This window comes from Oncorhynchus keta, chromosome 34 (assembly GCF_023373465.1).
Source record: "Oncorhynchus keta strain PuntledgeMale-10-30-2019 chromosome 34, Oket_V2, whole genome shotgun sequence".
NCBI lineage: Eukaryota > Metazoa > Chordata > Actinopteri > Salmoniformes > Salmonidae > Oncorhynchus > Oncorhynchus keta.
The window spans coordinates 74539524-74609989 of NC_068454.1; the positions used below are offsets into that span (position 1 = coordinate 74539524).

A 70466-nucleotide genomic window follows, 5' to 3' on the forward strand; every position below is an offset into this window, starting at 1 on the left:
TGTTCTGGATGGAGGAAGACAGTGGAGGAGCAGGACAGGATGGTGCAGTATGTTCTGGATGGAGGAAGATAGTGGAGGCAGGACAGAGTGGTGCAGTATGTTCTGGATGGAGGAAGACAGTGGAGGAGCAGGACAGGATGGTGCAGTATGTTCTGGATGGAGGAAGACAGTGGAGGAGCAGGACAGGATGGTGCAGTATGTTCTGGATGGAGGAAGACAGTGGAGGAGTAGGACAGAGTGGTGCAGTATGTTCTGGATGGAGGAAGACAGTGGGGGAGCAGGACAGGATGGTGCAGTATGTTCTGGATGGAGGAAGACTCAGTGGAGGCAGGACAGAGTGGTGCAGAATGTTCTGGATGGAGGAAGACAGTGGAGGAGCAGGACAGAGTGGTTCAGTATGTTCTGGACGGAGGAAGACAGTGGAGGAGCAGGACAGTGTGGTGCAGTATGTTCTGGATGGAAGAAGACTCAGGGGAGGCAGGACAGAGTGGTGCAGTATGTTCTGGATGGAGGAAGACAGTGGAGGAGCAGGAAAGGATGGTGCAGTATGTTCTGGATGGAGGAAGATAGTGGAGGCAGGACAGAGTGGTGCAGTATGTTCTGGATGGAGGAAGACAGTGGAGGAGCAGGACAGGATGGTGCAGTATGTTCTGGATGGAGGAAGACAGTGGAGGAGCAGGACAGGATGGTGCAGTATGTTCTGGATGGAGGAAGACAGTGGAGGAGTAGGACAGAGTGGTGCAGTATGTTCTGGATGGAGGAAGACAGTGGGGGAGCAGGACAGGATGGTGCAGTATGTTCTGGATGGAGGAAGACTCAGTGGAGGCAGGACAGAGTGGTGCAGAATGTTCTGGATGGAGGAAGACAGTGGAGGAGCAGGACAGAGTGGTTCAGTATGTTCTGGATGGAGGAAGACAGTGGAGGAGCAGGACAGTGTGGTGCAGTATGTTCTGGATGGAAGAAGACTCAGTGGAGGCAGGACAGAGTGGTGCAGTATGTTCTGGATGGAGGAAGACAGTGGAGGAGCAGGACAGGATGGTGCAGTATGTTCTGGATGGAGGAAGATAGTGGAGGAGCAGGACAGAGATGGTGCAGTATGTTCTGGATGGAGGAAGACAGTGGAGGACAGCAGGACAGGATGGTGCAGTATGTTCTGGATGGAGGAAGATAGTGGAGGCAGGACAGAGTGGTGCAGTATGTTCTGGATGGAGGAAGACAGTGGAGGAGCAGGACAGGATGGTGCAGTATGTTCTGGATGGAGGAAGATAGTGGAGGCAGGACAGAGTGGTGCAGTATGTTCTGGATGGAGGAAGACAGTGGAGGAGTAGGACAGAGTGGTGCAGTATGTTCTGGATGGAGGAAGACAGTGGGGGAGCAGGACAGAGTGGTGCAGTATGTTCAGGAAGGGGAAGACTCAGTGGAGGCAGGACAGAGTGGTGCAGTATGTTCTGGATGGAGGAAGACAGTGGAGGAGCAGGAAAGGATGGTGCAGTATGTTCTGGATGGAGGAAGATAGTGGAGGCAGGACAGAGTGGTGCAGTATGTTCTGGATGGAGGAAGACAGTGGAGGAGCAGGACAGGATGGTGCAGTATGTTCTGGATGGAGGAAGACAGTGGAGAGCAGGACAGGGTGGTGCAGTATGTTCTGGATGGAGGAAGACAGTGGAGGAGCAGGACAGGATGGTGCAGTATGTTCTGGATGGAGGAAGACAGTGGAGGAGCAGGACAGGATGGTGCAGTATGTTCTGGATGGAGGAAGATAGTGGAGGCAGGACAGAGTGGCAGTATGAGTGCAGTATGTTCTGGATGGAGGAAGACAGTGGAGGAGCAGGACAGTATGGTGCAGTATGTTCAGGATGGGGGAAGACAGTGGAGGAGCAGGACAGAGTGGTGCAGTATGTTCAGGAAGGGGAAGACTCAGTGGAGGCAGGACAGAGTGGTGCAGTATGTTCTGGATGGAGGAAGACAGTGGAGGAGCAGGACAGGATGGTGCAGTATGTTCTGGATGGAGGAAGATAGTGGAGGCAGGACAGAGATGGTGCAGTATGTTCTGGATGGAGGAAGACAGTGGAGGCAGGACAGAGTGGTGCAGTATGTTCTGGATGGGGATGACTCAGTGGAGGCAGGACAGAGTGGTGCAGTATGTTCTGGATGGAGGAAGACAGTGGAGGAGTAGGACAGGATGGTGCAGTATGTTCTGGATGGAGGAAGACAGTGGGGGAGCAGGACAGAGATGGTGCAGTATGTTCTGGATGGAGGAAGACAGTGGAGGAGCAGGACAGAGTGGTGCAGTATGTTCAGGAAGGGGGAAGACTCAGTGGAGGCAGGACAGAGTGGTGCAGTATGTTCTGGATGGAGGAAGACAGTGGAGGAGCAGGAAAGGATGGTGCAGTATGTTCTGGATGGAGGAAGATAGTGGAGGCAGGACAGAGTGGTGCAGTATGTTCTGGATGGAGGAAGACAGTGGAGGAGCAGGACAGGATGGTGCAGTATGTTCTGGATGGAGGAAGATAGTGGAGGCAGGACAGAGTGGTGCAGTATGTTCTGGATGGAGGAAGACAGTGGAGGAGCAGGACAGGATGGTGCAGTATGTTCTGGATGGAGGAAGACAGTGGAGGAGCAGGACAGGATGGTGCAGTATGTTCTGGATGGAGGAAGATAGTGGAGGCAGGACAGAGTGGTGCAGTATGTTCTGGATGGAGGAAGACAGTGGAGGAGCAGGACAGATGGTGCAGTATGTTCAGGATGGAGGAAGACAGTGGAGGAGCAGGACAGAGTGGTGCAGTATGTTCAGGATGGGGAAGACTCAGTGGAGGCAGGACAGAGTGGTGCAGTATGTTCTGGATGGAGGAAGACAGTGGAGGAGCAGGACAGGATGGTGCAGTATGTTCTGGATGGAGGAAGATAGTGGAGGCAGGACAGGATGGTGCAGTATGTTCTGGATGGAGGAAGACTCAGTGGAGGCAGGACAGAGTGGTGCAGTATGTTCTGGATGGAGGAAGACAGTGGAGGACAGGACAGGATGGTGCAGTATGTTCTTGATGGAGGAAGACAGTGGAGGAGCAGGACAGGATGGTGCAGTATGTTCTGGATGGAGGAAGACAGTGGAGGAGCAGGACAGGATGGTGCAGTATGTTCTGGATGGAGGAAGACAGTGGAGGAGCAGGACAGGATGGTGCAGTATGTTCTGGATGGAGGAAGACAGTGGAGGAGCAGGACAGGATGGTGCAGTATGTTCTGGATGGAGGAAGACAGTGGAGGAGCAGGACAGAGATGGTGCAGTATGTTCTGGATGGAGGAAGACAGTGGAGGAGCAGGACAGAGTGGTGCAGTATGTTCTGGATGGAGGAAGACTCAGTGGAGGCAGGACAGAGTGGTGCAGTATGTTCTGGATGGAGGAAGACAGTGGAGGAGCAGGACAGGATGGTGCAGTATGTTCTGGATGGAGGAAGATAGTGGAGGCAGGACAGAGTGGTGCAGTATGTTCTGGATGGAGGAAGACAGTGGAGGAGCAGGACAGGATGGTGCAGTATGTTCTGGATGGAGGAAGACAGTGGAGGAGCAGGACAGAGATGGTGCAGTATGTTCTGGATGGAGGAAGACAGTGGAGGAGCAGGACAGGATGGTGCAGTATGTTCTGGATGGAGGAAGACAGTGGAGGAGCAGGACAGGATGGTGCAGTATGTTCTGGATGGAGGAAGACAGTGGAGGAGCAGGACAGGATGGTGCAGTATGTTCTGGATGGAGGAAGACTCAGTGGAGGCAGGACAGAGTGGTGCAGTATGTTCTGGATGGAGGAAGACAGTGGAGGAGCAGGACAGATGGTGCAGTATGTTCTGGATGGAGGAAGACTCAGTGGAGGCAGGACAGAGTGGTGCAGTATGTTCTGGATGGAGGAAGACAGTGGAGGCAGGACAGAGTGGTGCAGTATGTTCTGGATGGAGGAAGACAGTGGAGGAGCAGGACAGGATGGTGCAGTATGTTCTGGATGGAGGAAGATAGTGGAGGCAGGACAGAGTGGTGCAGTATGTTCTGGATGGAGGAAGACAGTGGAGGAGCAGGACAGGATGGTGCAGTATGTTCTGGATGGAGGAAGACAGTGGAGGAGCAGGACAGGATGGTGCAGTATGTTCTGGATGGAGGAAGACTCAGTGGAGGCAGGACAGAGTGGTGCAGTATGTTCTGGATGGAGGAAGACAGTGGAGGAGCAGGACAGAGTGGTACAGTATGTTCTGGATGGAGGAAGACTCAGTGGAGGCAGGACAGAGTGGTGCAGTATGTTCTGGATGGAGGAAGACAGTGGAGGAGCAGGACAGGATGGTGCAGTATGTTATGGATGGAGGAAGACAGTGGAGGAGCAGGACAGGATGGTGCAGTATGTTCTGGATGGAGGAAGACAGTGGAGGAGCAGGACAGGATGGTGCAGTATGTTCTGGATGGAGGAAGACAGTGGAGGAGCAGGACAGGATGGTGCAGTATGTTCTGGATGGAGGAAGATAGTGGAGGCAGGACAGAGTGGTGCAGTATGTTCTGGATGGAGGAAGACAGTGGAGGAGCAGGACAGGATGGTGCAGTATGTTCTGGATGGAGGAAGACAGTGGAGGAGCAGGACAGGATGGTGCAGTATGTTCTGGATGGAGGAAGACAGTGGAGGAGTAGGACAGAGTGGTGCAGTATGTTCTGGATGGAGGAAGACAGTGGGGGAGCAGGACAGGATGGTGCAGTATGTTCTGGACGGAGGAAGACAGTGGAGGAGCAGGACAGTGTGGTGCAGTATGTTCTGGATGGAAGAAGACTCAGTGGAGGCAGGACAGAGTGGTGCAGTATGTTCTGGATGGAGGAAGACAGTGGAGGAGCAGGAAAGGATGGTGCAGTATGTTCTGGATGGAGGAAGATAGTGGAGGCAGGACAGAGTGGTGCAGTATGTTCTGGATGGAGGAAGACAGTGGAGGAGCAGGACAGGATGGTGCAGTATGTTCTGGATGGAGGAAGACAGTGGAGGAGCAGGACAGGATGGTGCAGTATGTTCTGGATGGAGGAAGACAGTGGAGGAGTAGGACAGAGTGGTGCAGTATGTTCTGGATGGAGGAAGACAGTGGGGGAGCAGGACAGGATGGTGCAGTATGTTCTGGATGGAGGAAGACTCAGTGGAGGCAGGACAGAGTGGTGCAGAATGTTCTGGATGGAGGAAGACAGTGGAGGAGCAGGACAGAGTGGTTCAGTATGTTCTGGACGGAGGAAGACAGTGGAGGAGCAGGACAGTGTGGTGCAGTATGTTCTGGATGGAAGAAGACTCAGTGGAGGCAGGACAGAGTGGTGCAGTATGTTCTGGATGGAGGAAGACAGTGGAGGAGCAGGAAAGGATGGTGCAGTATGTTCTGGATGGAGGAAGATAGTGGAGGCAGGACAGAGAGGTGCAGTATGTTCTGGATGGAGGAAGACAGTGGAGGAGCAGGACAGGATGGTGCAGTATGTTCTGGATGGAGGAAGATAGTGGAGGCAGGACAGAGTGGTGCAGTATGTTCTGGATGGAGGAAGACAGTGGAGGAGCAGGACAGGATGGTGCAGTATGTTCTGGATGGAGGAAGATAGTGGAGGCAGGACAGAGTGGTGCAGTATGTTCTGGATGGAGGAAGACAGTGGAGGAGTAGGACAGAGTGGTGCAGTATGTTCTGGATGGAGGAAGACAGTGGGGGAGCAGGACAGAGTGGTGCAGTATGTTCAGGAAGGGGAAGACTCAGTGGAGGCAGGACAGAGTGGTGCAGTATGTTCTGGATGGAGGAAGACAGTGGAGGAGCAGGAAAGGATGGTGCAGTATGTTCTGGATGGAGGAAGATAGTGGAGGCAGGACAGAGTGGTGCAGTATGTTCTGGATGGAGGAAGACAGTGGAGGAGCAGGACAGGATGGTGCAGTATGTTCTGGATGGAGGAAGATAGTGGAGGCAGGACAGGGTGGTGCAGTATGTTCTGGATGGAGGAAGACAGTGGAGGAGCAGGACAGGATGGTGCAGTATGTTCTGGATGGAGGAAGACAGTGGAGGAGCAGGACAGGATGGTGCAGTATGTTCTGGATGGAGGAAGATAGTGGAGGCAGGACAGAGTGGTGCAGTATGTTCTGGATGGAGGAAGACAGTGGAGGAGCAGGACAGTATGGTGCAGTATGTTCAGGATGGGGGAAGACAGTGGAGGAGCAGGACAGAGTGGTGCAGTATGTTCAGGAAGGGGAAGACAGTGGAGGCAGGACAGAGTGGTGCAGTATGTCCTGGATGGAGGAAGACAGTGGAGGAGCAGGACAGGATGGTGCAGTATGTTCTGGATGGAGGAAGATAGTGGAGGCAGGACAGGATGGTGCAGTATGTTCTGGATGGAGGAAGACTCAGTGGAGGCAGGACAGAGTGGTGCAGTATGTTCAGGATGGGGGATGACTCAGTGGAGGCAGGACAGAGTGGTGCAGTATGTTCTGGATGGAGGAAGACAGTGGAGGAGTAGGACAGGATGGTGCAGTATGTTCTGGATGGAGGAAGACTCAGTGGAGGCAGGACAGAGTGGTGCAGTATGTTCTGGATGGAGGAAGACAGTGGAGGAGCAGGACAGGATGGTGCAGTATGTTATGGATGGAGGAAGACAGTGGAGGAGCAGGACAGGATGGTGCAGTATGTTCTGGATGGAGGAAGACAGTGGAGGAGCAGGACAGGATGGTGCAGTATGTTCTGGATGGAGGAAGATAGTGGAGGCAGGACAGAGTGGTGCAGTATGTTCTGGATGGAGGAAGACAGTGGAGGAGCAGGACAGGATGGTGCAGTATGTTCTGGATGGAGGAAGATAGTGGAGGCAGGACAGAGTGCTGCAGTATGTTCTGGATGGAGGAAGACAGTGGAGGAGCAGGACAGGATGGTGCAGTATGTTCTGGATGGAGGAAGACAGTGGAGGAGCAGGACAGGATGGTGCAGTATGTTCTGGATGGAGGAAGATAGTGGAGGCAGGACAGAGTGGTGCAGTATGTTCTGGATGGAGGAAGACAGTGGAGGAGCAGGACAGTATGGTGCAGTATGTTCAGGATGGGGGAAGACAGTGGAGGAGCAGGACAGAGTGGTGCAGTATGTTCAGGAAGGGGAAGACTCAGTGGAGGCAGGACAGAGTGGTGCAGTATGTTCTGGATGGAGGAAGACAGTGGAGGAGCAGGACAGGATGGTGCAGTATGTTCTGGATGGAGGAAGATAGTGGAGGCAGGACAGGATGGTGCAGTATGTTCTGGATGGAGGAAGACTCAGTGGAGGCAGGACAGAGTGGTGCAGTATGTTCAGGATGGGGGAAGACTCAGTGGAGGCAGGACAGAGTGGTGCAGTATGTTCTGGATGGAGGAAGACAGTGGAGGAGCAGGACAGAGGGGTACAGTATGTTCTGGATGGAGGAAGACTCAGTGGAGGCAGGACAGAGTGGTGCAGTATGTTCTGGATGGAGGAAGACAGTGGAGGAGCAGGACAGGATGGTGCAGTATGTTATGGATGGAGGAAGACAGTGGAGGAGCAGGACAGGATGGTGCAGTATGTTCTGGATGGAGGAAGACAGTGGAGGAGCAGGACAGGATGGTGCAGTATGTTCTGGATGGAGGAAGACAGTGGAGGAGCAGGACAGGATGGTGCAGTATGTTCTGGATGGAGGAAGACAGTGGAGGAGCAGGACAGGATGGTGCAGTATGTTCTGGATGGAGGAAGACAGTGGAGGAGCAGGACAGGATGGTGCAGTATGTTCTGGATGGAGGAAGACAGTGGGGAACAGGACAGGATGGTGCAGTATGTTCTGGATGGAGGAAGACTCAGTGGAGGCAGGACAGAGTGGTGCAGTATGTTCTGGATGGGGAAGACAGTGGAGGAGCAGGACAGAGTGGTGCAGTATGTTCAGGAAGGGGAAGACTCAGTGGAGGCAGGACAGAGTGGTGCAGTATGTTCTGGATGGAGGAAGACAGTGGAGGCAGGACAGAGTGGTGCAGTATGTTCTGGATGGAGGAAGACAGTGGAGGAGCAGGACAGGATGGTGCAGTATGTTCTGGATGGAGGAAGACAGTGGAGGGCAGGACAGAGTGGTGCAGTATGTTCTGGATGGAGGAAGACAGTGGAGGAGCAGGACAGGATGGTGCAGTATGTTCTGGATGGAGGAAGACAGTGGAGGAGCAGGACAGGATGGTGCAGTATGTTCTGGATGGAGGAAGACTCAGTGGAGGCAGGACAGAGTGGTGCAGTATGTTCTGGATGGAGGAAGATAGTGGAGGAGCAGGACAGAGGGGTACAGTATGTTCTGGATGGAGGAAGACTCAGTGGAGGCAGGACAGAGTGGTGCAGTATGTTCTGGATGGAGGAAGACAGTGGAGGAGCAGGACAGGATGGTGCAGTATGTTATGGATGGAGGAAGACAGTGGAGGAGCAGGACAGGATGGTGCAGTATGTTCTAGATGGAGGAAGACAGTGGAGGAGCAGGACAGGATGGTGCAGTATGTTCTGGATGGAGGAAGACAGTGGAGGAGCAGGACAGGATGGTGCAGTATGTTCTGGATGGAGGAAGACAGTGGAGGAGCAGGACAGGATGGTGCAGTATGTTCTGGATGGAGGAAGACAGTTGAGGAGCAGGACAGGATGGTGCAGTATGTTCTGGATGGAGGAAGACAGTGGAGGAGTAGGACAGAGTGGTGCAGTATGTTCTGGATGGAGGAAGACAGTGGGGGAGCAGGACAGGATGGTGCAGTATGTTCTGGATGGAGGAAGACTCAGTGGAGGCAGGACAGAGTTGTGCAGTATGTTCTGGATGGAGGAAGACAGTGGAGGAGCAGGACAGAGTGGTGCAGTATGTTCAGGAAGGGGAAGACTCAGTGGAGGCAGGACAGAGTGGTGCAGTATGTTCTGGATGGAGGAAGACAGTGGAGGAGCAGGAAAGGATGGTGCAGTATGTTCTGGATGGAGGAAGATAGTGGAGGCAGGACAGAGTGGTGCAGTATGTTCTGGATGGAGGAAGACAGTGGAGGAGCAGGACAGGATGGTGCAGTATGTTCTGGATGGAGGAAGATAGTGGAGGCAGGACAGAGTGGTGCAGTATGTTCTGGATGGAGGAAGACAGTGGAGGAGCAGGACAGGATGGTGCAGTATGTTCTGGATGGAGGAAGATAGTGGAGGCAGGACAGAGTGGTGCAGTATGTTCTGGATGGAGGAAGACAGTGGAGGAGCAGGACAGTATGGTGCAGTATGTTCAGGATGGGGGAAGACAGTGGAGGAGCAGGACAGAGTGGTGCAGTATGTTCAGGAAGGGGAAGACTCAGTGGAGGCAGGACAGAGTGGTGCAGTATGTTCTGGATGGAGGAAGACAGTGGAGGAGCAGAAAAGGATGGTGCAGTATGTTCTGGATGGAGGAAGATAGTGGAGGCAGGACAGAGAGGTGCAGTATGTTCTGGATGGAGGAAGACAGTGGAGGAGCAGGACAGGATGGTGCAGTATGTTCTGGATGGAGGAAGATAGTGGAGGCAGGACAGAGTGGTGCAGTATGTTCTGGATGGAGGAAGACAGTGGAGGAGCAGGACAGGATGGTGCAGTATGTTCTGGATGGAGGAAGACAGTGGAGGAGCAGGACAGGATGGTGCAGTATGTTCTGGATAGAGGAATACTCAGTGGAGGCAGGACAGAATGGTGCAGTATGTTCAGGATGGGGGAAGACTCAGTGGAGGCAGGACAGAGTGGTGCAGTATGTTCAGGATGGGGGAAGACTCAGTGGAGGCAGGACAGAGTGGTGCAGTATGTTCAGGATGGGGGAAGACAGTGGAGGAGCAGGACAGAATGGTGCAGTATGTTCTGGATGGAGGAAGACAGTGGAGGAGCAGGACAGGATGGTGCAGTATGTTCTGGATGGAGGAAGACAGTGGAGGAGCAGGACAGGATGGTGCAGTATGTTCTGGATGGAGGAAGACTCAGTGGAGGCAGGACAGAGTGGTGCAGTATGTTCTGGATGGAGGAAGACAGTGGAGGAGCAGGACAGAGGGGTACAGTATGTTCTGGATGGAGGAAGACAGTGGAGGAGCAGGACAGGATGGTGCAGTATGTTCTGGATGGAGGAAGACAGTGGAGGAGCAGGACAGGATGGTGCAGTATGTTCTGGATGGAGGAAGACTCAGTGGAGGCAGGACAGAGTGGTGCAGTATGTTCTGGATGGAGGAAGACAGTGGAGGAGCAGGACAGAGGGGTACAGTATGTTCTGGATGGAGGAAGACTCAGTGGAGGCAGGACAGAGTGGTGCAGTATGTTCTGGATGGAGGAAGACAGTGGAGGAGCAGGACAGGATGGTGCAGTATGTTCTGGATGGAGGAAGACAGTGGAGGAGCAGGACAGGATGGTGCAGTATGTTCTGGATGGAGGAAGACAGTGGAGGAGCAGGACAGGATGGTGCAGTATGTTCTGGATGGAGGAAGACAGTGGAGGAGCAGGACAGGATGGTGCAGTATGTTCTGGATGGAGGAAGACAGTGGAGGAGCAGGACAGGATGGTGCAGTATGTTCTGGATGGAGGAAGACAGTGGAGGAGTAGGACAGAGTGGTGCAGTATGTTCTGGATGGAGGAAGACAGTGGAGGAGTAGGACAGAGTGGTGCAGTATGTTCTGGATGGAGGAAGACAGTGGGGGAGTAGGACAGGATGGTGCAGTATGTTCTGGATGGAGGAAGACTCAGTGGAGGCAGGACAGAGTGGTGCAGAATGTTCTGGATGGAGGAAGACAGTGGAGCAGGACAGAGTGGTTCAGTATGTTCTGGACGGAGGAAGACAGTGGAGGAGCAGGACAGTGTGGTGCAGTATGTTCTGGATGGAAGAAGACTCAGTGGAGGCAGGACAGAGTGGTGCAGTATGTTCTGGATGGAGGAAGACAGTGGAGGCAGGACAGAGTGGTGCAGTATGTTCTGGATAGAGGAAGACTCAGTGGAGGCAGGACAGAGTGGTGCAGTATGTTTTGGATAGAGGAAGACTCAGTGGAGGCAGGACAGAGTGGTGCAGTATGTTCTGGATGGAGGAAGACAGTGGAGGAGCAGGACAGAGGGGTACAGTATGTTCTGGATAGAGGAAGACTCAGTGGAGGCAGGACAGAGTGGTGCAGTATTTTCTGGATGGAGTAAGACAGTGGAGGAGCAGGACAGGATGGTGCAGTATGTTCTGGATGGAGGAAGACTCAGTGGAGGCAGGACAGAGTGGTGCAGTATGTTCAGGATGGGGGAAGACTCAGTGGAGGCAGGACAGAGTGGTGCAGTATGTTCAGGATGGGGGAAGACTCAGTGGAGGCAGGACAGAGTGGTGCAGTATGTTCTGGATAGAGGAAGACTCAGTGGAGGCAGGACAGAGTGGTGCAGTATGTTCTGGATGGAGGAAGACAGTGGAGGAGCAGGACAGAGTGGTGCAGTATGTTCTGGATAGAGGAGGACAGTGGAGGAGCAGGACCGAGTGGTGCAGTATGTTCTGGATAGAGGAAGACTCAGTGGAGGCAGGACAGAGTGGTGCAGTATGTTCTGGATGGAGGAAGACAGTGGAGGAGCAGGACAGAGTGGTGCAGTATGTTCTGGATGGAGGAAGAAAGTGGAGGAGCAGGACAGGAGTGTGCAGTATGTTCTGGATGGAGGAAGACAGTGGAGGAGCAGGACAGAGTGGTGCAGTATGTTCTGATTGGAGGAAGACAGTGGAGAAGCAGGACAGAGTGGTGCAGTATGTTCTGGATGGAGGAAGACAGTGGAGGCAGGACAGAGTGGTGCTGTATGTTCTGGATGGAGGAAGACCGTGGAGGAGCAGGACAGGATGGTGCAGTATGTTCTGGATGGAGGAAGATAGTGGAGGCAGGACAGAGTGGTGCAGTATGTTCTGTATGGAGGAAGACAGTGGAGGAGCAGGACAGAGTGGTGCAGTATGTTCTGATTGGAGGAAGACAGTGGAGAAGCAGGACAGAGTGGTGCAGTATGTTCTGGATGGAGGAAGACAGTGGAGGAGCAGGACAGAGTGGTGCAGTATGTTCTGGATGGAGGAAGACAGTGGAGGAGCAGGTCAGAGTGGTGCAGTATGTTCTGGATGGAGGAAGACAGTGGAGGAGCAGGACAGAGTGGTGCAGTATGTTCTGATTGGAGGAAGACAGTGGAGAAGCAGGACAGGATGGTGCAGTATGTTCTGGATGGAGGAAGACTCAGTGGAGGCAGGACAGAGTGGTGCAGTATGTTCAGGATGGGGGAAGACTCAGTGGAGGCAGGACAGAGTGGTGCAGTATGTTCAGGATGGGGGAAGACTCAGTGGAGGCAGGACAGAGTGGTGCAGTATGTTCTGGATAGAGGAAGACTCAGTGGAGGCAGGACAGAGTGGTGCAGTATGTTCTGGATGGAGGAAGACAGTGGAGGAGCAGGACAGAGTGGTGCAGTATGTTCTGGATGGAGGAAGACAGTGGAGGAGCAGGACAGAGTGGTGCAGTATGTTCTGGATGGAGGAAGACTCAGTGGAGGCAGGACAGAGTGGTGCAGTATGTTCTGGATGGAGGAAGACAGTGGAGGAGCAGGACAGAGTGGTGCAGTATGTTCTGGATGGAGGAAGACTCAGTGGAGGAGCAGGACAGGAGTGTGCAGTATGTTCTGGATGGAGGAAGACAGTGGAGGAGCAGGACAGAGTGGTGCAGTATGTTCTGATTGGAGGAAGACAGTGGAGAAGCAGGACAGAGTGGTGCAGTATGTTCTGGATGGAGGAAGACAGTGGAGAGCAGGACAGAGTGGTGCAGTATGTTCTGGATGGAGGAAGACCGTGGAGGAGCAGGACAGGATGGTGCAGTATGTTCTGGATGGAGGAAGATAGTGGAGATGGCAGGACAGAGTGGTGCAGTATGTTCTGATGGAGGAAGACAGTGGAGGAGCAGGACAGAGTGGTGCAGTATGTTCTGGATGGAGGAAGACAGTGGAGAAGCAGGACAGAGTGGTGCAGTATGTTCTGGATGGAGGAAGACAGTGGAGGAGCAGGACAGAGTGGTGCAGTATGTTCTGGATGGAGGAAGACAGTGGAGGAGCAGGACAGAGTGGTGCAGTATGTTCTGGATAGAGGAAGACAGTGGAGGAGCAGGACAGAGTGGTGCAGTATGTTCTGGATGGAGGAAGACAGTGGAGGAGCAGGACAGAGTGGTGCAGTATGTTCTGGATGGAGGAAGACAGTGGAGGAGCAGGACAGAGTGGTGCAGTATGTTCTGGATGGAGGAAGACAGTGGAGGAGCAGGACAGAAGGGTACATACAGTATGTTCTGGATAGAGGAAGACTCAGTGGAGGCAGGACAGAGTGGTGCAGTATGTTCTGGATGGAGGAAGACAGTGGAGGAGCAGGACAGGATGGTGCAGTATGTTCTGGATGGAGGAAGACTCAGTGGAGGCAGGACAGAGTGGTGCAGTATGTTCAGGATGGGGGAAGACTCAGTGGAGGCAGGACAGAGTGGTGCAGTATGTTCAGGATGGGGGAAGACTCAGTGGAGGCAGGACAGAGTGGTGCAGTATGTTCAGGATGGGGGAAGACTCAGTGGAGGCAGGACAGAGTGGTGCAGTATGTTCTGGATAGAGGAAGACTCAGTGGAGGCAGGACAGAGTGGTTCAGTATGTTCTGGATGGAGGAAGACAGTGGATGAGCAGGACAGAGTGGTGCAGTATGTTCTGGATAGAGGAAGACAGTGGAGGAGCAGGACAGAGTGGTGCAGTATGTTCTGGATGGAGGAAGACAGTGGAGGAGCAGGACAGAGTGGTGCAGTATGTTCTGGATGGAGGAAGAAAGTGGAGGAGCAGGACAGGAGTGGTGCAGTATGTTCTGGATGGAGGAAGACAGTGGAGGAGCAGGACAGAGTGGTGCAGTATGTTCTGATTGGAGGAAGACAGTGGAGAAGCAGGACAGAGTGGTGCAGTATGTTCTGGATGGAGGAAGACAGTGGAGAGCAGGACAGAGTGGTGCAGTATGTTCTGGATGGAGGAAGACAGTGGAGGAGCAGGTCAGAGTGGTGCAGTATGTTCTGGATGGAGGAAGACAGTGGAGGAGCAGGTCAGAGTGGTGCAGTATGTTCTGGAAGGAGGAAGACAGTGGAGGAGCAGGACAGAGTGGTGCAGTATGTTCAGGATGGGGGAAGACAGTATGGTGCAGTATGTTCTGGATAGAGGAAGACTCGGTGGAGGAGCAGGACAGAGTGGTGCAGTATGTTCTGGATGGAGGAAGACAGTGGAGGAGCAGGACAGAGTGGAGCAGTATGTTCAGGATGGGGGAAGACAGTATGGTGCAGTATGTTCTGGATAGAGGAAGACTCAGTGGAGGAGCAGGACAGAGTGGTGCAGTATGTTCTGGATGGAGGAAGACTCAGTGGAGGCAGGACAGAGTGGTGCAGTATGTTCTGGATAGAGGAAGACAGTTGAGGAGCAGGACAGAGTGGTGCAGTATGTTCTGGATGGAGGAAGACAGTGGAGGAGAAGGACAGAGTGGTGCAGTATGTTCTGGATGGAGGAAGAAAGTGGAGGAGCAGGACAGGAGTGTGCAGTATGTTCTGGATGGAGGAAGACAGTGGAGGAGCAGGACAGAGTGGTGCAGTATGTTCTGATTGGAGGAAGACAGTGGAGAAGCAGGACAGAGTGGTGCAGTATGTTCTGGATGGAGGAAGACAGTCAGTGGAGGCAGGACAGAGTGGTGCAGTATGTTCTGGATGGAGGAAGACAGTGGAGGAGCAGGACAGGATGGTGCAGTATGTTCTGGATGGAGGAAGACAGTGGAGGAGCAGGACAGAGTGGTGCAGTATGTTCTGATTGGAGGAAGACAGTGGAGAAGCAGGACAGAGTGGTGCAGTATGTTCTGGATGGAGGAAGACAGTGGAGGAGCAGGACAGAGTGGTGCAGTATGTTCTGGATGGAGGAAGACAGTGGAGGAGCAGGACAGAAGGGTACAGTATGTTCTGGATAGAGGAAGACTCAGTGGAGGCAGGACAGAGTGGTGCAGTATGTTCTGGATGGAGGAAGACAGTGGAGGAGCAGGACAGGATGGTGCAGTATGTTCTGGATGGAGGAAGACAGTGGAGGAGCAGGACAGAGTGGTGCAGTATGTTCTGGTTGGAGGAAGACAGTGGAGAAGCAGGACAGAGTGGTGCAGTATGTTCTGGATGGAGGAAGACAGTGGAGGAGCAGGACAGAGTGGTGCAGTATGTTCTGGATGGAGGAAGACAGTGGAGGAGCAGGACAGAAGGGTACAGTATGTTCTGGATAGAGGAAGACTCAGTGGAGGCAGGACAGAGTGGTTCAGTATGTTCTGGATGGAGGAAGACAGTGGATGAGCAGGACAGAGTGGTGCAGTATGTTCTGGATAGAGGAAGACAGTGGAGGAGCAGGACAGAGTGGTGCAGTATGTTCTGGATGGAGGAAGACAGTGGAGGAGCAGGACAGAGTGGTGCAGTATGTTCTGGATGGAGGAAGACAGTGGAGGAGCAGGACAGAGTGGTGCAGTATGTTCTGGATGGAGGAAGACAGTGGAGGAGCAGGACAGAGATGGTACAGTATGTTCTGGATGGAGGAAGACTCAGTGGAGGCAGGACAGAGTGGTGCAGTATGTTCTGGATGGAGGAAGACAGTGGAGGAGCAGGACAGGATGGTGCAGTATGTTCTGGATGGAGGAAGACTCAGTGGAGGCAGGACAGAGTGGTGCAGTATGTTCTGGATGGAGGAAGACTCAGTGGAGGCAGGACAGAGTGGTGCAGTATGTTCTGGATGGGGAAGACAGTGGAGGCAGGACAGAGTGGTGCAGTATGTTCTGGATGGAGGAAGACTCAGTGGAGGCAGGACAGAGTGGTGCAGTATGTTCTGGATGGAGGAAGACTCAGTGGAGGCAGGACAGAGTGGGCAGTATGTTCTGGATGGAGGAAGACAGTGGAGGAGCAGGACAGAGTGGTGCAGTATGTTCTGGATGGAGGAAGACAGTGGAGGAGCAGGACAGAGTGGTGCAGTATGTTCTGGATGGAGGAAGACAGTGGAGGAGCAGGACAGAGTGGTGCAGTATGTTCTGGATGGAGGAAGACAGTGGAGGAGCAGGACAGGAGTGGTGCAGTATGTTCTGGATGGAGGAAGACAGTGGAGGAGCAGGACAGAGTGGTGCAGTATGTTCTGATTGGAGGTGCAGGACAGAGTGGTGCAGTATGTTCTGGATGGAGGAAGACAGTGGAGAGCAGGACAGAGTGGTGCTGTATGTTCTGGATGGAGGAAGACAGTGGAGGAGCAGGACAGAGTGGTGCAGTATGTTCTGGATGGAGGAAGACAGTGGAGGAGCAGGACAGAGTGGTGCAGTATGTTCTGGAAGGAGGAAGACAGTGGAGGAGCAGGACAGAGTGGTGCAGTATGTTCTGGAGGATGACAGGGGACAGACAGATGGTGCAGTATGTTCTGGATAGAGGAAGACAGTGGAGGAGCAGGACAGAGTGGTGCAGTATGTTCTGGATGGAGGAAGACAGTGGAGGAGCAGGACAGAGTGGTGCAGTATGTCTCAGGATGGGGAAGACAGTATGGTGCAGTATGTTCTGGATAGAGGAAGACTCAGTGGAGGAGCAGGACAGAGTGGTGCAGTATGTTCTGGATGGAGGAAGACAGTGGAGGCAGGACAGAGTGGTGCAGTATGTTCTGGATAGAGGAAGACAGTTGAGGAGCAGGACAGAGTGGTGCAGTATGTTCTGGATGGAGGAAGACAGAGGAAGACAGTGGAGGAGAGGACAGAGTGGTGCAGTATGTTCTGGATGGAGGAAGAAAGTGGAGGAGCAGGACAGGAGGTGCAGTATGTTCTGGATGGAGGAAGACAGTGGAGGAGCAGGACAGAGTGGTGCAGTATGTTCTGATTGGAGGAAGACAGTGGAGAAGCAGGACAGAGTGGTGCAGTATGTTCTGGATGGAGGAAGACAGTGGAGGAGCAGGACAGAGTGGTGCAGTATGTTCTGGATGGAGGAAGACAGTGGAGGAGCAGGACAGGATGGTGCAGTATGTTCTGGATGGAGGAAGACAGTGGAGGAGCAGGACAGAGTGGTGCAGTATGTTCTGATGGAGGAAGACAGTGGAGAGCAGGACAGAGTGGTGCAGTATGTTCTGGATGGAGGAAGACAGTGGAGGAGCAGGACAGAGTGGTGCAGTATGTTCTGGATGGAGGAAGACAGTGGAGGAGCAGGACAGGATGGTGCAGTATGTTCTGGATAGAGGAAGACTCAGTGGAGGCAGGACAGAGTGGTGCAGTATGTTCTGGATGGAGGAAGACAGTGGAGGAGCAGGACAGGATGGTGCAGTATGTTCTGGATGGAGGAAGACAGTGGAGGCAGGACAGAGTGGTGCAGTATGTTCTGATTGGAGGAAGATGGAGTGAGGAGCAGGACAGAGTGGTGCAGTATGTTCTGGATGGAGGAAGACAGTGGAGGAGCAGGACAGAGTGGTGCAGTATGTTCTGGATGGAGGAAGACAGTGGAGGAGCAGGACAGAGTGGTGCAGTATGTTCTGGATAGAGGAAGACTCAGTGGAGGCAGGACAGAGTGGTGCAGTATGTTCTGGATGGAGGAAGACAGTGGGAGCAGGACAGAGTGGTGCAGTATGTTCTGGATGGAGGAAGACAGTGGAGGAGCAGGACAGAGTGGTGCAGTATGTTCTGGATGGAGGAAGACAGTGGAGGAGCAGGACAGAGTGGTGCAGTATGTTCTGGATGGAGGAGGAAGAAAGTGGAGGAGCAGGACAGAGTGGTGCAGTATGTTCTGGATGGAGGAAGACAGTGGAGGAGCAGGACAGAGTGGTGCAGTATGTTCTGATTGGAGGAAGACAGTGGAGAAGCAGGACAGAGTGGTGCAGTATGTTCTGGATGGAGGAAGACAGTGGAGGCAGGACAGAGTGGTGCTGTATGTTCTGGATGGAGGAAGACAGTGGAGGAGCAGGTCAGAGTGGTGCAGTATGTTCTGGATGGAGGAAGACAGTGGAGGAGCAGGTCAGAGTGGTGCAGTATGTTCTGGAAGGAGGAAGACAGTGGAGGAGCAGGACAGAGTGGTGCAGTATGTTCAGGATGGGGGAAGACAGTATGGTGCAGTATGTTCTGGATAGAGGAAGACTCGGTGGAGGAGCAGGACAGAGTGGTGCAGTATGTTCTGGATGGAGGAAGACAGTGGAGGAGCAGGACAGAGTGGAGCAGTATGTTCAGGATGGGGGAAGACAGTATGGTGCAGTATGTTCTGGATAGAGGAAGACTCAGTGGAGGAGCAGGACAGAGGGGTGCAGTATGTTCTGGATGGAGGAAGACTCAGTGGAGGCAGGACAGAGTGGTGCAGTATGTTCTGGATAGAGGAAGACAGTTGAGGAGCAGGACAGAGTGGTGCAGTATGTTCTGGATGGAGGAAGACAGTGGAGGAGAAGGACAGAGTGGTGCAGTATGTTCTGGATGGAGGAAGAAAGTGGAGGAGCAGGACAGGAGTGTGCAGTATGTTCTGGATGGAGGAAGATAGTGGAGGAGCAGGACAGAGTGGTGCAGTATGTTCTGATTGGAGGAAGACAGTGGAGAAGCAGGACAGAGTGGTGCAGTATGTTCTGGATGGAGGAAGACAGTAGAGGCAGGACAGAGTGGTGCTGTATGTTCTGGATGGAGGAAGACCGTGGAGGAGCAGGACAGGATGGTGCAGTATGTTCTGGATGGAGGAAGACAGTGGAGGAGCAGGACAGAGTGGTGCAGTATGTTCTGATTGGAGGAAGACAGTGGAGAAGCAGGACAGAGTGGTGCAGTATGTTCTGGATGGAGGAAGACAGTGGAGGAGCAGGACAGAGTGGTGCAGTATGTTCTGGATGGAGGAAGACAGTGGAGGAGCAGGACAGAAGGGTACAGTATGTTCTGGATAGAGGAAGACTCAGTGGAGGCAGGACAGAGTGGTGCAGTATGTTCTGGATGGAGGAAGACAGTGGAGGAGCAGGACAGGATGGTGCAGTATGTTCTGGATGGAGGAAGACTCAGTGGAGGCAGGACAGAGTGGTGCAGTATATTCAGGATGGGGAAGACTCAGTGGAGGCAGGACAGAGTGGTGCAGTATGTTCAGGATGGGGGAAGACTCAGTGGAGGCAGGACAGAGTGGTGCAGTATGTTCTGGATAGAGGAAGACTCAGTGGAGGCAGGACAGAGTGGTGCAGTATGTTCTGGATGGAGGAAGACAGTGGAGGCAGGACAGAGTGGTGCAGTATGTTCTGGATAGAGGAAGACAGTGGAGGAGCAGGACAGAGTGGTGCAGTATGTTCTGGATGGAGGAAGACAGTGGAGGAGCAGGACAGAGTGGTGCAGTATGTTCTGGATGGAGGAAGAAAGTGGAGGAGCAGGACAGGAGTGTGCAGTATGTTCTGGATGGAGGAAGACAGTGGAGGAGCAGGACAGGATGGTGCAGTATGTTCTGGATGGAGGAAGATAGTGGAGGCAGGACAGAGTGGTGCTGTATGTTCTGGATGGAGGAAGACCGTGGAGGAGCAGGACAGGATGGTGCAGTATGTTCTGGATGGAGGAAGATAGTGGAGGCAGGACAGAGTGGTGCAGTATGTTCTGTATGGAGGAAGACAGTGGAGGAGCAGGACAGAGTGGTGCAGTATGTTCTAATTGGAGGAAGACAGTGGAGAAGCAGGACAGAGTGGTGCAGTATGTTCTGGATGGAGGAAGACAGTGGAGGAGCAGGACAGAGTGGTGCAGTATGTTCTGGATGGAGGAAGACAGTGGAGGAGCAGGTCAGAGTGGTGCAGTACACTCTGGATGGAGGAAGACAGTGGAGGAGCAGGACAGGATGGTGCAGTATGTTCTGGATGGAGGAAGACAGTGGAGGAGCAGGACAGAGTGGTGCAGTATGTTCTGATTGGAGGAAGACAGTGGAGAAGCAGGACAGAGTGGTGCAGTATGTTCTAGATGGAGGAAGACAGTGGAGGAGCAGGACAGAGTGGTGCAGTATGTTCTGATTGGAGGAAGACAGTGGAGAAGCAGGACAGAGTGGTGGAGTATGTTCTGGATGGAGGAAGACAGTGGAGGCAGGACAGAGTGGTGCTGTATGTTCTGGATGGAGGAAGACCGTGGAGGAGCAGGACAGGATGGTGCAGTATGTTCTGGATGGAGGAAGATAGTGGAGGCAGGACAGAGTGGTGCAGTATGTTCTGTATGGAGGAAGACAGTGGAGCCGCAGGACAGGATGGTGCAGTATGTTCTGGATGGAGGAAGATAGTGGAGGCAGGACAGAGTGGTGCAGTATGTTCAGGATGGGGGAAGACTCAGTGGAGGCAGGACAGAGTGGTGCAGTATGTTCTGGATGGAGGAAGACAGTGGAGGCAGGACAGAGTGGTGCAGTATGTTCTGGATAGAGGAAGACTCAGTGGAGGCAGGACAGAGTGGTGCAGTATGTTATGGATGGAGGAAGACAGTGGAGGAGCAGGACAGGATGGTGCAGTATGTTCTGGATGGAGGAAGACTCGGTGGAGGCAGGACAGAGTGGTGCAGTATATTCAGGATGGGGGAAGACTCAGTGGAGGCAGGACAGAGTGGTGCAGTATGTTCAGGATGGGGGAAGACTCAGTGGAGGCAGGACAGAGTGGTGCAGTATGTTCTGGATAGAGGAAGACTCAGTGGAGGCAGGACAGAGTGGTGCAGTATGTTCTGGATGGAGGAAGACAGTGGAGGCAGGACAGAGTGGTGCAGTATGTTCTGGATAGAGGAAGACAGTGGAGGAGCAGGACAGAGTGGTGCAGTATGTTCTGGATGGAGGAAGACAGTGGAGGAGCAGGACAGAGTGGTGCAGTATGTTCTGGATGGAGGAAGAAAGTGGAGGAGCAGGACAGGAGTGTGCAGTATGTTCTGGATGGAGGAAGACAGTGGAGGAGCAGGACAGAGTGGTGCAGTATGTTCTGATTGGAGGAAGACAGTGGAGAAGCAGGACAGAGTGGTGCAGTATGTTCTGGATGGAGGAAGACAGTGGAGGCAGGACAGAGTGGTGCTGTATGTTCTGGATAGAGGAAGACAGTGGAGGAGCAGGACAGAGTGGTGCAGTATGTTCTGGATGGAGGAAGACAGTGGAGGAGCAGGACAGAGTGGTGCAGTATGTTCTGGATGGAGGAAGAAAGTGGAGGAGCAGGACAGGAGTGTGCAGTATGTTCTGGATGGAGGAAGACAGTGGAGGAGCAGGACAGAGTGGTGCAGTATGTTCTGATTGGAGGAAGACAGTGGAGAAGCAGGACAGAGTGGTGCAGTATGTTCTGGATGGAGGAAGACAGTGGAGGCAGGACAGAGTGGTGCTGTATGTTCTGGATGGAGGAAGACAGTGGAGAAGCAGGACAGAGTGGTGCAGTATGTTCAGGATGGGGGAAGACAGTGGAGGAGCAGGACAGAGTGGTGCAGTATGTTCTAATTGGAGGAAGACAGTGGAGAAGCAGGACAGAGTGGTGCAGTATGTTCTGGATGGAGGAAGACAGTGGAGGAGCAGGACAGAGTGGTGCAGTATGTTCTGGATGGAGGAAGACAGTGGAGGAGCAGGTCAGAGTGGTGCAGTATATTATGGATGGAGGAAGACAGTGGAGGAGCAGGACAGGAGTGTGCAGTATGTTCTGGATGGAGGAAGACAGTGGAGGAGCAGGACAGAGTGGTGCAGAATGTTCTGATTGGAGGAAGACAGTGGAGAAGCAGGACAGAGTGGTGCAGTATGTTCTGGATGGAGGAAGACAGTGGAGGAGCAGGACAGAGTGGTGCAGTATGTTCTGATTGGAGGAAGACAGTGGAGAAGCAGGACAGAGTGGTGCAGTATGTTCTGATTGGAGGAAGACAGTGGAGAAGCAGGACAGAGTGGTGCAGTATGTTCTGGATGGAGGAAGACTGTGGAGGAGCAGGACAGAGTGGTGCAGTATGTTCTGATTGGAGGAAGACAGTGGAGAAGCAGGACAGAGTGGTGCAGTATGTTCTGATTGGAGGAAGACAGTGGAGAAGCAGGACAGAGTGGTGCAGTATGTTCTGGATGGAGGAAGATAGTGGTGCAGACAGAGTGTGCAGTATGTTCTGGATGGAGGAAGACAGTGGAGGAGCAGGACAGAGTGGTGCAGTATGTTCTGATTGGAGGAAGACAGTGGAGAAGCAGGACAGAGTGGTGCAGTATGTTCTGGATGGAGGAAGACTGTGGAGGAGCAGGACAGGATGGTGCAGTATGTTCTGGATGGAGGAAGATAGTGGAGGCAGGACAGAGTGGTGCAGTATGTTCTGTATGGAGGAAGACAGTGGAGGAGCAGGACAGAGTGGTGCAGTATGTTCTAATTGGAGGAAGACAGTGGAGAAGCAGGACAGAGTGGTGCAGTATGTTCTGGATGGAGGAAGACAGTGGAGGAGCAGGACAGAGTGGTGCAGTATGTTCTGGATGGAGGAAGACAGTGGAGGAGCAGGTCAGAGTGGTGCAGTATATTCTGGATGGAGGAAGACAGTGGAGGAGCAGGACAGGATGGTGCAGTATGTTCTGGATGGAGGAAGACAGTGGAGGAGCAGGACAGAGTGGTGCAGTATGTTCTGATTGGAGGAAGACAGTGGAGAAGCAGGACAGAGTGGTGGAGTATGTTCTGGATGGAGGAAGACAGTGGAGGCAGGACAGAGTGGTGCTGTATGTTCTGGATGGAGGAAGACCGTGGAGGAGCAGGACAGGATGGTGCAGTATGTTCTGGATGGAGGAAGATAGTGGAGGCAGGACAGAGTGGTGCAGTATGTTCTGTATGGAGGAAGACAGTGGAGCAGCAGGACAGGATGGTGCAGTATGTTCTGGATGGAGGAAGACAGTGGAGGAGCAGGACAGAGTTGTGCAGTATGTTCAGGATGGGGGAAGACTCAGTGGAGGCAGGACAGAGTGGTGCAGTATGTTCTGGATGGAGGAAGACAGTGGAGGCAGGACAGAGTGGTGCAGTATGTTCTGGATAGAGGAAGACTCAGTGGAGGCAGGACAGAGTGGTGCAGTATGTTCTGGATAGAGGAAGACTCAGTGGAGGCAGGACAGAGTGCTGCAGTATGTTCTGGATGGAGGAAGACAGTGGAGGAGCAGGACAGAGGGGTACAGTATGTTCTGGATAGAGGAAGACTCAGTGGAGGCAGGACAGGGGGGTACAGTATGTTCTGGATGGAGGAAGACAGTGGAGTCAGGACAGAGTGGTGCAGTATGTTCTGTATAGAGGAAGACTCAGTGGAGGCAGGACAGAGTGGTGCAGTATGTTCTGGATGGAGGAAGACAGTGGAGGAGCAGGACAGAGTGGTGCAGTATGTTCTGGATAGAGGAAGACTCAGTGGAGGCAGGACAGAGTGGTGCAGTATGTTCTGGATGGAGGAAGACAGTGGAGGAGCAGGACAGATTGGTGCAGTATGTTCTGGATGGAGGAAGACAGTGGAGAAGCAGGACAGAGTTGTGCAGTATGTTCTGATTGGAGGAAGACAGTCGAGGAGCAGGACAGAGTGGTGCAGTATGTTCTGATTGGAGGAAGACAGTGGAGGAGCAGGACAGAGGGGTACAGTATGTTCTGGATGGAGGAAGACAGTGGAGGAGCAGGACAGAGTGGTGAAGTATGTTCTGGATGGAGGAAGAAAGTGGAGGAGCAGGACAGGATGGTGCAGTATGTTCTGGATAGAGGAAGACTCGGTGGAGGCAGGACAGGATGGTGCAGTATGTTCAGGATGGGGGAAGACTCAGTGGAGGCAGGACAGAGTGGTGCAGTATGTTCTGGATGGAGGAAGACAGTGGAGGAGCAGGACAGAGTGGTGCAGTATGTTCTGGATGGAGGAAGAAAGTGGAGGAGCAGGACAGAGTGGTGCAGTATGTTCTGGATGGAGGAAGACTCAGTGGAGGCAGGACAGAGTGGTGCAGTATGTTCTGGATGGAGGAAGACAGTGGAGGAGCAGGACAGAGTGGTGCAGTATGTTCTGGATGGAGGAAGAAAGTGGAGGAGCAGGACAGAGTGGTGCAGTATGTTCTGGATGGAGGAAGAAAGTGGAGGAGCAGGACAGGATGGTGCAGTATGTTCTGGATGGAGGAAGACAGTGGAGGAGCAAGATAGAGTGGTGCAGTATGTTCTGATTGGAGGAAGACAGTGGAGAAGCAGGACAGAGTGGTGCAGTATGTTCTGGATGGAGGAAGACAGTGGAGGAGCAGGACAGAGTGGTGCAGTATGTTCTGGATGGAGGAAGACAGTGGAGGAGCAGGACAGAGTGGTGCAGTATGTTCTGGATGGAGGAAGACAGTGGAGGAGCAGGACAGAGTGGTGCAGTATGTTCTGGATGAAGGAAGACCGTGGAGGAGCAGGACAGAGTGGTGCAGTATGTTCTGGATGGAGGAAGACAGTGGAGGAGCAGGAAAAATAGGATGATCAAGCAGGCGTGAGGGCTCTTCGATACTGCACGGTACTGTCTTTCAAAGCTAGTCAAAGACCGTTCCAATTTTCTCAAAGCTGACTTCAGGGCTCAGGTCTTTCCGGAAACCAGGGAGCTGTCACAGCTGTTTGAAGGAGAGGACCAAGGTGCAGCGTTGTGAGACTACATTATCTTTTATTAATAATAGAAAATGACGCAGACAAAACAATAAACAATACAAAAACAAACCGTGAAGCTCAATGGCAAAGTGCCATAAAGAAAGTCAACTTCCCACAAACACAGGTGGGAAAACGGGCACCTAAGTATGGTTCCCAATCAGAGACAACAATAGACAGCTGTCCCTGGTTGAGAACCATACCCGGCCAAACACAAAGAAATAGAAAACATAGAACACAAAACATAGAATGCCCACCCCAACTCACGCCCTGACCATACCAAAATAGAGACATAAAAAGGATCTCTAAGGTCAGGATGTGAAAGGAGAGAGTTTATTATGACAATTTGTTTTAGTTTTTAGGGGTTCGGCTGCATCTAGGGTATAACGCAAGGTTAAATTGTGTTCCTCAGTTAGGTGGTTAACTGATTGTTGTACTCTGACGTTCTTGGGTAGGTGGAGGAAGCCTGGAAGGACATCTAGAGATCTTTGGGTTATCCGAGAATTTATAGCACAGCTTTTGATGCTCCTTGGCTGGGGTCAGAGCAGATTTGTTGTTGCGATTGCAAACGTAATAAAATGATGGTCCGATAGTCTAGGATTATGAGGAAAAACATTAAGATCCACAACATTTATTCCACGGGACAAAACTAGGTCCAGAGTATGACTGTGGCAGTGAGTAGGTCCGGAGACATGTTGGACAAAACCCACTGAGTCGATGATGGCTCCGAAAGCCTTTTGGAATGGATCTGTGGACTTTTCCATGTGAATATTAAAGTCACCAAAAATTTGAATATTATCTGCCATGACTACAAGATCCGATAGGAATTCAGGGATCTCAGTGAGGAACACTGAATATGGCCCAGGAGGCCTGTAAACAGTAGCTATAAAAAGTGATTGAGTAGGCTGCATAGATTTAATGACTACAAACTCAAAAGATGAATACACAGTCATTTTTGTTTTTGTTGAAATTTGCTAACGTAAATTTTAGCAACACTTCCGCCTTTGCGGGATGAGTGGATATGGTCACTAGTGCAACCAGGAGGAGAGGCCTCATTTAACACCGTAAATTCATCAGGCTTAAGCCATGTTTCAGTCAGGCCAATCACATCAAGATTATGATCAGTGATTCGTAAATTGACTATAACTGCCTTGGAAGTGAGGGATCTAATATTAAGTTGCCCTATTTTGAAATGTGAGATATCACAATGACAGGAATGGAGGAGGTCTTTATTCCAGTGAGATTGCTAAGGCGAACACCACCATGTTTAGTTTTGCCCAACCTAGATCGAGGCACAGACACAGTCTCAATGGGGATAGCTGAGCTGACGACACTGACTGTGCTAGTGGCAGAATCCACTAAGCTGGCAGGCTGGCTAACAGCCTGCTGCCTGGCCTGCACCCTATCTCATTGTGGAGCTAGGGGAGTTAGAGCCCTGTCTATGTTGGTAGATAAGATGAGAGCACCCATCCAGCTAGGATAGTCTGTCACTCCTCGATAGGCCAGGCTTGTGGGTGTTTGTGGGTGAGTCCCAGAGAAAGAGCAAATTATCTACAAATTCTATCTTTTGGTAGAGGCAGAAAATAGTTTTCAACCAGCGATTGAGTTGTGAGACTCTACTGTAGAGCTCATCATTAACCCTAACTGGGAGAGGGGATAGAGTCAATTACTCGATGCCGACACATCTTTCTAGCTGATTTACACGCTGAAGCTATATTGCACTTGGTGACCTCTGTCTGTTTCATCCTAACATCGCTGGTGCTGACATGGATAACAATATCCCTATACGCTCTACACTCACCAGTTTTAGCCTTAGCCAGCACCATCTTCAGATTAGCCTTAACATCGGTAGCCCTGCCCCCTGATATAAAACTACTGTATGATTCTGAGTGAAAAAAGAATAACAACGGTTCGTAATCCCTCTCTCTTTCTCTCTATCTCGCTACTGTTTCGTCTTCTTCTCACAATCTCCAGTAGTGTTGGAAGCTCAGGTGATGTCACACTGCGGTGTGAGTTTCTCCAGGGCAATCTCATTCAGGCTGAGTGGCAGTGGGACAAATCAGATACTAACATGTTTACCATAGCTGTCTTTAGCCCTAGTTTAGAGCAAAACATTTCTGGGAGGTTGGAGTTCGCTGGAGCTTCCACCGGTGATTCCTCTATTACTATAAAAGATGTGGAGATGACTGATGCAGGGAAATACATCTGTCTCCTGACAGTCTTCCCCAGTGGCTCATTTGACAGAACAACCATCCTCACTGTACTGGGTGAGTCTGGAACTCTTAACATCAGCAAGAAAAGAAAGGATCTCATTAAATGATTGAAATATTAACATTGATTATTGACAATAGTTTTCCTGTAGATACTGTAGGATTCAATCTGACATGCAGCTGTATGAGAGGTCAAATAGTTTACAGGGGTTCTGTTTCCTTCCCAGATCAGATTCCACCTCCATCATCTGGCGAGGTTGTGGGAATTGTTACCGCAGCCCTCCTGGTAACAGTTGTTGTGACAGCCACAGCTTACCTCATCATTGTCAGGAAGAGGTGTGTACTCAATCTGTAATTAAATTGAATGTATCATCAGACATCTACAGTCATATGATATCATAAAATATGTGCATGTGTTAGTTAGACGTTAGTGAATAATTAGTGAATAATTTTCAGAGCATGGCATTTTTCATGTATGCAACTTGATGTTTGATCAAAAGTATTTTGTTATTTTTCAGTGGATCTATATACTCCTGGTCTTGAAGGTCATTAGAAGAGCAGAGAAATGTATATTATTCTCTTTAACTAGGCGTGAGACTTTATTCAACCCCTCTGTCAGCGTTGGTGAGTAGGAACCATATTTTTTACCAAGCACACGACTCAAGTTCCCCTTCTGCTCAGTCAGCCCTGACCTGCATTTCTGCTTTCTGTAAATCCCTCTGTGGTTGTTTTCCAGATGCAAGCAGCCTAGCGGTCAGTGCGGACAGGACAGGGACAGGAATAGAAGAGGTGAAGTTGTTTAGTTTCGGCTTGTGTCCAAATAAGGCGGAACAGTGCACTAATGAAAACATGTTTTTTCTTTGTGTTTGACTGAATTCCAGCCTAAGATTTCAAATAATCACATTAAATGAATAATCATTCTTCTCTCTCACCCTCTCCCTCTCTTTGTCTTTCCCCAGGATCTGGTTTATTCGGAGATTATCAGATTCAACATTGACAAGAGGAAAGCACACGACCCATCTGGAGAAGACCAGAAAGATGCAGATGTCAAGCCAGCTGAGGATGTCACCTACTCTGCAGTGGCAGTGGGAAACCAGCATTCTGGACACAGTTTACTCTCAGGTGGTGAGAAAGGACTGGGACATAGATGATGTATGGACTGTCTAAGCACAATAACAGTAAAGGGATAACCAGACGTCCTTTATATTCACATACATCTAACTGAAGTTATCTCTTATTGGTGTTGGATTCTGGGCTAAACTTTGAACATTGCTATACAAGAGACATGATAGATCAAAAGTAATACTATAGTATCTGAGTGGTGATAGAGAATGGTTGTTACATCAGACGTTAATGGTTATCTGTAGGAGACAGATGGCTTTGGAATATGCTGGGTGGATGGGAAGAAGTCACGGGAGTGCTATAGGTGATACAGTTGGAGAGCTTTGGACTAGACAGCAAGGGGTTGAGGTCAGGTCAGGTCACCTTATTAAGGAACACAGAATGGTTTATTACTCTATCACTTCGTCTTCCTGTTGGACCATAAAAGATGTAAGGATTGGAGAGAAGGAGGAGTGTCTAAATTGGAGTATACAGTTGAAGTTGGAAGTTTACATACACCTTAACCAAATACATTTCAACTCAGTTTTTAATCATTCCTGACATTTAATCCTAGTAAAAATTTCCTGTTTTAGGTCAGTTAGGATCAGCACTTTATTTTAAGAAAAAAAATAAAAATAGTAGAGAGAAAGATTAATTTCAGCTTTTATTTCTTTCATCACATTCCCAGTGGGTCAGAAGTTTACATACACTCAATTAGTATTTGGTAGCATTGCCTTTAAATTGTTTAACTTGGGTCAAATGTATCGGGTAGCTTTCCACAAGCTTGCCACAATACGTTGGGTGAATTTTGGCCCATTCCTCCTGACAGGGCTGATGTAACTGAGTCAGGTTTGTAGGCCTCCTTGCTCGCACACGCTTCTTCAGTTCTGCCCACAAATTTTCTATAGGATGAGGTCAAGGCTTTGTGATGGCCACTCCAATACCTTGACTTTGTTGTCCTTAATCCATTTTCCACAACTTTGGAAGTATGCTTGGGGGTCATTGTCCATTTGGAAGACCCATTTGCTACCAACTTCCTGACTGTAACTCTATGCAAATGTCACGCCCTGACCTTAGAGATCCTTATTTATTCTCTATGTTTGGTTAGGTCAGGGTGTGACTCGGGTGGGAAAATCTATGTTTTCTAATTTTTGGTTTTTTTTTTCGAGTGTGGTTCCCAATTAGAGGCAGCTGTCTATCGTTGTCTCTGATTGGGGATCATATATAAGTTGTGATTTTCTGTTTGGGTTTTGTGGGGTGTTATTTTCTGTTTAGTGTCTGTGCCTGACGCAACTGTTCGCTTTCGAATTTGTTATTTTTGTTTGAGTGTTTCTTGAAAATACATTTCATGAACACTTTCCACTTTGGTCCACTCTTCCTTCCACCGACGACAAGCGTTACAGAACACCCCACCAAAGAAGGACCAAACAGCGTGGCCAGGAGGACTGGACATGGGAGGAAATCCTGGAGGGAGAAGGACCCTGGACACGGGCCGGGGAGTATCGCCGTTCAAGGGAGCAGATGGAGGCAGTGAGAGCGGAACGGCAACTATACGAAGAGTTAGCTCAACGACGGAAGCACGAGAGGCAGCCCCCCCAAAAATATGGAGGAGCACACGGGGAGATTGGCGGAGGTAGGGTATAGACCTGAGCCAACTCCCCGTGCTTACCGTGGGGCATGTGTGACTGGTCAGGTACCGTGACTGGTCAGGCTGGTCACTGGTGAATGGTCAGGCACCGTCAGGTACAGTGTCTCCAGTGCGCATTCATAGCCCGGTGCTCACTGTTCGAGCTCCCCGCATTTGCCGTGCTATAGTGGGCATCCAGCGAGTACGGATTGTGCCCGCTCAGCGATCCTGGTCTCCAGTGCGTCTCCTCGGCCCAGGATATCCTGTGCAAGCTCTACGCACGGTATCACCAGGTTCGCCAGCACAACCCAGTGCGGCCTGTGCCTGCTCCCCGCACGTGCCGTGCTACAGGGGGTATTCAGCCTGGACGCGTTGTGCCAGCTCTACGCTCCAGACCTCCAGTACGCCTCCACAGCCCAGTATATCCTACGCTGGCTTTACGCACTATGCCTACAGTGCGCCTTCATAGCCCAGTGCATCCTGTGCCAGATCTCCAAGCTCACCGAGCTAAAGTGGGTATCCAGCCAGGACGCGTTATGGCAGCTCCACGCACCAGCCTTCCAGTACGTATCCTCAGTCCGGTGAGACCTGTTCCGGCTCCACGTACGAATCCTCCAGTGATGATCCATGACACGAAGCCTCCAGTGATGATCTATGGCCCGATGCCTCCAGTGATGATCCATGGCCCGAAGCCTCCAGTGATGATCCATGGCACGAAGCCTCCAGTGATGATCCATAGCACAAAGTCTCCAGTGATGACCCATGGCCCGGAGCCTCCAGTGATGATCCATGGCACGACGCCTCCAGTGATGATCCATGGCCCGAAGCCTCCAGTGATGATCCATGGCCCGAAGCCTCCAGTGATGATCCATGGCCCGAAGCCTCCAGTGATGATCCATGGCCCGAAGCCTCCAGTGATGATCCATGGCACGAAGCCTCCAGTGATGATCTATGGCACGAAGCCTCCAGTGATGATCTATGGCACGAAGCCTCCAGCGATGATCTATGGCACTGAGCCTGCAGCGATGATCTATGGCACTGAGCCTGCAGCGATGATCTATGGCACTGAGCCTGCAGCAACGGTCCCCGGTCTGGAGCCTCCAGTGACGGTCCGGGGACTCCAATGACGGTCCCCGATCCGGAGCCTCCAGCGACGGTCCCCGATCCGGAGCCTCCAGCGACGGTCCCCGAGCCGGAGCCTCCAGCGACGGTCCCCGATCCGGAGCCCGCAGCGACGGTCCCCAGTCCGGAGCCTGGTTTTCTGAACTACGCCCCTACATTTTTTAAAGGTTTCTGTGACCAACAGATACATATCTTTATTCCCAGTCATGTTAAATCCATAGATTACAGCCTAATTTATTTATTTCAATTGACTGATTTCCTGATATGAACTATAACTCAGTAAAATCTTTGTTTGTTGCATGTTGCATTAATATTTTTGTTTAGTTGTATTTATAATAAAGGGAAATGTTACAAAAAACATAACATTGTCTAACAAATGTGAGTAATAGGGTGTGGCTGTCCAGGTAAAGACTGAAGAAAGTTATAAGATCCACAACTTGCTTGTAGTTCAAGTTCATGTTTGGGTTGATGACTAAACTAAAGCTTGTTTATTGGATTCATTAAAAGCTGTAGTATTGGTCCTCATCTTTGTCTCTTTGAGTGTTTGTGTCCTAACTTCATTCCGGATCATGGTCCACAGCAAGGCCCAATCCTGAATGGTGGATCACATTAATGAATGACGATGTTAGGAAAAGGTGTGTGTTTATCTGCCTTGCAGATCATTATCCAGTTTACCGAATTCATGTACAATAAACCATAAATATCTGTATCACGATAATATTACAGGGCCATTACCTGAACGGATACAAAGGTCACTGCAATGTGGCTTACAGTAAATGGGGAACTTCCTTGTCACCTGGCTGGCAGCTCTAAAAGATAGTACCTCAGCCAATTCTATAGCATCATACTGTGAGTGTACTAGAAGCACTTTCTAAATCTGGAACAGAACAAAGTATTCCAACAACAATGGAAACTGCAGTAGCCATCTCTCTCACTCTGTTCATACTCACAGGTAAAGCAGATATCTTCTTTGTCTCTTTAAACCGCTTGTTGTTACCTAGGCCATACTTTACAGCTATTTGAGTTGTACATTTACAGCGTAGTAACATTGAATGGTGTTCCTTTCCCCCTTGTACTTGCACATAGCCATATCTGCTCAATAACCACACTTGTTGCTAATTTCACAACTACAGATTCCTTTCATGGAAATTCAGTTATTGTACTATAGATGACTGTGTACAGTAGCGTGCAGTAATTACACTCTGATTACCAAAGTAGGGGAGAAAACTCTCTGTCAGAAATCATGTCTTCTTCAGTTTATTGATTCATGTATTTGTCAGATACCACGTGAAATTAGTCAAATGTTGATTCCACATCCTATTCTCCTGTGTTTGAACTACAAATGTTGGCTACACTCCTTTTTGTGCAAGACAGTCTGTCTGTGTTGTGTGTACGTATAGCTAGCTATGTCTGACTATTAGTGCTGTGTGATTGTTACTGGGCCTGTTCTCTGAGTCAGTCATTTAGAATGGTCCTGAATAATGGAACGTTTTAGTGTACAGTGTGTACCACCATGTACAGTATGTTGTCTGAGCCCAGACTTTCTGCCATCCTGTATTCCCTCCAGGTATCTGTGCTGGTCAGGGTCTGTTTCCACAAGGTTCTGTGAATGGAGCAGAAGGAGGGACAGCGATGTTCATCACAAATCTAATCCCACCAGCCCAGCCGTTCAAAACAATATCCTGGAGTGTTGGTGGAGCCAACATTATAACCTCTACCGGTGATGACTCTATAGGGCCTGGATACGGAGACAGGATCACTCTGAACAAAACTACTGGATCTCTGGAGCTCAGGAATCTGACCCTGGCTGACAGTGGAGGATACAGAGTGGCTATAACAACAGCTACAGCAGAAACAATCAATGGATCAACTGAACTGGTTGTGTATGGTAAGTCCAAGTGCCGTGACAAAGAGAGTTAAAGCTCAAATCCTTAAATGAAAAAATAACGTTTACATTTACATTTAAGTCATTTAGCAGACGCTCTGGTAAAAAGCTGAGATATGGGCCTGGTGTAATGAAACAATTATCAAATTCATAGACAGAGCTATGGATTCAAGGACTGACCATCCATTATGTGACAATTATTGTTTTAACCATCTTTGGAGGCGTGTTTACATTTATATTCTTTACAAACATTTAAGTAAAACAAGTTTACATTTTGGATTATGATGGGATTATGACGCGTTTTTAACCCACTGTGCACAGACGTCAATTCAACATCTGTTCCACGTTGGTTTAACGTAATTTCAGGTGGAAACAACATTAATTCAAATAATGTTTCAAGTGGGAAGTTACATTCTTCAAGAATCAATATGTCATAAATGTAAAAGTCAAAAAATGTATGTAGCAATAAGGATTCTAACTTTAAGAGTTTAGTTACCATGAGGAAAGGTTGAAACAAATATTCACTTGACGTTATCATCATCATCATCAAAATCATCAAAATCATTATCATCATCATCATCATTGTGGTATCTTTGATATTCATAAGTGTTTGTCTATGACTTCGTGTTTTACAGAGAATGTTTCTGATGCCAACATCACAGGACCATCAAACCATCTGTTTGCAGATTGGAGCTCCGCCAACTTAACCTGTGAGGCTGCTGGTAACATCACTACTATACAATGGACGAAGGAAGGTCAGCCTCTGTCTGCTGGTGGCAATATATTATTCTCAGAGGAAAACAGGAAAGTATCCATCAGTCCTGTGAAGAGACACGACAGCGGAGAATATGTGTGTAAACTCACCAACCCTGCCAGCTCTGCTACTGCCTCCTATAGAATGATAGTGAACTGTGAGTAAAGGTCTATAACTAATCTAATAATCTATGGGTCGGATTCTCAGACACAGAATAAGACTAGTCCTGAACTAACAAGCATGCTTCCAAATAGTTTTAAATCCAGGACTAGGCTTAAAGCTGCAATATGTTACTTTTGGGCGACGTGACCAAATTCACATAGAAGTGTGAGTTATAGATCTGTCATTCATTGAAAGCAAGTCTAAAAAGCAATAGATCTGTTCTATGTGCACTATTTCTATGTTTCCACATCTTAATCCACATAGAAATGTGAGTTATAGATCTGTCATTCTTATTGAAACAGTGACGACCCATCATTCAGAGCCCCACCTATTTTGAGACCCACATTTTTAGCTAAAACTAAAAAATGTTTTAAACAATAAATTTTTGGGGAATGGTTGCCCGTTTTGCATTTTATTTTGGCATTAATAATACGTGTCACATATCAGTTTGCAAACCATGTAAAAAAATTAAATTAATAATAATAATCATTCAGTTAATAAAGCCCAATATGCAGGTGTTTCAGCCTAGCTCAGTGCGTAGGGGTTGGTAATGTTCTCTAGTTGCGCCGTGATTGGCTCAGTGTTCTGTCACTCATGGGGACACTACGTCACCGCCAAATCTAAGGGTAGAGCTAGAAAATTCAAGCCCCTTGGGTTCTGCCATAGACTTGCATTAGAAGTGCCCATCCAAGAAGGCTCAAGGTCATTGGCCACAGAGATAATTATGTCAAATCGCATTATATCTACAGTAACTTTGATTGGACTGTTCATGTCAACATCATACTTTCAAAATGAACCACTCATTGTTGAATTTGCGATTTCCACCTTGTTGTGTAATGTTTGTGTCCAATGGCCGATGAGCCATGATACATTTTATCTATAATTTATCTTCATTATTTCTCTTCATATGACACGGCTTGAGAATGATTTGCCAGTAGATTGTCGACTTGATTCATGATTATGACTGCAAGCTAAGATTTTGAAAGTATGATCTTGACATGATCGGTACTTCTTCTTCTTCTTCTGTGGATATTATATGGTTGGAAACCACATGATCAGTCCATTCAAAGCTACTGTACATATAATGTTATTTGATGACATTTTATCTGTGGCCTCTAATGTAACTCTATGGCAGCACCCCAGGGGCTAGAATTTATGAGGTCTCCCTTTTGACTTGGCGGTGACATAGTGTCCCCATGAGTGACAGAACACTGAGCCAATCACGGCGCAATGCTTCATATTTTCTGCTGGCTTGCCCCACCACCACATAAAGCACTGAGCTAGGCTGAAACTGCTGCATTTTGGAGCTGCTTTACTCAAGAAAACAAAGAAGAGATCATGTCTGTATGTGGCTATATTAACTCAATGATATATATACAGTGAGGAGAACAAGTATTTGATACACTGCCGATTTTGCAGGTTTTCCTACTTACAAAGCATGTAGAGGTCTGTAATTTTTATCATAGGTACACTTCAACTGTGAGAGACGGAATCTAAAACAAAAATCCAGAAAATCACAGTGTATGATTTTAAGTAATTAATTAGCATTTTATTGCATGACATAAGTATTTGATCACCTACCAACCAGTAAGAATTCCGGCTCTCACAGACCTGTTAGTTTTTCTTTAAGAAGCCCTCCTGTTCTCCAGACCTCTACATGCTTTGTAAGTAGGAAAACCTGCACAATCGGCAGTGTATCAAATACTTGTTCTTCCCACTGTATATTTTACATTGTTTGCAAACTGATATGAGACACGTATATGCCAAAATAACATGCAAAACAGTGGGGTTCAAAACAGGGTTCAAAACAGTTCGGTCTCTGAATGACAGGACACCACTGTTACTACTACAGTCTGAGGGTCTTCTGCTCTTGGGCTTACAGATGGACCAGAGTCCATGACCATCCTGGGCCAAAACATTGCTGAGGTGGAGTCATTCACCCTTATTTACTGCTCTGTTCAGTCTGTACCGCCTGCTACGTTCACCTGGTTGTTCAATGGGCAGCAGACAGGTGTACATGAAGCTGGATACATCATAAGGAGCGTCAGCTACAACAACAGTGGGGACTACAGATGTGATGCTCGGAATGATCTCACCGGAAATGTTATCAGTGTGGACCATAGTCTGTCAGTGAAAGGTACAATGGAATCTCTGATACAGTCACGAGAAAATCAAAGCTAATTAAATGCAAAAACGATCAACTATCACAAAAACTATTAACTATCACAACAGTGGTCATCTACAGCTCAGTTGATAAGAAATGGCACTTGCAACGCAAGGATAGTGGGTTCGATTCCCAGGACCACCCACATCTACAAAATGTATGCATGCATAACTGAAAGTCGCTTTGGATAAAAGTGTCTGCTAAATGGCAGTAGCATCATCTGTTCTATAGGTTGTGTTTTGTTTATGTTTGATTGATTGATTGATTGATTGATTGATTGATTGATTGATTGATTGATTGAATCCATCCCTGTGCATTGCAGATAAAACCCCTCCACCCCTAAGCCCAGAGGGAGCAGCAGGTATTGCAGTTGCTGTGATGTTGGTAGTGGTTGCTGTAGCTCTTGGTCTCTATTTCGGCATAACTCATCAAGGGTGAGTCTATGAAAATAGTGTGGTTGGTAGTGCCATTATGCTGGGAAAGTAACACACATAATAATTGTATTTCTGGTTTTATATAGAAAACAGGAAGCCATTTGATTTCAATAGAAAAAATGTCTTCCATCATTGTGGGGACATAACAATACATTTCAAGAAGACATTTGAGGTTTTGTGTATTAATGTTTTGCAGACCATTTAGGCTGTTGATAAAGGTCCCATAAATCAATGTTTCTGTATGATGTTTAGGAACAATTCCACAAATACTACTGAGACAGGTAAGAGAAAAACATGATCATTTTAGTCTAGTACACTTTTTTTCAATTACTGTATGGTAATTGTACAGTACATGCAAGTATTGAGATGAGAGTGGAGAGCTGCAGATGATGACCACAGTTGTCTTTGATCGTCTGTGAAAAATAATTTTAAAAAATACAAGTATTTGTTGTTTCAACTTAATTAGTCGCATGGCCTTTTTCAAGCTCTATCATTGACAAATAAAATGTATTTAAGTCAACTTCACCATTTGTCAGTATAACCTACTATTCCTAGTTGAATCAATTTCAACTTTAATGTAGAGTTATCCTAACTAACACCAAATTTACTTCAGGAACCAGCCTTGCACCTGACACCAGCCATGGACCAGAAGCTAAAGGTCAGAGAGATTGTTGAATGTTGAGTATTGAGTGTCGCGAAACAATCTGTCTCATTAACACTTAAAATGTACTGTACATTATCAACTTCATCAACTGCTGATTTGTTTGCAGGTGGTCGTGTGTATGAGAATGTAGGACCTCCATTACCACCTCCAAGAGTGAGTTTCCACCACCAAATTAAATAAAACACTTATGATACCATGATATTGTATATCTATGTTTCCCACCATGTTTCAGTTCATTATCAGAGTTTTATAAAAACATTTATATTTAAACGTTTTTATATACATGTTTTTATATTATTTAGTTTTTGTTTTGGCATTAGGGACAGAAAGTAGCCTATGTGTGGGAGGCTAGGAGACATTTGTGTTATATAGTTTTTGTGTATTTTTGGGATATCACTTGCCACTGTGGTGCGGTAATGCATAAGATGATGGGTCAGGTCATAGGTTAGCTTTAAAGGTAGACTCGGCAAGATGATGTAGATACACAAACTTAACAGTGGTAGTGGATCAATTTCCGCAATCAGGAGCATTGAAGCGCGAGGCTACACCTCTCAGCCCAAAATGTAGAGAAAAAAAACTGCATAATTCATGATGGTTTTTATTTTTATTTTAGTTTGTTTTGGAGTCAAAGATAATAGTTTAGGTATAGTTTTAGTTTTTCAAGGAGGTTGGTTAATTATTTTATTTCATTTTAATTAATAGTTTTTTCACTATAAGTTTTAGTTTTAGTTTGTTATAATAACCTTGCAACTTACTGCATTGGAGCATTTTGTTATGATACCTGTTGTCACGCCCTGACCTTAGTGATCTATGTTTTCTGTATTATTTTGGTCAGGGTGTGACGAGGGTGGGTATGTGTGTTTTTGTCTTGTCTAGGGGTTTTTCTATATCTATGGGTTTTTTGTATGTCTAGGTATTTGTAGGTCTATGGTGGCCTGAATTGATTCCCAATCAGAGAGAGCTGTTTATCATTGTCTCTGATTGGGGATCCTGTTTAGGTTGCCATTTTCCATTTTGGTTTTGTGGGTTATTGTCTATGTGTAGTTGTCCGTCAGCACTCATGTTATATAGTGGCACGGTCGTTTTGTTTAGTGTTTTTCTGTCATTAAAAGAAGAATGTACTCATATCACGCTGCGCCTTGGTCTCGTCAATATGATGACCGTAACAGAATAACCCACCAAACCAGGACCAAGCAGCGTGTGAATGAGGAGTGGACATCCTGGGACTGGGAGAAAGATGAGTGGAGGACACCCTGGGACTGGGAGAAAGATGAGTGGAGGACATCCTGGGACTGGGAGAAAGATGAGTGGAGGACATCCTGGACCTGGGAGAAAGATGAGTGGAGGACATCCTGGGACTGGGAGAAAGATGAGTGGAGGACATCCTGGACCTGGGAGAAAGATGAGTGGAGGACATCCTGGACCTGGGAGAAAGATGAGTGGAGGACATCCTGGGCCCGGGAGATAGATGAGTGGAGGACATCCTGGGACTGGGAGAAAGATGAGTGGAGGACATCCTGGGACTGGGAGAAAGATGAGTGGAGGACATCCTGGACCTGGGAGAAAGATGAGTGGAGGACATCCTGGACCTGGGAGAAAGATGAGTGGAGGACATCCTGGATCTGGGAGAAAGATGAGTGGAGGACATCCTGGACCTGGGAGAAAGATGAGTGGAGGACATCCTGGACCTGGGAGAAAGATGAGTGGAGGACATCCTGGACCTGGGAGAAAGATGAGTGGAGGACATCCTGGACCTGGGAGGAGGTAATGGCAGGGGACAAGACCCTGCCATGGAAGCAGGTGGAGATGGAACAGGAGGAAAGGTGATGGTATGAGGAGTCAAGGCAACCACAGGAACCCCAATATCATTTTGGGGGTTTTGGGGGGCACATGGAGCAGTCGGCGGAGCTGAGGAGTAAACCAGAGCCAGTCAGGGAGAAGGAGGAGAAATGGGGAAGTTGGTGGAGGATGCACGGATTTGGAATAAAATAACATGTTGTCAGTTTGGTGCCACCTGAGTCAGCTCTCTCCGTACTCGTCCTGAAACGTGTGTTAAAGTTCGCGAACAATTGATGCTGGCTATACACACCAGGTATCCAGTGTACCTTCAAGACCCTGTGCCAACTCCTCGCACTCTCCCTCAAGTGCGCTTTCCCAGTCAGGTGTGTCCTGTTCCTGCTCCTCGCCCTCTCCCTCCAGTGCGCCTCCACAGTCCAGTACGTCCTGTTCCTCCTCCCCGCACTCGCCCTGAGGTGTGTGTCCCCAGCCCGGCACTACCAGTTCCGGCACCAGGCCTCCAGGGTCCAGTATGCTCTGTTCCTCCTCCTAGCACTCGCCCTGAGGTGCGTGTCACCAGCCCAGTACCACCAGTGCCAGCACCACGCACCAGGCCTACAGTGCGCCTCGGCAGTCCAGAGCGTTCGGTCATGAGCCACGGTTCAGCTCAACAAAGGCGGAAGAACCAGGGCAAAGATGGGGGGGGGGCGTCCAGAACCAGAACCGCCACCGAGGGTAGATGCCCACCCGGACCCTCCCCTATAATTTCAGGTTTGCGGTCAGAAGTCTGCACCTTTGGGGGGGTACTGTCACGCTCTGACCTTAGTGATCTATGTTTTCTGTATTATTTTGGTCAGGGTGTGACGAGGGTGGGTATGTGTTTTTGTCTTGTCTAGGGGTTTTTCTATATCTATGGGGGTTTTGTATTTGAATTGGTTCCCAATCAGACAGCTGTTTATCGTTGTCTCTGATTGGGGATCCTATTTAGGTTGCCATTTCCATTTTGATTTTGTGGGTTATTGTCTGTGTAGTTGCCTGTCAGCACATGTTATATAGCTTCACGTTCGTTTTTGTTTCTTTTTAGTGTTTTACCTTCATTTAAAGAAGAATGTATGCTTATCACGCTGCGCCTTGGTCTCATCAATATGCCGAGCGTGACACCTGTAATGAAAAGGAGTACTCTCCGATACACAATCTTTGATATACCACATTGTCCCTGACTAGCCTATCTATTAGCTAGTTGATTTAAACAAACTTACTCAATGTGTCTATTTTTGTCTTCTCTACCGGAAATCCAGGGCTCCAACATATACAACAGAAGTTTAAAGTGGTAAGTTTTAACTTTTTATTGCATCCTCATTATGATATTACCTTTGATAATACTTGTTTTATAGTTGTCTCAATCTCTCTCTCTCGCTCTCCCTGACTTAGAGCAGCTGATTTCAACTAATCTTCCACAGTTGGCGATGGATTCACCCATCAAGTTTTACATCGTAATCAAAGAAATGCAGAGAGGACAAACATTCACTGGAGGACCAGCCAAGAAGACGAGAAACTAGACCCTACTGGACTCCACTACTGAGTAGACACTGGTCTTTGTACTGTACAGCTCAGCCATCCAGCTATGTATACAGTACTTGCTCAATGTAAATATGGAATAGGCAACTATAGAGGACAAATTATATCCCCTTAAATTGCACACACCAGTTGAGGTCTGACTAATTGGAATCAGCTTTCTCTGGTCAGTGTCATCAATAGGGGCGTTTTCATAGAAACCTCCCCTACTGAACCACATTTTGCAACAGGTAACAGCAACTTTTTTTTCCACTGAAAGGAGGAAGATGAGAGGCAGTTTGAGTAATTCTGTTATGCTTGCTGAATCCTCACAAAACTAGTGAGGACTAGACTGCCTATGTGGCTCTGGCCAAAAGAAGTGCACTATATAGTATGTGAAATATTAACTGAAATTCCAATAAAAGAATGGTGTTAAATGTTGTATTCGTCTCATGAACTGAACCTGCTCCATGTATGACTTATCGGTTCCCATAGCTTTGTTAGACAAGTCTTACATTCCTGAGTCGCCACTAGAAGGGAGGGTGGAGTTGGCTAATGCTTTCAGAGGCTCCATCACTATAAAATATGTGGAGATGATGGGAAATGCACCTTTAAATGGGCAGGCTCCATCAGTGGCACACTTAAAGACACAACCACCAAGGGTAATGTGAGTTATCCTATCAAACAAATGTTATTTATTATGCATTTATCATTCTGTAATGCTCCTGTCTAGTAATCCATGCTGTAAAATACCCTAAAGAACAAGAGACGGTGTGGGAAATCAAGGCTGTGTGTGTAACCAGGCCGTATTGTGTTTTCAGAACCATCATCAGTAATGTTGTCAGTGGGGTCTGTTACTAGGATTGTGATAGCAGTGCTTGTAACGCTGATTGTCATCTGAGTGAGAAGCAATCCAAATATAACCCTTCCTACACACCTGCATGCACGCACATACAGTACGTGCACACGCTCGCACATGCAGTACGTGCACACGCTCGCACATGCAGTGCTCGCACATACAGTACGTGCACACGCTCGCACATGCAGTACGTGCACACGCTCGCACATGCAGTGCTCGCACATACAGTACGTGCACACGCTCGCACATGCAGTGCTCGCACATACAGTACGTGCACACGCTCGCACATGCAGTACGTGCACACGCTCGCACATGCAGTGCTCGCACATGCAGTACGTGCACACGCTCGCACATGCAGTGCTCGCACATGCAGTACGTGCACACGCTCGCACATGCAGTGCTCGCACATGCAGTACGTGCACACGCTCGCACATGCAGTGCTCGCACATGCAGTACGTGCACACGCTCGCACATGCAGTGTTTTAAACATGGGGCAAGGGATCATCTTCAGACAATCAAAGAATACTCCTGACTTGCCACATGTCGGCAAATCACCAGTAGTCATACTGACCACAGTCTAAAAAGAAAAAAGGTCCAGATAACCAGAAACAGTTTCAAACAGTCTACCACACTCATGGGGGGAAGTACGACACATGCTTCCTATATTTTCACTTCTCTATCTGTAGCGGTTTGTTAACCCACATTAGACAAGTAGTCTTTTCCACCGTCTATGCTCAGTTCCTGATTGATGCTTCAGTTCATTTACTTTACAACCATTTGAGGGTGTTTTGACCGTGTGCAGACCATAGATTACACAGATCACAGTGTTTTGACCTTGTGTAGACCATAGATTACACAGATCACATTTGTAGCAGGAGTGCTATGGAAAAATGCAGACTGTCTGCCGTTTTGCTGCTGGCACACATTGGCCTCTCTTCAGGTAAGACATTTTTATTTGTAACTATATTCTCTTATAGAGAAGGCCCTTTTAACCTGGAGGGAAAATAGAGAAGGTCCTGTTAACCTGGAATTTTGTTCAGTGGATATGAAGAAAACAGGGAGTTACCATCTGAACTTGTCCAAAAAGGAATACTAATTTTAGTTCTCAGTTTCAAAAAATGTTGATATTCCGGTCCCAAATTAACACGACTCAGACTAGAGGGGAAAACAGAAGCTAAAAACCAATAATGAGCAACGGTATGATTCTGTTTTTTTTAAATGGTTCGTAATCCCTCTCTCTCTCTCTCCATTCCTCGCTCTTCTTCGGTCTCCATCTCCAGTAGTGTTGGAAGCTCAGGTCAGTGTTGAACCACAGGTGACAGGGTACCAGGGTAATGATGTCACACTGCGTTGTAAGTTGCTCCAGGGCACTCTCATTCAGGCTGAGTGGCAGTGGGAGATGTCAGATACTAAAAAGTTTTCCATAGCTGTCTTTAACCCTAACTTAGGGCAAAACATTTCTGGGTCACCTCTAAAAGGGAGGTTGGAGTTCGCTGGAGCTTCCACCAGTGATTCCTCTATTACTATAAAAGATGTGGAGATGACTGATGCAGGGAAATACATCTGTCTCCTGACAGTCTTCCCCAGCGGCTCATTTGACAGAACAACCATCCTCACTGTACTGAGTAAGTCTGGAAGTTCAGCTTTAATATTGCAGATAGATTGTTGCTTCCATCAATGTAATTGTATGCATCATTTCCATCATTTCCAATATATATCTATTTTTTTATATGTCATTTTCCCCTAACCATTCCTTCTCTCCCCTATTTGGAGTAAACTAATGGGCAACAACACTTAGGCTTCTACATACTATATACATTTTACGGACACAGTATATTTTACAATAGTTATATTTTGTTTGTTTTTAGTCCCATCCTTCAGCTCCACTCAACCCTCTGGAACTCTTAATATAGGGAAGAAAAGAAAGGATCTCATTAAATGATTGAAATATTAACATTGATTAGTGACAATAGTTTTCCTGTAGATACTGTAGGATTCAATCTGACATGCAGCTGTATCAGAGGTCAAAGAGGTTACAGGGGTTCTGTTTCCTTCCCAGATCAGATTCCACCTCCATCATCTGGCGAGGTTGTGGGAATTGTTACCGCAGCCCTCCTGGTAACAGTTGTCGTGACAGCCACAGCTTACCTCATCATTGTCAGGAAGAGGTGTGTGTACGCTGTCTGTAACACATAGTTCCAGAACATAATGAACATATACTGTATGTATCTCAATGGCATGTAATGTATCATCAGACATTACAAGTGCAGAGGAACTGAATCTTATGTTTTACCAGTGAATGTATTTATATTATTCTCTCTAACTAGGCACAAGGCTTTATTCAACCCCTCTGTCAGCATTGGTGAGTAGCAACCACACGAAAAAGTTCCCCTTCTGCTCAGTTAGACCTGTCCTGGATTTCTGCTTTCTGTAAGAAAGTTTGTTCTTTGTTTGGTTGTTTTTCAGAAGCAAGCAGCCTGGTGGTCAATGCAGACAGGACAGGAAGACAAGAGGTGAGTTATTTTGTTGAAAACCTGTTTTTCGCTCTGCGTTTGACTGAATTCCAGCCTAAGATATGAGCTAATCACATTATATTTGTAATCATTCAGTGATCCTCATCTATCTCACCCTCTCCCTCCCTTTGTCTTTCCCCAGGACCTGGTTTATTCTGAGATCGTCAGATTCAACATTGACAAGAGGAAAGCACACGACCCATCTGGAGAAGACCAGAAAGATGCAGATGTCAAGCCAGCTGAGGATGTCACCTACTCTGCAGTGGCAGTGGGAAACCAGCATTCTTTAAGGGAAGACACAGTTTACTCTCAGGTGGTGAGAAAGGACTGGGACATAGATGATGTATGGACTGTCTAAGCACAATAACAGTAAAGGGATAACCAGACGTCCTTTATATTCACATACATTTAACTGAAGTTATCTCTTGTTGGGGAAGTGACCTCCTTATTAGACAAAGCCATCTAGATCCTACAGAAGGGCTATGTGTGTGAATACTGAACAATTATTGCCACCAACAGAATGCTATATATATGGGGCATACAACAATCTCAGCTCTGTAGATTTTGTTGCGAAGAGACAGAATCAATAGATAATTTATTCTGGTAATGCCCCTATGTAGCTTGTTTCTGGTCACAGGTTCAGGAATTGTTAAAAAAACAAACACAACATGCACTTTGGAAAGCCACAGTCAGTCAATAAATAATGTAATAATACTCGTAGGAAAGGTTTTCGTCTTTAGCTCACAATCTGTGGATAATAACATCACAACACAATTGAAAAATACATGGCACATGGAAACCAAATGAGGGTGGTCTATGGTGATAGGTGGGATGGGCCGAGAGTGGCTGAGGGTTGGGATTAAAGAGCTGAGGTCTATGGTGATAGGTGGGATGGGCTGAGAGTGGCTGAGGGTTGAGATTAAAGAGCTGAGGTCTATGGTGATAGGTGGGATGGGCTGAGAGTGGCTGAGGGGTGGGATTAAAGAGCTGAGGTCTATGGTGATAGGTGGGATGGGCTGAGAGTGGCAGAGGGGTGGGATTAAAGAGCTGAGGTCTATGGTGATAGGTGGGATGGGCTGAGGGTTGGGATTAAAGAGCTGGTCTATGGTGATAGGTGGGATGGGTTGAGAGGGCTGAGGGGGATTAAAGAGCTGAGGTCTATGGTGATAGGTGGGATGGGCTGAGAGTGGCTGAGGGGTGGGATTAAAGAGCTGAGGTCTATGGTGATAGGTGGGATGGGCCGAGAGTGGCTGAGGGGTGGGATTAAAGAGCTGAGGTCTATGGTGATAGGTGGGATGGGCCGAGAGTGGCTGAGGGTTGGGATTAAAGAGCTGAGGTCTATGGTGATAGGTGGGATGGGCCGAGAGTGGCTGAGGGGTGGGATTAAAGAGCTGAGGTCTATGGTGATAGGTGGGATGGGCTGAGAGTGGCAGAGGGGTGGGATTAAAGAGCTGAGGTCTATGGTGATAGGTGGGATGGGCCGAGAGTGGCTGATGATTAAAGGCTGAGGTCTATGGTGATAGGTGGGATGAGTGGCTGAGGGTTGGGATTAAAGAGCTGAGGTCTATGGTGATAGGTGGGATGGGCCGAGAGTGGCTGAGGGGTGGGATTAAAGAGCTGAGGTCTATGGTGATAGGTGGGATGGGCGAGAGTGGCTGAGGGTTGGGATTAAAGAGCTGAGGTCTATGGTGATAGGTGGGATGGGCCGAGAGTGGCTGAGGGGTGGGATTAAAGAGCTGAGGTCTATGGTGATAGGTGGGAAGAGTGGCAGAGGGGTGGGATTAAAGAGCTGAGGTCTATGGTGATAGGTGGGATGGGCTGAGAGTGGCTGAGGGTTGAGATTAAAGAGCTGAGGTCTATGGTGATAGGTGGGATGGGCTGAGAGTGGCTGAGGGGTGGGATTAAAGAGCTGAGGTCTATGGTGATAGGTGGGATGGGCTGAGAGTGGCTGAGGGGTGGGATTAAAGAGTTGATGTCTATGGTGATAGGTGGGATGGGCTGAGAGTGGCTGAGGGGTGGGATTAAAGAGCTGAGGTCTATGGTGATAGGTGGGATGGGCTGAGAGTGGCTGAGGGGTGGGATTAAAGAGCTGAGGTCTATGGTGATAGGTGGGATGGGCCGAGAGTGGCTGAGGGGTGGGATTAAAGAGCTGAGGTCTATGGTGATAGGTGGGATGGGCTGAGAGTGGCTGAGGGGTGGGATTAAAGAGCTGAGGTCTATGGTGATAGGTGGGATGGGCTGAGAGTGGCTGAGGGGTGGGATTAAAGAGCTGAGGTCTATGGTGATAGGTGGGATGGGCTGAGGGTTTGGATTAAGTTTATGTTTGGCAATGTATTATTCTTTTGTGACTGTTTTATGTAAATGTGCCATGTACAGTTGAAGTCAGAAGTTTACATACACATAGGTTGGAGTCATTAAAACTCGTTTTTCAACCACTCCACAAATTTCTTGTTAACAAACTATAGTTTTGGCAAGTCGGTTAGGACTTCTACTTTGTTCATGACACAAGTCATTTTTCTAACAATTGTTTACAGACAGATTATATCACAATTCCAGTGGGTCAGAAGTTTACATACACTAAGTTTACTGTACCTTTAAACAGCTTGGAAAATTCCAGAAAATTATTTAATGGCTTTAGAAGCTTTTGAAGGGTTAAAAGACATAATTTGAGTCAAATGGAGGTGTATCTGTGGATGTATTTCAAGGCCTACCTTCAAACTCAGTGCCTCTTTGCTTGACAAGATGGGAAAATAAAAAGAAATCAGCCAAGACCTCAGGAAAACAATTGTAGACCTCCACAAGTCTGGTTCATTTTTGGGAGCAATTTCCAAATGCCTGAAGGTACCCCGTTCATCTGTACAAACAATAGTATGCAAGTATAAACACCATGGGACCACGCAGTCATTATACCGCTCAGGAAGGAGATGCCGTCTGTCTCCTAGAGATGAACATACTTTAGTACGAAAAGTGCAAATCAATCTAAGAACAATAGCAAAGGACCTTGTGTAGGAAAAAGGTACAAAAGTATCTATATCCACAGTAAATGAGTCCTATATCAACATAACCTAAAAGGCCGCTCAGCAAGGAAGAAGCCACTGCTCTAAAACAGCCATAAAAAAGACAGACTATGGTTTGCAACTGCACATGGGGACAAAGATCATACTTTTTGGAGAAATGTCCTCTGGTCTGATGAAACAAAAATAGAACTGTTTGGCCATAATGACCATCATTATGTTTGGAGGAAAAAGGGGGAGTCTTGCAAGCCAAAGAACACCATCCCAACCGTGAAGCACGGGGGTGGCAGCATCATGTTGTGTGGGTGCTTTGCTGCCGGAGAGACGGGTGCACTTCACAAAATAGATGGAATCATGAGGACGGAAAATTATGTGAATATATTGAAGCGACATCTCAAGACATCAGTCAGGAAGTTAAAGCTTGGTCGCAAATGGGTCTTCCAACTGGACAATGACCTCAAGCATACTTCCAAAGTTGTGGCAAAATGGCTTAAGGACAACAAAGTCAAGGTATTGGAGTGGCCATCACAGAGCCCTGACCTCAACCTAAGGACAATTTGTGGTCAAAACTGAAAAAGCGTGTGCGAGCCTACAAACCTGATTCAGTTACACCAGCTCTGTCAGGAGGAATAGGCCAACATTCACCCAACTTATTGTGGGAAGCTTGTGGAAGGCTACCCAAAATGTTTGACCCAAGTTAAACTACTTAAAGGCAATGCTACCAAATACTAATTGAGTGTATGTAAACTTCTGACCCACTGGGAATGTGATGAAAGAAATAAAAGCTGAAATGAATCTTTCTCTCTATTATTATTCTGACATTTCACATTCTTAAAATAAAGTGGTGATCCTAACTGACCTAAGACAGGGCATTTTTACTAGGATTAAATGTCAGGTTTAAATGTATTTGGCATATGTATGTGTATGCAAACTTCCGACTTCAACTGTATGTAAAATGTATATGTAAAATGTATGTATATGTAGTAAAAAAGCTGTAAATGATATTATATTTGTCCTCTGAATAGGGGTGTGGTGGAAGGATTAATAAAACATTTTTTTAAAGTGTCTGACCTCCCTACTGCTGTCTCATCACTGTCAGTGATCAGGCCTACCACCACAGTGTTGTCAGCAAACTTGAGGATGATTTAAATTTTTTACCTTTATTTAACCAGGCAAGTCAGTTAAGAACACATTCTTATTTTCAATGACAGCCTGGGAACAGTGGGTTAACTGCCTGTTCAGGGGCAGAATGACAGATTTGTACCTTGTCAGCTCGGGGGTTTGAACTCGCAACCTTCCGGTTACTAGTCCAACACTCTAAGCACTAGGCTACCCTGCCGCCCCTTTTGGCCACGTGGTGAACAGGGAGCAAAGAAGGGGACTAAGCACACACCCCTGAGGGGCCCCCGTGTTGAGGGTCAGCGTGGCGGTCAGCGTGTTGTTGCCTACCCTCACCATATGGGGCCGCCTCGTCGTGAAGTCCAGGATCCTGTTGCAGAGGGAGGTGTTCAGTCCCAGGGTCCCCAACATGGTGATGAGCTTGTAAGGGACTATCATGTTGAACACTGAGCTGTGGTCTATGGACAGCATTCTCACATAGTTATTTCCCCTCTTGTCCAAGTTTGAGGGCAGTGTGAAATTGAGATTGTGTCATCTGTGAATCTATTATGCCGGTATGCAAATTTGAATGGGTTCAGGGTTTTTGGGATGATGGTGTTGATGTGTGTCTTCAGGGCTGGCTCTACACTAACTGTCAGTGACTGACATAAGAGAAAAATTGCATGTACAAACAAATGCCAAACTTGCACCTTGTGTATTCTACTATTCTCTCTCTCCTTTGGAAGACTAGACCATGTCCCCATCTCTTGTTCATGGCCATTGGACACCAATTATTGGTGTGGGGCATTGCATTAACCAGCCTGATAATAGCTCATTTCAATTTGATTAATTTCTCTAAACTCTGAATAGAATATGATTGGAGTTATAGGCCGACTCAGGCTGTTTATAGACAGACTATCACATTCCACCTACATCGTAATAGACCATATAGTCCAGCTATCCTACATAAAAAACGACTGAAGACAGAAACAGATCATTTGGTTCCATTTCAACATATTTAAAAGTGAAACCAAAGCGTTGTAACATATTACACAAACCAATGTTTGAACATGTTTCCAATGTTCAAATCAAAAGGCTACAAAGCACAAACCAATGTGGAAAGTCAGAACTGCTGGACAGCAACATAATGAACTAAACAACTGATGATTGAGAATGAGATCAGAATTACTGCTAAGGCTTGATCCATTAATTAAATCATTCAATGTGTACAAAACTAAAACAATCTGTTCAATTCAAAAGGCCTGATTTAACATGACATCAATAACGCAGCCACATCACGGGTCCCCTGTGCCGACACATTCAGAAATCAAAAGGCCTGATTTAACATGACATCAATAACGCAGCCACATCACGGGTCCCCTGTGCCGACACATTCAGAAATCAAAAGGCCTGATTTAACATGACATCAATAACGCAGCCACATCACGGGTCCCCTGTGCCGACACATTCAGAAATCAAAAGGCCTGATTTAACATGACATCAATAACGCAGCCACATCACGGGTCCCCTGTGCCGACACATTCAGAAATCAAAAGGCCTGATTTAACATGACATCAATAACGCAGCCACATCACGGGTCCCCTGTGCCGACACATTCAGAAATCAAAAGGCCTGATTTAACATGACATCAATAACGCAGCCACATCACGGATCCCCTGTGCCGACACATTCAGAAATCAAAAGGCCTGATTTAACATGACATCAATAACGCAGCCACATCACGAGTCCCCTGTGCCGACACATTCAGAAATCAAAAGGTTTAATATTTAGTTTAAAAACTCTGACAAAGGCTAAAAGAACCATAAACACATTTCAGTGAGAAAACAGAAATCCTCTTAAAGTAGAAAAAAATACTGTTTTCAAAGACGTAGCCTACGATGCAATAGAATAAAAACTTCATTTGAACACTGCAGAAGCTTCGGCCAAATACTCCTAGCCCACCTCTCCAATGCATTGTTGGGAAAGTGTGCATTGAATTCTAGTAGATGAAGTGCCGAGCATCCTGTCATTTAAACCATACTTGGTTTTTAAAATGTCACATACTGTTAAATATGATATTTTCGCATACAGAGAATGTGTCATGCAGGATTGCATTTTGTTGATTTCGGTTGAGCATCCCCCCATATCTTATTGATTAGCGGTTGTCAAAGACAAAATGAGTATGACATCCGGGTATTTAAAGTAGACTCTATTTTCTAAATCAATCAATCAAATTGTCGTGACGTTGGCCTGGGGGGGTTGGTTTATGACAGTCATAAATACCTCTTCCCCCCTTTTTCCTCTCTCTACCCTACTGAGGTTACATTTGCAAAACACTTGGTTAGCATAGAGATTCGGGGAACGTCAGTAGGTGGGGGGAAATTAACTATATTCTGGTAATCCGAACAATTGAACATATGCGGTGGTACTTAATGAATATGATGTCAGTTCGGTTGTCATCTGAGACATTTTCATCAATGATAAGATGACATAAACTCTACAGTGGAAAGTCTACACATCAGAGTTATCGGATTCACATGGAATTGTTGGAACTGCTCAATCAGTGGCCCTCCCCTGTGAAGGGACAAGGGCTATAAAACTTTTCAAACACACTCTCCTCTCCCTTCCTATATAAGCCCTTGACGACAACATAACTTCCTGTTCCGGGGAGGTAGGACGACGGTCCTATGTCAGAATGGTTCAGAGATTAACTACAGAACGAAGCCAACATCAGCGTGAGCTTTGGTTGCAAATGGTATGAACCTTGAACTCTTATTCACTACCGAAGTGATACCTCCTAGCCGTTGAGTTAGCAACCGCAGTTGCAAACGCAGGTTAGGAAGGAACAGAGTATCCCGTCTACCACACAACGACGTTACTACAACGTATTCAATTGACCACCAGAGACATTCTTCAAAGGACAAAGGACTCGGTTTGGCAACACGGCCTTACATCAACCACCAACCTACTGAAGCGCAGCTCAGAGTAAATATTTATTGCATTTTCCTTTTCCAAATGGGCGGTAATTTAGAATGCATAAGATACTGTATTTATGATAGTACAACTTCGACCTTCGTCCCTCAGTCTACCCGCTCTTTCACTCAACCCAGCCCTTTTCCTTTGTGTAACAAGGACAAGACACACACACCGGACAGGTCCAAACAGGCAGGATATAACCCCACCCACGTTACCAAAGCACAGCCCCCACAACACTCGATGGATATCTTCAACCACCAACTTACCATCCTGAGACAAGGCAGAGTATAGCCCACGAAGATCTCCCCCACTGCACAAACCCAAGGGGAGCATCAACCCGGGCAGGAAGATCACGTCAGTGACTCAATCCACTCAAGTGACACACCCCTCCCAGGGACGGCATGACATAGCATCAGTAAGCCAGTTACTCAGTCCCTGTAATAGGGTTTGAGGCAGAGAATCCCAGTGGAGAGAGGGGAACCGGTCAGGCAGAAACAGCAAGGGTGGTTCGTTGCTCCAGTGCCTTTCCGTTCACCTTCACACTCCTGGGCAAGACTACACTCAATCATAGGACCTACTGAAGAGATGAGTCTTCAATAAAGACTTAAAGGTCAAGAACAAGTCTGCTTCTCTCACATGGATAGGCAGACCATTCCATAAAAATTGAGCTCTTTAGGAGAAATCCCTGCCTCCAGCTGTTTGCTTAGAAATTCTAGGGACAGTAAGGAGGCCTGCGTCTTCTGACTGTAGCGTACCTGTAGGTATGTATGGCAAGACCAAATCGGAAAGATAGGTAGGAGCAAGCCCATGTAATGCTTTGTAGGTTAGCAGTAAAACCTTGAAATTTGCCCATGCCTTAACAGGAAGCTAGTGTAGAGAGGCTAGCACTGTAGAAATGTGATAAAACAATGTGGTTCTAGTCAAGATTCTAGCAGCCGTGTTTAGCACTAACTGAAGTTTATTTAGGTCTTTATCTGGGTAGCTGGAAAGTAAAGCATTGCAGTAGTCTAACCTAGAAGCGACAAAAGCATGGATTCTTTTTTCTGCTTAATTTGTGACAGAAGGTTTCTGATCTTACGTAGATGGGAAAAGCCTGTCCTTGAAACAGTCTTGATATGTTCAACAAAAGAGAGATCAGGGTCCAGAGTATCGCAGAGGTCCTTCACAGTTTTATTTGAGACGACTGTACAACCATCAAGATGAATTGTCAGATTCAACAGAAGATCTCTTTGTTTCTTGGAACTAGCATCTCTGTTTTGTCCGAGTTTAAAAGTAGAACATTTGCAGCCATCCACTTCCTTATGTCTGAAACACAGGCTTCCAGGGAGGGACATTTTGGGGCTTCACCATGTTTCATTGAAATGTACAGCTGTGTGTCGTCCGCATAGCAGTGAAAGTTAACATTATGTTTCAGAATGATATCACCAAGAACTAAAATATATAGTGAAAACAATAGTGGTCCTAAAACGGAACATTGAGGAGTACCGGAATTTACAGTTGATTTCTCAGAGGACAAACCATCCAAAGAGACAAACTGATATCTTTCCAACAGATAAAATCTAAACTTGGCCAGAACATGTCCGTGTAGACCAATTTGTGTTTCCAATCTCTCCAAAGAATGTGGTGATCGATGATATCAAAAGCAGCACTAAGGTCTAGGAGCACGAGGACAGGTGCAGAGCCTCGGTCTGACGCCTTTTTAAGGTCATTTACCACCTTCACAAGTGCAGTCTCAGTGCTACGATGGGGTCTAAAACCAGACTGAAGCGTTTCGTATACATTGTATTCAGAAAGGTAGTGAGTTGATGCGCAACAGCTTTTTTTTTTTATTGAAAGGAATAGAAGATTCAACATAGGCCGACAGTTTTTTTATATTTTCTGCGTCAAGGTTTGGCTTTTTCAAGAGGCTATTGTAACGGCGTTCGTTTGTCGAAAGAGAGTCGGACCAAAATGCGGCGTGGTAGTTACTCATGTTCTTTAATGAAAAAACAACGATACATGAAATAACTGTATATATACAAAAACAACAAACGGAACGTGAAAACCTATACAGCCTGTCTGGTGAACACTAACACAGAGACAGGAACAATCACCCACGAAATACACAGTGAAACCCCGGCTACCTAAATATGGTTCCCAATCAGAGACAACGAGAATCACATCTCTGATTGAGAACCGCCTCAGGCAGCCAAACCTATGCTACACCCCTACTCAGCCGCAATCCCAATGCCTACAAAACCCAATACGAAACACAACATTTAAACCCATGTCACACCCTGGCCTGACCAAATATATAACGAAAACACAAAATACTATGACCAAGGCGTGACAGAACCCCCCCCAAGGTGCGGACTCCCGGACGCACCTCAAAACCATAGGGAGGGTTCGGGTGGGCGTCTGTCCATGGTGGCGGCTCCGGCTCGGGACGTGGACCCCACTCCATTAATGTCATAGTTCCTCCCCTTCGCGTCCTGGGATAATCCACCCTCGCCGCCGACCATGGCCTAATAGTCCTCACCCAGAACCCCACTGAACTGAGGGGCAGCTCGTGACTAAGGGGCAGCTCGGGACTGAGGGGCAGCTCGGGACTGAGGGGCAGCTCAGGACTGAGAGGAAGCTCGGGACTGAGGGGCAGCTCGGGACTGAGGGGCAGCCCGGGACTGAGGGGAAGCCCGGGACTGAGGGGAAGCCCGGGACTGAGGGGAAGCCCGGGACTGAGGGGAAGCCCAGTACTGAGAGGAAACCCAGTACTGAGAGGAAGCCCAGTACTGAGATGAAGCTCAGGCAGGTAGTTGGCTCCGGCAGATCCTGGCTGGCTGGCGGATCTGGAAGAGTCTGGTTGACTGGCAGATCTGGAAGATCATGGCTGACTGGCGGATCTAGCTGCTCTGGCTGCTCCATGTAGACTGGCAGCTCTGGCTGCTCCATGCAGATTGGCAGCTCTGGCTGCTCCATGCAGATTGGCAGCTCTGGCTGCTCCATGCAGATTGGCAGCTCTGGCTGCTCCATGTAGACTGGCAGCTCTGGCTGCTCCATGCAGATTGACAGCTCAGGCTGCTCTATGCAGACTGACAGCTCTGGCTGCTCCATGCAGACTGGCAGCTCTGGCTGCTCCATGTAGACTGACAGCTCAGGCTGCTCCATGCAGACTGACAGCTCTGGCTGCTCCATGCAGACTAGAAGCTCAGGCTGCTCCATGCAGACTGACAGCTCTGGCTGCTCCATGCAGACTGACAGCTCTGGCTGCTCCATGCAGACTGACAGCTCTGGCTGCTCCATGCAGACTAGAAGCTCAGGCTGCTCCATGCAGACTGACAGCTCTGGCTGCTCCATGCAGACTGACAGCTCTGGCTGCTCCATGCAGACTGACAGCTCAGGCTGCTCCATGCAGGCTGACAGCTCTGGCTGCTCCATGCAGACTGGCAGCTCTGGCTGCTCCATGCAGACTGGCAGCTCAGGCTGCTCCGAACAGGCAGGAGGCTCCGGCAGCGCTGTAGAGGAGGAAGGCTCTGGAAGCGCTGAACAGGCGGGAGACTCCGACAGCGCAGGAGAGGAGGAAAACGCTGACTGCGCTGAACAGGCGGGAGACTCCGGCAGTGCAGGAGAGGGGGAAAGCGCTGGCTGCGCTGAACAGGCGAGGCGCACTGAAGCCCTGGTGCGTGGTGCTGGAACTGGTGGTACTGGATCGAGGACACGCACAGGAAGCCTGGTGCGGGGAGCTGCCACCGGAGGACTGGTATGTGAAGGTGGCACAGGATGGACTGGACCGTGAAGGTGTACTGGAGAGCCTGAGAGCAGGACTGGCACAGGACGTGCAAGGCTAGGTAGGTACACAGGAGGCCTAGTGCGTGAGGCTGGCACATTTTTCACCAGCCGACTAACACGCACCTCAGGACGAGTATGGAGCGCTGACCCAGGTGCCATCAAATCCCCGACACGCTCCGTCAGACGAATCTTGTACCTAAAACACCAAGAAACTCCCTCATTACTCTCCACTCCACTTTCCCCATTAACTCCTTCATAGTCTCTGCTTCGCTCACCTCTAACACCGGCTCTGGTTCTGGTCTCCTCCTTGGCTCCTCACGATTAACAAGGAGAGTTGGCTCAGGTCTATCTCCTGACTGCCACTCTCCCTCTGAGCCCTCCCTCAATACATTTTTGGGGCTGACTCACGGGCTTTCTTCTGCGCCGTCGTGATTGTCTCTCCAACTCCATTCTCCTATAGCCCTCTTCGCACTGCTCCAGCGAATCCCAGGCGGGCTCCGGCACTCTCTCTGGGTCGACCGCCCACCTGTCTATTTCCTCCCACGTATACTCCATATTTCTGCTGTCCATAACGTCCTCCCTTTGCTGCTCCTGCTGTCGCTGCCTGTTACCACGCCACTCGGTCCGTGTGTGGTGGTTGATTCTGTAACGGGAAACAACGAGAATCACCTGACTCTGATTGAGAACCGCCTCAGGCAGCCAAACCTATGCTACACCCCTACTCAGCCGCAATCCCAATGCCTACAAAACCCCAATACGAAACACAACATTTAAACCCATGTCACACCCTGGCCTGACCAAATATATAACGAAAACACAAAATACTATGACCAAGGCGTCACAGCTATATTATTGCCACTTTTAGTGAGTTTGGTACACATCTGGTGGATAGAGAGCCATATTGCACTTTTACTTTCTTCTCCAACACTTTGTTTTTGCATTATTTAAACCGAATTAAACATGTTTCATTATTTGATCAAATTGATTTTATTGATGTATTATATTAAGTTAAAGTAAGTGTTTCCTTCAGTATTGTTGTAATTGTCCTTATTACAAATAAAAAAATCGTATGATTAATAGATATCGGCTTTTTTGGTCCTCCAATAATCGGTATCGGTATCGGCGTTGAAAAATCATAATCGGTCGACCTCTACTTCATTCAGTATGTTGCTCATCAACTTGCTTGTCAACAGATTCCAATGCAGCCTCACTCTCGCTGCTGTCACTCTCGCTGCTGTCACTCTCGCTGCTGTCACTCTCGCTGTTGTCACTCTCGCTGCTGTCACTCTCGCTGCTGTCACTCTCGCTGTTGTCACTCTCGCTGTTGTCACTCTCGCTGCTGTCACTCTCGCTGCTGTCACTCTCGCTATTGTCCTTGCTCTTGCAAGCTAGCATCTTCGACTACTCACGTCACTTGACTTGTGGTAGAATGTTACATTTTCGTCGCGGAAATTTGCAGAGTTACTCCTTTCTCTTCTCTTATGTCATCATAGCGACTACCAATCTGACACCATGTTATGTTTGTTCCTTATATAATGACAAACTGGGGCGTAGGTTTAACTACTTTTAATGAACATATACTTCAGCTAGAAAACTCCATGTTTAGCCATGCAAGGCATTCTTCAACCATCCGCCTCCCGCATAGCCTGCTGGGTAACGTAGTCTAAATGTTATTAACACATAACAACACAATGTCTGTCTCCATCCTCTCATCTCTCCACCTGTTCTTCCACCTCTGTCTGTTTAAACTCCTCCTTTCCTTCACCTCCTTCTCCTTTCCCTGCCTCCCCATCCTTCTTTCCATCTCCCCCCTCTTCCAATTGTCCCTCTCCCCCTTCACCTCCTTCTCTTTCTTTCCCTGCCTCCCCATCCTCTCATCTCTCCATCTCCCTCCTCTCTTCCACCTCTGTCTGTTTAAACTCTCTCCTCTCCCTCCTTCACCTCCTTCTCTTTCTTTCCCTGCCTCCCCATCCTCTCATCTCTCCATCTCCCTCCTCTCTTCCACCTCTGTCTGTTTAAACTCTCTCCCCTCCCTCCTTCACCTCCTTCTCTTTCTTTCCCTGCCTCCCCATCCTCTCATCTCTCCATCTCCCTCCTCTCTTCCACCTCTGTCTGTTTAAACTCTCTCCCCTCCCTCCTTCACCTCCTTCTCTTTCTTTCCCTGCCTCCCCATCCTCTCATCTCTCCATCTCCCTCCTCTCTTCCACCTCTGTCTGTTTAAACTCTCTCCTCTCCCTCCTTCACCTCCTTCTCTTTCTTTCCCTGCCTCCCCATCCTCTCATCTCTCCATCTCCCTCCTCTCTTCCACCTCTGTCTGTTTAATCTCTCTCCCCTCCCTCCTTCACCTCCTTCACCTCCTTCTCTTTCTTTCCCTCCTCCCCCTATTTTTTTCTCTCTCCTTCAGTCCCTGCCTCACCCTCTTCATCTCTCTCTCTCTAGCTCCATCTCTCTCCTCTATCCCACAGACAGACAAAGCCAGTTTGAAGTCGATACATTTTTTAAAACCAATATCCTTTAAATAATTATTTAAAGAATTCATAAGCAGGCTTTTAGTTTCTAGAACTGAAGGTGTTCGATGGGGTTGAGGACTGCTCTGTGCAGGCCAGTCAAGTTCTGTATGGAGGCCAAAACCATTTCTGTATGGACCTCGCTTTGTACACTGGGGCAATGTCATGCTAAAACAGAAAAGGGCCTTCCCCAAACTGTTGCCACAAAGTTGTAAGCACAGAATCGTCTGTAGCATTAACATTTCCCTTCACTAGAACTAAGGGACCTAGCCCGAACCATGAATAACAGCCCCAGACCATTTTTCCTCCTCCAACAAACTTTTAGTTGGCACTATAAAGATGGTGAAGCGTGATTCATCACTCCATTAAGCGCGTTTCCACTGCTCCAGAGTCCAATGGCGGCAAGCTTTACTCCACTCCAGCTAACGCTTGGCATTGCGCATGGTGATCTTAGGCTTGTGTGCGGCTGCTCGGCCATAGAAACCCATTTCATGAAGCTCCCAACTAACAGTTCTTGTGCTGACGTTGCTTCCAAAAGCAGTTTGGAATTCGGTAGTGATTTTTGCTTACTGAGGACAGACAGTTTGGAAATCAGTAGTGAGTGTTGCAACTGAGGACAGACAGTTTGGAAATCGGTAGTGAGTGTTGCAACTGAGGACAGACAGTTTGGAAATCGGTAGTGAGTGTTGCAACTGAGGACAGACAGTTTGGAAATCGGTAGTGAGTGTTGCAACTGAGGACAGACAGTTTGGAAATCGGTAGTGAGTGTTGCAACTGAGGACAGACGGTTTGGAAATCGGTAGTGAGTGTTGCAACTGAGGACAGACGGTTTGGAAATCGGTAGTGAGTGTTGCAACTGAGAACAGACAGTTTGGAAATCAGTAGTGAGTGTTGCAACTGAGGACAGACGGTTTGGAAATGATCTTGCCTTGCCTCACTGGCAAACTCTCAGCTAAAAACTTTCTTAACTTCAAATGATATTATTGTTTCAGCAGCTATGATTGTCTTAAATTATATATTCAATTGCTTAGATCATAGGAATCACTGTGCTGCCATATTTATAGACCTATCCAAGGCTTTTGACACTCAACCATGCCCTACTTCAACCATGCCCTACTTCATTCAAAGGTTGTCTGAAATGGGCCTGGACCAGGCGTCTTGCAATTGGTTTGGGAACTATCTGTCAGACAGGATACAATATTTGCTTTCTGATGGTATCATGTTACCTTGATATTACTAAATGTGTCCTGAATTGATCCATTTTGGGATCTGTCTAAGATATGTGGAATTGTTTTAAGAAGGTCATACCAAGAATCACTTTGCTATTTTATTTTGAGTTTTAAGACTCCTTGAAGTATCAAAAATATGTTTTTAATGATTTGATGAAAATCTATTTTTGGCCTTACTGCTATTAGCCCATACATACACATTGAATAACAGATAGTCCTTACTGCTATTAGCCCATACATACACATTGAATAACAGATAGTCCTTACTGCTATTAGCCCATACATACACATTGAATAACAGATAGTCCTTACTGCTATTAGCCCATACATACACATTGAATAACAGATAGTCCTTACTGCTATTAGCCCATACATACACATTGAATAACAGATAGTCCTTACTGCTATTAGCCCATACATACACATTGAATAACAGATAGTCCTTACTGCTATTAGCCCATACATACACATTGAATAACAGATAGTTCTTACTGCTATTAGCCCATACATACACATTGAATAACAGATAGTCCTTACTGCTATTAGCCCATACATACACATTGAATAACAGATAGTCCTTACTGCTATTAGCCCATACATACACATTGAATAACAGATAGTCCTTACTGCTATTAGCCCATACATACACATTGAATAACAGATAGTCCTTACTGCTATTAGCCCATACATACACATTGAATAACAGATAGTCCTTACTGCTATTAGCCCATACATACACATTGAATAACAGATAGTTCTTACTGCTATTAGCCCATACATACACATTGAATAACAGATAGTCCTTACTGCTATTAGCCCATACACATTGAATACACATTGAATAACAGATAGTTCTTACTGCTATTAGCCCATACATACACATTGAATAACAGATAGTTCTTACTGCTATTAGCCCATACATACACATTGAATAACAGATAGTCCTTACTGCTATTAGCCCATACATACACATTGAATAACAGATAGTCCTTACTGCTATTAGCCCATACATACACATTGAATAACAGATTCACCACATCGAACAACAGATAGGCCCCCAAAAAATCTAAAGGAAGTTTGTTCTAAAGTGTCTGTCCTACAGCTTAGAGATATAAGAAAGAAAATGAGGCATTTTCAAAAAACAATTACAATTTAATTTGGCCAAAGGAAATGGCTCAACAGAATGACAAAAAAAAAGACAAAAAATGACAAAAATAGGCTAATGTTATTTATTTTACAACAGACCTATCTTAAACTAAATTTGGAGCACACAATTAAAAAGACAGATCCAATTTTATTTAGCAAATGACATTGTCTCAACAGAATTAAAAACAGGTTTTGCATATTTTAAAAAAACTGGTTTCGATTAATAAATAGGCTTAGAATAATAACAATGATATACAATAATGATAAAACAAATTATTATAAATGAATGTAAGTTCCAAAATTGCCTCCTACCTGAACAGTAGCCTGCATTTGGCCTTGACAATGTTCTTCTCATCTTCTACTAAAACATTACAACGCGTATTAAATTCCCCTTGTAGGCTTTTCACCAGAGGCATACTCTTTTTCCTCAAATGTTTGTTTTACTCAACAGTGGCCTAGGCCAAGACTGCTTGCTCTCTTGCTCTCTCTCCTCAGCAGCAGGCTCATGTGCCTGCAAGGTGTGAGAGAATGGTTTTGAAGAGCGAATTTGGGGTGTAGGCTGGGATAGAGAGCCTCTCCTGGGCCATTTGGTCTCCTACAATTTTATTTATTGGCTTTTCATTTTTTATTGGCCAAAAGCTGCAATTACCAGCTAAGTATTTTAACCTAAGTACTTTACAGCACTGCTTGTTGCAGACGAAGGTATGTGTGTAAATATGTAGTGCACATAAAAATAACTTGATGTTAGATTCCCATATGCTGAATAAAAAATACAAGTTATATGGGTTTCCATGACATTTTCAGCTCTAGGCCTACTGATGGTTTTGTCACACAAAGAATTGCGTAGGTATAGCGAATGTGCCCACTCTGGTATTGGCATATGTGCTCTATCCAACAGATTGCAGATACAGTGCAGGTATAGCCTAGTACATGATGAGATTATTATGGACAAAAGTGCTAGATAATTTTTATCTGTCAAATGGCAGCCAAGCATCAATCATCATGTCACCAGAATAAGACCTTCCACATTTATTTAAAGGAATATCAATCTCATCGCTGTGCACTTTCACCACTCTGTGAAGTTAATCATAATTTATTTAATCTATAGCCTAATAACCTGCATGCTTTCATGATGTAGTGACATACATTTTCCAACATGTAGGCTACTTTACTGCATAAAAAGTTTGAATGGAAACCTGGTTAATGTCAAGCCATTTTGAGGATGCTGCAATTATATTTTAGATGAATGTGCGTATGCCTACAGGAGACTATTGATGTAGCCTAATCAGATTAAAACATTGTGACTGGTTGTGTTTATGCCACATATAAAATGTAATACCTTGTAAAGTTAAATGATAAATATTTAGGCAATATTGAGCGTTATGTTCTAGGAGAGGAGGCAGAGCGTGTGTTAAGCTTTTCCGAATAACTGGGTCAGCCTGGAGCAGATGTGGCCAAATTATTATAGGAAGACTTGGGAGAATGATGATCTGAAACAGACAGCACATTCAGTATCAGAAGTAAAAATACAGCCAGACTGGCCTGCTACTCTGCCTTCCTAGACCTTATAAACTGTCCAGAGTCGATCCACAACTGATCCAAATGGAATGAAACATTCCAATCACAGGGCTGTTGTGCCATTATTCAAATGACATTTGCACTGCAGCCTAGAGTATAATTTTGTTCTCACTTAAAAACAATAATGCAATTATTCATTGCATTATGGGGTTGTTGGCTACTATAGTCTAGTTAGAATAATTGTATTGTCCCTAAACAAGATCAATAGGGGAGCTTTTGACCTGTGTGTTTCAATTCTTCACTGTTCTTTCATGTGTAATGATGCACCTGGCCTCTCAGCTGCATATCAGCTATTCCTATTTGTTCTTCTCGATTCATATTTAAAATTGATGCATCTCTGACTGCTTTTATGTGTGGTATGATTGCTAGCTAGCCTATTGCAGATCTAAACAAACGATCCACCTACCACTATTGTCACTTTGAACTGTGGCTAGAGGGCCAGATAGACTGTTAGACCACAGACTATTCTGGCCTGTGGTATAGTAAATGTTAACACATGTAAAAGCATAATGCATAAGGGACGTACCAAAACCCATTCATATAGGGGAGGCTCATGCAAGCAGATGAGGAAATTTGACTAGGATTGAATAGATTATATAGTAAAGCTTGCAAAAGAGCCAATGTTAACCAGGGGGGGAAATGCACTACCTTCCCCTGTGCCCAATAAAAAAACACAAAACCCTCCCCAAAGCAAAAAGAAAGACGTTTGACAATCCTCCCCTATTTTGGACCACCCCTCCCCCCAGTAAATTGTGATCTGTCCCTTACCAGCTTCTTTGTGTCAACATCAGACTGACTGACAGAGGATGGCCATGTTGTGGAGGAGCCTGTCCAAATATATCTGTATCTTCTTCCTGCTGGCCCTGTCAGGCCTCTTCTTTCTATTCAGCAACATTAACATTCTGGAGGTAGGGTACAGCCATCTGGCCTAATATGAACCAATCTCACATTACTTCTATCACCCTCTCCCCCTCATCAGGGGAGCTACAATGGGGCGTCACTAGCTGCTCTTATCAACGTGGGTGTATTTACATGCACTAGTGTTGCTTTTAATTATATTGGGTGGCACAAAAACAGTCCACAGGAAGCTATAAGTTAAATACAATTCCATTTCAAATTACTGTGCTGGGTGGCAGGAAAGGTTGGAATTTGAGACAAAATATCTAAAGGATCATATTATTAAACAGACTTTCCAAATGTGGGTCTGTTGTAGACCCACTTCCTCTCTGTCCACATATGGTGCACGTGAAGGACTTTTATTTTGACATGAGGTAAGCAGAGGAAGTCGCTCTAGATCAGACCCACTTCCTCTCTGTCCACATATGGCATACGTGAAGGACTTTTATTTTGACCTGAGGTAAGCAGAAGAAGTCGCTCTACATCAGACCCACTTCCTCTCTGTCCACATATGGCGCACGTGAAGGACTTTTATTTTGACCTGAGGTAAGCAGAGGAAGTCGCTCTACATCAGACCCACTTCCTCTCTGTCCACATATGGCACACGTGAAGGACTTTTATTTTGACCTGAGGTAAAGCAGAGGAAGACCCACTTCCTCGCTCTGAAGGACATCAGACCCACTTCCTCTCTGTCCACATATGGCGCACGTGAAGGACTTTTATTTTGACCTGAGGTAAGCAGAGGAAGTCGCTCTACATCAGACCCACTTCCTCTCTGTCCACATATGGCACACGTGAAGGACTTTTATTTTGACCTGAGGTAAGCAGAGGAAGTCGCTCTACATCAGACCCACTTCCTCTCTGTCCACATATGGCGCACGTGAAGGACTTTTATTTTGACCTGAGGTAAGCAGAGGAAGTCAGACCCACTTCCTCTCTGTCCACTCTGAAGGACATTTTCAGACCCACTTCCTCTCTGTCCACATATGGCACACGTGAAGGACTTTTATTTTGACCTGAGGTAAGCAGAGGAAGTCGCTCTACATCAGACCCACTTCCTCTCTGTCCACATATGGCGCACGTGAAGGACTTTTATTTTGACCTGAGGTAAGCAGAGGAAGTCGCTCTACATCAGACCCACTTCCTCTCTGTCCACATATGGCGCACGTGAAGGACTTTTATTTTGACCTGAGGTAAGCAGAGGAAGTCGCTCTACATCAGACCCACTTCCTCTCTGTCCACATATGGCGCACGTGAAGGACTTTTATTTTGACCTGAGGTAAGCAGAGGAAGTCGCTCTACATCAGACCCACTTCCTCTCTGTCCACATATGGCGCACGTGAAGGACTTTTATTTTGACCTGAGGTAAGCAGAGGAAGTCGCTCTACATCAGACCCACGTTTGGAAAATCTGTTTAATAATACGATCCTTTAGATATTTTGTCTCAAAGTCGGCCTTCATAATGATCAAAGGTCTTGACCATCGGCACAGTAAGTTGGAATGGAATTGTATTTAACTGGCTTCTGTGGACTGTTTTTATGCTAGTGTATGTAAATACACCCACGTTGATAAGAGCAACTAGGGCGTCATGAAAACAGTAGGTTTTTATATGCTACACTTGATGCATAGATTTTGCAAGCATCCGCAGAATGCAAGCCACTTTATCAAGTGTTCTTGGGTGTGAGTCATGTGTCAAATACGAGTACAAACTAGTAATTTTACACTGAACAGCGCAAGCCTCTCACAGAGCTGTGCTGCTTATGTCCAGGTTTCATTGAAATTAATGGAAGCGTCACATGCTCTGCAAAAGTTAGTGTCCAGTGTAGCATGCCTGTTAGTGACCTCTCCTCTTTACTCAGCAGAAGCTCAACTGCCAAGCAGTGTCAATGTTCTACCAGCACCAAAGCAGCATCAACTCAGATTTCCTCCCAGAGGGCCCTTCTCCAGAGGTACTGTAGCCAGGAGCCCTCACCGGAGGAGATAATCACCTGGCCACAGCCTTAGCCCCATTCGGTGAGTGTGTCCCTGAACCAGACCAGTGACCCTGCACACAGCCTTTTTGTGATCCTGCCAGCAGGGGGCAGGAGAGAGTTGCACGTGGGGGACTAGTTGGAGGCTCTGGTCCATATGCATGACTTCCAGGGGCGTCCCAAAAACTATGGTGGAGACTTCTTGCTGGCCCGGCTGCATTCCTCCAAGTTGGGGGCAGGCGTTGCAAGGCAGGTGTTGGACCACAGGAATGGGACCTACTGCCATTTTCCTGTTACTATGGCAGGGGTCTGCAAGGGTGGAGATGACCCTGGTCCATTCTAGAGAGGCAATTCACATTCTACAATAGATACGAGAAGAAGGCCCGACCGGATTCCCTTTCAGAGTCTGTTCCGCTCTGGAAAACTGTCCCAGACAACTTTATGTAACCTGAATCTGCCGACAAACCAGAAGCCGCTGTGCAATTTCAGAGACCCCCACACAGGGGAGCCCTGGTACTGCTACAAGCCCAAGCTGCTGAGCTGTGACACATGGATCAACCACGCCAGGGGACCCTACAGTATGTGAACCATCTGCTCGTGAACAAGGAGGCATTGCTCTTTCAGAGATTAGTGAGTTTTACAGTATGTAAGTGAATGAGTTTAGAAGTGTGAAATGTATTCTCAGACTTTGTTTCCAATGTATCAGATTGCTTGCTGCAATGTGTTTATTTAACATTGAAATATGATTACTTCTCCACTTTTTCTCAGTGGTGTAAACATCAAAGTTCCCATTCATCCTTCAGGGTCTGACAGTGTCATTGTGCTGCCTGAGAAAAAAAGGTAGGCGAGCAAGGAGATACCACAGTACAACTATGTATTTATCTTTTTAACACTAGCTTACTAACTGCTCAGCTCTGCTTTGTGGCTGTATCATTCAACCCTTGAGTGTTTCTGGGTGTTCAGGACAGTAATTCAAGCCAACCACTGCATCTACAGTAATGTAAGGTGGGAAAGCACCTCTATTGCCTGTAAAGTGATGATGCTAGCTGGTACAAGATGCTTGCTTTCCTCTTTCAGAAAAAGCAGACATGGAGAGAAGCAGCATGAAGACAGAGTCTACCAGGATCACTCCTTCCAGGTATTACTTCCAAGGGTCATAGCGAGTGCTGGGTGGTGGTATGATGCGCCCGTTTAACGACTCGTCTGCCACTCAGTGTCTGAAGGGCAAGGTGGTGTACATGTACAGAGACTATACTGTCAGACAGTGGTTTGAGTGCCTCGACACCTTAGTACCAGGTGAGTCCTGCGGCATCTTTCACTCTCTGCTGCCTCAGGTGCTTTCTAATGCTCTCCTCTGTCTGTCCAAGTTCCAACTCTCCCTTCCTCTTTGTGACAGAGCTGAAGGAGTTCAACCTTTACAGTCCTAAGAATTCTGGGCCCTTAATGGCAGTGGACAGCACCCACAACATCCTGCTGAAATACCGTTGTCACGGTCCTCCAATCCGCTTCAACACTGTCATCGCCAGTGAGATGCGCTATGTAGCTAATGAGCTGGAAGGCCTGACTGGCAGGTTAAACACTGTGGTGATTATCAGTGTATGGTCCCATTTCAGCACCTTCCCTGTGCAGCTCTACATTCGCCGAGTACGCTACATTCGGCGGGCGGTGGTGCGGCTTCTGGACCGGGCTTCGGGGACCCTGGTGGTGTTGCGCTCGGCCAACTTCCAGGCCCTGGACCCGAAAGTGAGCCTGTACAATAGTGACTGGTTCTCAGTGCAGCTGGATGGGGTGCTCAGGGCAATGTTCAGGGGTCTGGATGTTTTGCTGATAGATACCTGGGACCCTTGCCCACCACCTTCCCCATTCCCTCCACCCACCTTCTACCATCATCAAGAACATGATAGACATTATCCTCTAAGATAAGATAGATTAAGATAGATTTATGTCAGAATTCTCTATCATGCAACACCTACTGTATACAATATTCAACAAATTCCTAGAAATGCCCAATTCTGCATACCATACATGTACATTATGTGCGCTTCCAATGACATAGACTGACCAAATGAATCCAGGTTAAAGCTATGATCTCTTATTGATGTCACTTGTTAAATCCACTTCAATAAGTGTAGATGAAAGGGAGGAGACGGGTTAAATAAGAATGTTTAAGCCGTGAGACAATTGAGACATGGACTGTCATAAGTGTGGGAAAGACACAAGATTTCAGTGCCTTTGAATGGGGTATGGCAGTAGGTGCCAGGTGCACCCATTTGTGAAAAGAACTGTAACGCTGCTGGGTTTTTCACGCTCAACCGTTTACCGTGTGTATCAAGAATGGTCACCACCCAAAGGACATCCAGCTAACTTGACACAACTGTGGGAATCATTGACTCCTTTGGCAGTGATTACAGCCTCTAGTCTTCTATTGTATGAATCTACAGTACAAGCTTGGCACACCTGTATTTGGGGAGTTTCTCCCATTCGTCTCTGCAGATCTTCTTAAGCTCTGCCAGGTTGGATGGGGAGCATCGTTGCACAAATATTTAAAGGTCTTTCCAGAGATGTTAGATCGGGATCAAGTACGAGATCTGGCTAGGCCACTCAAGGACATTCAGAGACTCCTGCATTGTCTTGGCTGTACTTAGGGTCATTGTTTCATCAGACCAGAGAATCTTGTTTCTCATGGTCTGAGAGTCGTGAAGGTGCCTTTTGGCAAACTCCAAGTGGGCTGTCATGTGCCTTTTACTGAGGAGTGGCTTCCGTCTGGCCCCTCTACCATAAAAGCCTGTTTGGTGGAGTGCTGCAGAGATGGTTGTCCTTCTGGAAGGTTCTCCCATCTCCACAGAGGAACTCTGGAACTATGTTAGAATGACCATCGAGTTCTTGGTCACCTCCCTGACCAAGGCCCTTCTTCCCCGATTGCTCAGTTTGGCAGGGCAGTCAGCTCTAGGAAGAGTCTTAGTGGTTTCAAACTTCTTCCATTTAAGATTGATGGAGGCCACTGTGTTCTTGGGGACCTTCAATGCTGCAGAATTGTTTTAGTAACCTTCCGCAAATCTGTGCCTCGACACAATCCTGTCGCTCTACGGACAATTCCTTTGACCTCATGGCTTGGTTTTTGCTCTGACATGCACTGTCAACTGTGGGACCTTATATAGACAGGTGTTTGCCTTTCCAAATCATGTCCAATTAATTGAATTTACCACAGGTTGACTCCAATCAAGTTGTAGAAAAATCTCAAGGATGATCAATGGAAACAGATTGCAGCTGACCTAAGCTCAATTTCGATTCTCATAGAAAATGGTCTGAATACTTATGTAAATACATTTTTTTGAGACATTTGCAAACATTTCTAAAAACCTGTTTTCGTTTTTTCATTATGGTGTATTATATGTAGATTGATGAGGGGAAAAAGTTATTTTATCAATTTTAGAATAAGGCTGTAACAGAACAAAATGTGGAAAAAGTCATGGGGTCTGAATATAGGACAGACACTTCAAAGCATTATTCCTCATGATTTATTTGTGTCTGCCTTTTTGCCAACTATGTTTTCAATGTGTTTCTATGGGCTATAATAGTAAAGGCCAAATTCAATATTTTATCCGGATGTGGTGGTCCTGGGATGGAGTTACACTTGGTTTGCTGTTTTGAGGCCGGTTTGACGTACGGCCAAATTCTATAAAACAACATTGGAGGTGGCTTATGGTAGAGAAAGGAACACTGGTGGACATTCCTGCAGTCAACATGTCAATTGCATGCTCCCTCAAAACTTGAGAGATCTGTGCTGTTGTTTTGTGTGACAAAACTGCATAAGGTGCACTTGTGTAATGACTATACTGTTTAATCAGTGTTTCGATATGCCACATCTGTCAGGTAAATGGATTATCTTGGCAAAGGAGAAATGCTCACTAACAGGGATGTAAACAATTTGGTGCACAAAATTTCAAATAAATGTTTTTTTTTGCGTATGGAACATTTCTGGGCTCTTTTATTTCAGCTCATGAAACATGGGACCAACCATTTACATGTTGGGTTTATATTTTTGTTCTGTACATATATGGACCAGGGAAGCCCCCATACTGTTGTAGACAGAAGCTTGTGACATGGCAGACCAATCAGGACTTATCTCTCAGCATGTCCAACCACTCCATTATCTCAGCCAATTATGACTAGCTAGGAAGGGTTGTGTCTTTCTCCAAGTTTAGCTCTGTACTTTCTCCTTGGCTGAACTAGGCTCATCTTCTTTTTAAAAAAATACTCATCCCACAAAAGGTTGTAACTGAGGTGCATGAAAGTCATCATGTTCAAGAAGACATTTCTGCAGAAATCAAAACCACCTCAGATCCTGTAACCGTTCACATTTCTCCTATTCTCGCTACGGAGCATTTAACAAAACTCCCATTTTCAAACAGAGTTTGAATGTCACATTCATGTCCTTGTGACATTATGAGGATTAGGGGTGGAGGCCCACCACTTTTTGTTTGTTCTCCTTTATATGCAAAACTGCGTAAATATCCAATTATCTGTTTATCTGTATTAGTGCTGAGCGATTAGTACTTTTTGAGGTTGGTTCAGTTTCACTTAGATTAATGAAAGATTATCAGGATTTTCAATTTGAGTTTTTAAACATTAAAAGCATTATGAAATAATGACATTAAAATTATTGTATTTTTTAACAGAAATTCCAAGGCCAAAAATAATGAACATCTATTGCCAAAACATTGAAAATATTCCATTGTTTCTGTCAGGTCCACATTGGGTAGACATCAATTCAAAAATAGGAAATTACTATGAAATAATAAAATATTTTAGTATATATTTGATGACTATATTGTTTTTCATAAATTAAAAGTCATCATCCCGTCTCTGCTCAGGCTATGTCAGCTCCAGACCTGAAATCAATTTACTACTTCTTCAAAATAGATAAAGCACACTTTCACCAACTTTCTCTATCCCTCTAAGTCATTGTGTTGTGTCCATTCCTCTCTCATGTGATCTGTGTGTATCTAACAGCTACCGAGTGGCATCTCAGTGCAAGAGGTGTCACCACAGTCCCTGGTTCGAATCCAGGCTGTGTCACATCCGGCCGTGATTGGGAGTCCCGTAGGGCGGCTCACAATTATCTGGGTGTGGCCGGGGTAGGTTGTTATTGTAATTAAGAATTTGTTCTTAACTGACTTGCCTAGTAAAATAAAGATATCATAACATGCTTAAAACTGTATAAGTTTCCATGAGATAGTGACAGTCAAAATTGGCTATATTGTACAAATTCATGAAAACAAAAGCTACATTTTTGGTCTTGATTTAAGGTGAGGGTTAGGCAAAAGGTTAGCAGTGTGGTTAAGGTTTAAAGTAACATTTTATGAAGATAAATTGTAGAAATAGGTAGGGTTTATGATGCAGTGGTAGTGGCAACTAGTATCTGGTCTCTGTCGGTCAATTAGTTGTTTAATAAACAACATTTTAGCACTAATCTACCTTAAACATTTAACATACTTTTTTGTATGGTTATCTTTTATAAACGTTAGAAAGGGGGAGGTGCCTAAAAGTCTCAGGTTTTTTTTCTTCTTACCTCTCCTGCATATGCTATTTTCATTCTACTTTTAAACTCTCATCATATTGTAAATAAATAAATACACATTTCAAAACAAGTTCACATTTTTTGTTAAGCTTACATTGTTGCCCCTCCCTGTTGCACACAGTAAGCTTGCCTGGTTTAAGATGAACTCATCAAACCTGTTACATTCAACCCTGTTACTTTGTCAACTTTTATGGTCGTTTTTCTTCTTTTAACCTCTGGAGATAAAACATGTTTGTTATGAAGTTGAACATGTGCTCTTTATGACAGAATGTTAAAATGTAGTGAAATCAATAGCTATTACACTACCCAAAAGACACTATCAGTGGAACGACCCAGCTAAGATGGATACAACAAAATAATTAGGTGCTCAGCCTGAAACTGAGAAACATAGACAAAAAGACAAATTGTCAGACACACACTTTAACACTGCTGGAACAGACGATACATCATGCCAGCTTGGACAGATAGAATATATTTTTTTATTCCAAACGAGTTTGTGTGTCTAGGATTTAACATCAGGTGGTTGCTATGGAGAGGACGTACCCGTCACCCCTCACCTCTATCAACCCACCGCTGCCCACCCTCCACCCATCTCCCCAAAACAGCAGCATCCTCCTGTAGATCCGTACTTCAGTAGGAATAATAATCATACAAATTGAATCATAATATTCAACATCATTCTTTTAATAATCCATTTAGCACTAGTATAGAAATATGAAAAAATGACAGAGAACTGAAAAGTTAACAAAAACGATTTGTTTGTTTTGTTGAGTAAACTCTCTCCCCTCACAGACACCCCTCTGATTCACTTTGGCTACCCCCCTGACATATGCGTCCCAATACTCAAAGGTCTTCCTTTTCTTATCTCCTTTCCCTCTTCACCACTGATAGTTGAAAGGACCGGTTAGAGATGCACCAGTGCTTTCACCTGTCTATCCCTGTAAGATCAATTGTTATGTAGGAAAGGAGATGAGGAAAGGAGGCCAATGAAGTGTATTGGAAGAAAGCCATCCAATGGTTTCACTGCATTGAGTTGAGACTAGAGTGGTGACCTATGCAGATGTGTGTGTCTGGCTCACTGATGAGGGTCCAAGAGAAGAATACAGAAATAATGATGTATTTCTTAGGTTACATGGTTATGTCTGTCAGTGTGTGTGTATGATGATCTGTGGTGTATGTGTGAGAGAGGCAGCAGAAAGCCTCAGAAAGTCTTGAACCCTATAACATTATTCCCCATCATACTTTTAGAACATTAAACCATGACCTCAGTCTCCTCCATAGTCATTGTGTGGCTATTAGTTATTAAAGGGGAATAATTACCAGATCTAA

At 46.9% G+C, this 70466-nt stretch overlaps 3 protein-coding genes and 1 pseudogene across 43 annotated transcripts in view; 3 read left to right on the forward strand and 1 right to left on the reverse strand.

The window, feature by feature from the left end:
- The first annotated feature begins 31392 nt into the window (after nt 1-31392).
- On the forward strand, nt 31393-40446 carry LOC118367878 (carcinoembryonic antigen-related cell adhesion molecule 6-like). Of its 3 annotated transcripts, none has more exons than XM_035751594.2 (10): nt 31393-31563; nt 32179-32499; nt 33132-33407; nt 35295-35549; nt 35899-36010; nt 36263-36291; nt 36624-36668; nt 36781-36827; nt 39749-39780; nt 39887-40446. In XM_035751594.2, the coding sequence occupies exons 1-10, from the start codon at nt 31518-31520 to the stop codon at nt 39888-39890; spliced, it is 1167 nt and encodes a 388-aa protein (XP_035607487.2). In that variant the 5' UTR covers nt 31393-31517; the 3' UTR covers nt 39891-40446. The 3 variants fall into 3 exon arrangements, with proteins under 3 accessions (XP_035607487.2, XP_035607486.2, XP_035607488.2); XM_035751593.2 differs by having other exon boundaries at nt 39911-40446; XM_035751595.2 differs by having other exon boundaries at nt 31394-31563; nt 39882-40446.
- Nucleotides 40447-41539: 1093 nt separating this feature from the next.
- Nucleotides 41540-47457, forward strand: LOC127906052 (T-cell immunoreceptor with Ig and ITIM domains-like). 36 transcript variants are annotated; one of them, XM_052494777.1, is made up of 10 exons: nt 41552-41803; nt 42144-42488; nt 42923-43031; nt 43191-43225; nt 43330-43376; nt 43519-44428; nt 44593-44832; nt 44939-44998; nt 45058-45131; nt 45365-47457. In XM_052494777.1, the coding sequence occupies exons 1-6, from the start codon at nt 41746-41748 to the stop codon at nt 43732-43734; spliced, it is 810 nt and encodes a 269-aa protein (XP_052350737.1). In that variant the 5' UTR covers nt 41552-41745; the 3' UTR covers nt 43735-44428; nt 44593-44832; nt 44939-44998; nt 45058-45131; nt 45365-47457. The 36 variants fall into 36 exon arrangements, with proteins under 36 accessions (XP_052350768.1, XP_052350767.1, XP_052350737.1 ...); XM_052494779.1 differs by lacking the exons at nt 44939-44998; nt 45058-45131 and adding an exon at nt 45171-45304 and having other exon boundaries at nt 45365-45470; nt 45531-47457; XM_052494785.1 differs by lacking the exons at nt 44939-44998; nt 45058-45131 and adding exons at nt 44533-44592; nt 45171-45304 and having other exon boundaries at nt 43519-44368; nt 44653-44832.
- A 15956-nt stretch (nt 47458-63413) lies between these two features.
- On the forward strand, nt 63414-65474 carry LOC118367672 (NXPE family member 3-like; annotated as a pseudogene).
- Nucleotides 65475-69960: 4486 nt separating this feature from the next.
- The window catches only part of LOC118373587 (glutamate receptor ionotropic, kainate 5-like), a 149251-nt gene continuing 148745 nt past the window's right edge, over nt 69961-70466 (reverse strand). For all 4 annotated transcript variants that reach the window (XM_052494817.1, XM_052494818.1, XM_052494816.1 and 1 more), the window contains one exon: nt 69961-70466. This exon is cut by the window's right edge and continues 2089 nt beyond it. The gene's annotated coding sequence lies outside the window, so the exon portion shown is untranslated.

What these genes read in the sequence shown, in the direction of transcription:
- LOC127906052 (XM_052494774.1), top strand. Translation starts at nt 41,746, where the DNA reads ATGGAAAAATGCAGACTGTCTGCCGTTTTGCTGCTGGCACACATTGGC. An exon ending in CTCATCATTGTCAGGAAGAG is followed by an intron (nt 43,032 to 43,190) that starts GTGTGTGTACGC and finishes CTCTCTAACTAG; the next exon opens with GCACAAGGCTTTATTCAACC. An exon ending in ACAGGACAGGAAGACAAGAG is followed by an intron (nt 43,377 to 43,518) that starts GTGAGTTATTTT and finishes GTCTTTCCCCAG; the next exon opens with GACCTGGTTTATTCTGAGAT.
- LOC118367878 (XM_035751593.2), top strand. Translation starts at nt 31,518, where the DNA reads ATGGAAACTGCAGTAGCCATCTCTCTCACTCTGTTCATACTCACAG. An exon ending in CACTCTGTTCATACTCACAG is followed by an intron (nt 31,564 to 32,178) that starts GTAAAGCAGATA and finishes TATTCCCTCCAG; the next exon opens with GTATCTGTGCTGGTCAGGGT. An exon ending in CACAAATACTACTGAGACAG is followed by an intron (nt 36,292 to 36,623) that starts GTAAGAGAAAAA and finishes AATTTACTTCAG; the next exon opens with GAACCAGCCTTGCACCTGAC.